Source organism: Drosophila elegans, unplaced genomic scaffold (assembly GCF_018152505.1).
Source record: "Drosophila elegans isolate 14027-0461.03 unplaced genomic scaffold, ASM1815250v1 contig_397, whole genome shotgun sequence".
Lineage (NCBI taxonomy): Eukaryota > Metazoa > Arthropoda > Insecta > Diptera > Drosophilidae > Drosophila > Drosophila elegans.
Window position 1 is genome coordinate 2078801 of NW_024545782.1, and position 58748 is coordinate 2137548.

The window sequence follows — 58748 nt, forward strand, 5'->3', positions numbered from 1 at the left end:
GCGCTCGCTCGGTTCTTTTCGGCCTTTTTCGTGCCCGTGCCACTCGCTCACAACCTTCTCGCTTTGATATTATAAAATTATTATTTTCAAGTTTAGAATCGCGCTCCTCTCTTGCGCTCGTCTCTGCAGTTGTGTGTTGTTGTTTTCGATTTCCGTGAATATGTTCTGGCGACGAGTGTGTGGTCCACTTTGCGAGTGTGCGTGCGATTGCTATTTATTATCTGCTGGGCAAGGCAACTAGCAATCGTTGTTGTTATCTCTGCGCACATTCACACGCCACTATAAACAATATTGACCTAGGCTGTTATGTATGCGGAGGTGTACATACATACATACATATAACGTATTAAGGTTTAGCTTCACTTAAACCATTTATTCTTTGCACTTCCTACTTTTGTTTTTGTTTGTGTACCCCAACTATTTTTGATTTCGTTCGATTTGGGTTTTAGATATCAGAGCTAATTGTGACTTATACTGATTGTCAGACTTTAAATATTATGTGCACACAACGTAAATTGATTCAGAAATTGCACTTCGTTGCAAAAAAATATGCATGTAACGCTTCCACCACTGTTTTTTTTTTTAAGGCAAACGAGATCAATTGGTATTGTGATTATGCTGGGTGCTCTTTTCGATTTGATTTGCAGCTGCTGAGCTTTAGATTTCTAAAACTACTCGAGGTCCAAGTTCCCGGAGAACGTCCGTCCGCGTTGGCTGCTCGTCAAAAAATACGAGAACCGAAAATTTCGCCGAGAACAAAGCTCGGAGCGGCAGAGAAGCGGCAGCGAAGCGGCAGAGGCAGCGACGTCGACTGCGCCGCCAGCCCAGAATGAAAGTGGCTGTGTGTGTGTGCGTGAACCGGCATTTGCCGCAGCTGCCACTCATGAATACACATACACACACACACATACGTGCCAATAAAGGTGGTCCGCCTTCACAGTATTTGCGTTTATTCGCAATGGTTGTTGCTGTTGTCACGACAGCGACGTCGACCGCGACAGAGGCGGCACCGCCAAACTTACTCAATAAAAATTTTATTATGATATCTTCGCTAACGTGAAAAATGACGACGGTTCGCTGGCGTTTGGTTTTGAATTGTCGGTGGGTTTTCGGCTTTCCGTTCTTATCGCTTGCTGCAGCTCTCCGGATGACGTATTCCTCGAAATAGGCCGAACAATAGATTTGTTGGCAAAGACAGTCAGGAGTTGCCAGTCACCAGTCCAATGTTCTCCGATTTGATTAGATGGCCCGAACCATCCCCGAATAACACTTAACCTCCATGTTACAATCTGACCCAACTCGAAAACTTACTCAACTGAATGTATCGACTGGATTATGTATAATGAAAAGTCTGATTCTAACCATTCGATTCCAAGAAAAATTTGGCAAAACGCAAATTATTTTAATAAAATCAAAATTAAAATTAAGTTAATTTGGATTCCAATTTAATGAAAAACAATTTGTATCCAAACAATGTTAGCTTGTGCATATGCAAAAAAAAAACTTTAAAAAAATCAGTATTGATTGACAATAAAAAAAGTGTATATAGTAGGGTATGTTAAATCAAAAAAATAAAACAGGTTCACAAAAATATTATCACAGAAATTAAAAAATCTTATAGAAGGCTAAATTACTTCTTGTCTTCGGGATAGTTTTAATATCTAATAGGCCTACCCAAAGCCAATACATACACCAGACTTTATATAAATAATACTAATACAGAAGAAAATGATATTTGTTCAATGCAATTTTTTAATTAACTAGAGGCCCCACAAGCAAAGTTCTTGTTTAACATTGAATCAAACGTTGAAAGTATGGCTTAAGCTAATTTTCAGCTCTGAAATAAGAATTCGTGGTTATTAGGCCTTAAAATGGTCCTTTAGATAAAATTTCTAAGACTTTGATTGTATCTATTGTATTGTAAATATTCTATATGTTCTTTACGATTTTATTAATCTTCTTTGTACATATTTAAACCTTTAAAACGCATTCGTTTTCTGTTTTACGTTTGGTATTTAAAGGAGTGCGTTGACCCAAGATTTCCTTTGTGACGACGATAACAGTGACGAAAATAAAAATAAAATTATTAATGTAATGGCGAATAAATAAACGTCGAGGGCACAGAATTCGGAGAACCAAGAAATTGAGAAATTTAAGTGGGCGCAGAGAAAGAGCCCAACAATTCGGGCGTCGAAGAAAGCGGCGCTAAACGCATTTCCTGCGCTGCCCGTTCGCTGCTGCGGCGCTGCTGCTGCGCCGCTGCCGACAAGGGGGAGTGAATCGCGCGGGTCAGATGGTGCAGTAAATTCAAGCTTCATCCCTTTCGACAACGACCAACACCAACAGTGGCGGCCGAGAGCCGCAAACAAAAAGCGAGACCCCAAACCCAGAAGGTCTGGCAACTTGCGAAAAGGGCAATGGCGACAGCGACGCGAGCGGCGGCAGAATCCGACGAAATGTTCGCGTGGCGGCCGTGCAACGCTTTTCAACGACATTGAGAGGACGTGCAACGTTTTTCGCCCTTGTTGCACATCGGAGAACACGACATGTGCATGCGTTTGTCTGGGTGTCCGCCTGCCACTTTCCATTCGGTCTCATACTATCATCTCATACTATGTTTATGCATGAATTTCATGAGTTCTTGAATACATGCAATTAACATAGCCCCTTTTTATACGATTCCTTTTACATGTTTTACATATTTCATTTAATTAAGCAGTAAGTATTCGCAAAAAAATTATGTATTATTATTTTGTAAAGTTTTGATATAACGAAAATTTTCATAAAATATACCCTTTATACGGGTCGTAACTGTCTTATTATTTTCTTTGCATTTGTTTCTCCAAATGCAATTTGTCCACAAACAAATTATTTAATTTATGTCAATTACTTTTTATCCTATTTGAAATAAAAAAAAAACCAAAATCTAACCAAATATTGTAAGATTACTCAATCGTATAGCTCTCATATGAGCAAATATGAACTTTACATAAACAATATTGTAATTATTAACTATTGAGGTTATACTTGCCCAAGATCAAAAGATGGAAGGAAATCTCAAAAGACTTAAAAAAATTGCCTACAATAATAAAGTGTGGACGCCAAATACAGAGTTAGTTACATGCAAACATTTTTAAAGACAGTAATTCTTTATTATATCCGTTTCTCGTAGAGTCAAAGGGTATATTTTAAACGTTGAAAAGTATGTAAAGTAAATATATCCTTGAGCAGGATCAATTACTGCGTCGATCTAGCCATGCCCTGTCTGTCTGTCCGTCCGTACGAACGTCTCGGAAACTACAAAATCTAGAGATTTGGGATTTGAAATGCAGATTTCCCGTAGCGCGAGTTTATTTTAAAACGGAGATAATGGCCAACATTTTTCGTATTTATTGTTTATAATAATTTGTTTATAGTAATTTTATTCATCCCATGGGAGCTATATGATATAGTTGTCAGATTTTAATGAAATTTAAACAATAATTCTAAAATATTAAACCATTACTATATTTTAAAGACTAAAAAAAAAAATGTTGACAACAGCAAAGTTATAATTTTTTTTTTATTTTTTTATCCGATTGTTCCTATGTGAGCTATATGCTACTTGCAAAAGAAAAACAACTTTTCATGCAGATACATAGCTTTAAAACTGAGAGACTAGTTTGCGGAGAAACGGACGGACAGACGGACATGGCTAGATCGACTCTCCTAGTGATGCTGATCAAGAAAATACATATTTCTGACTGAAATTATAATACCCTCTGCAAGTAAACAAAATTTCAGCTTAACATTTTAAGGTAGATTCAAAAAAATACTCTAAAAATGTAAAAGCATACAACAGAATGATAAACATGAAAATATCGTATTTCTTTTTTCTATCGTTTTCCAAGTATTTGCTCTCTCACTCATTATTATGTCAGTACGCCTTTGCTTTTGCACGTTGGTAAACAAATATATTGCATTAGCTACAACAGGAATTACATAACATTAGATAAGTTGTTACTATACTTCTACTATAAAATTATATGCCAATTAAGCATTGCAGTGTACATTTGGTGGGCTTTTCGGTTGCAGAGTGTATTATATTATTTCAGTCAGAAGATTGCAACGCAGTGAAAAAGACAGCATCACTACGAAAGTCGATCTAGCAATGTCCGTCTGTCCGTCCGTCCGTTTTTACGCAAAAAAGTCTCTCAGTTTCTTAGGCTATCTGCATAAAACTTTGTTGTCTTTCTGTTGCAGGTAGTATATAAGTTGGAACGACTATAGCATATAGCTCCCATATATGGGAGGACTATATACTATAGATTCCATGGGAACAATCGGAATATTAAAATAAAATTTATGAAAGAAAAAAATGTACGTTCTCAATTTATAATTTTTGGTTTAAAATTTGTTTGGAAATAGTAATAGTTTGATAGTTCGGTCTTACGCTTTTAATTTTATTCAAGTTGGAATACGATATTATATTGCTGCCAAAGGAACGCTCGGATAATCGAGCTGATATTTATCATAGCATTAATGTATTTAAACATTTTCGCATAAAAATTGACATTTAAATGTTTTCAAGAATAATTAATTTTTGCAATAGCTCCAAGGGTATATTCGGCTTGCCGAAGTTTTATTCCTTTCTTGTCATTGATACTATCATGAAATTTTAGTTAATGAAATCTACGTTATTATAATCAAGGTACCGCCCAAGTTGCTGTGGTTGTTTTAATGTCTTCCAAGTTATGCAAGTCCGGCACGATAAGCCTTCCCCTTACTGTAGTCGGTACTCTGTTCGGACGGGCCTATATAATAGGGCATTTACAAAGTTGCGGTAGCTAGAACTTGTTGCGCATGCAGTAGATGTAATGTAACACACGAGTGTTGACAGTTCGTTGTGGGTTCCCTAATATTTGCTCTCTGATTGTGAACTCACTTCCCTCCGAGCTTCGCTCACGTTCCGTGTAAGTATCTAGTTTCAACCGCGAATTGGAAGGCGCATTTTATTTTCATTGTTATCTAGACGTAAACAAAGTTAACAGGTTTCTAATCTTTCTGAACGCCTAAGCGGCCGGGTTACTATTACGCCTTTTTTTTTTAATTTTGGTGAAATACCAAACCAAGCAAAGCTCAGGCTTGCTCAAATTTATGCAAGACTTGCAGTTAAATCATTAGACTTATTGATTACCTATTCCTACCTATTACCTATTTCCTTAAAAAATGTTATAATAAAAATGCTCTATCCTCACGGATATTTATATTGTCGCGTTTAAAAGATGTACCCAAATTTGCCTAAAACTAACTTAAAGTAACAATCAAAAACAAAAAGTACGAAAGCTTATTATTAAATAGTGCGTCTTTAAAATAAACTACAGGCAGTATTAAAGTACAAAAATTAATTTAATACTAAATACTATTAGGAATATACATTTAAGTTTTATTACTATAGCAAATATGCAAAAATTGTAGTCTGTGGTGTAATTTTAAAACCTCACATTAAAAAGTTTTCAGCTTAGAATTTATACTATTAAAGCACATAGTAAATAGTAAATAACCTAGGCCCAGTGGTTTTAGTTCAATACTGTTTTTGTCCCTGTTGTGAAAACAAGATAGTTGAAAATCTTCTGAGATGATTTAATCGTAACGAGTAATACAACAATAGGAAGGTATCGCTAAAAGAAAGGGATTATAGGTATACCAAGAATTTGGGAACATAAATTGGTACAGGAGAAAGGTCGGTTTAAGTGACATACCTAATATTTTTTACGTGTGGCTCTTGGGCCTGGTTTGGTAAAAGACTCCGCTTTTGATTGTCAGTTTCAAAATATATTAAGGACTTTTTTTAGAACCCTGGAATAATTTTTTTTAGTGTTGGGCAGGTTGTTACAAAAAACTTTGTTCTACGTCTTTTGAAAATCTAGCTTATCTGGCGGAAAATTGGTTTGAAATAGCTTAACTTTGTACGCCCATATTTTTTAAACTAGTAAAGCTACAGAAAAGTGTTATACGTCGTATATTGTCAAATGTAATCACGCTTTCTTAACATAATTGGCCTAAGTACAACAGTTTTAGAATTATTTTATTTTACATTTTTAGTACACTTTTTTACAATTATTTAAAAACGACCCGAACTTTTTTTGTTTTACTTTTTACGTATGGAACTTTTGCGGTTCTTCAATTTTTGGAATATAAGAAGTATTTTTGAATGGACTTTTCGAAAGTTATGAAGCAACAAAATAGGCAAGGACAGAGCAAATAAAGAAACATTTTCACTATATACTTGTAAAATATTAATTATTATTTCAAAAAAATTAAATTTAAAACTACTCATAATTTAAGCAATCTTGTTAGAAAATTAGATATTTACCAATAAAGTTTGCAAGATGTAACAACGAATGAAAAAATGATTTTTCTATTGGGAGCCAGACAACTTTATTATAAGAGTTATATCCTTACAAATGGTATAACTGTGGACAGCCGCCACTTAGTGACGTTGAGCATCGGAAAGCGTCCGCAAGGAGACTACTATATATAGTTGCCATATTGGAAGTCAGCAAGGAATATAATCTTAATAGATGGTAAATCGAAAAGTATGGCATACTAAGAGTTTAAGAAAGTCATTGGATTCCGGAGAAATGGGGGTGCAAGTAGTTGAAATGAGCCGGATCGGACGACTATATCACACAGCTCCCATGGAAATATTATAACTTCACTGTATTCCAATTGATTTGATTATACTTCTATTCGTCACTCTGAGATAAAAAATGCCTCTATTGGCAAAATGCCTGGATGAAGCGGTCCGTATAAATAAATAAATAATACCTAATGGTTTTAATTTTAAAACAATTAATAATGGCATAGTAATCAGTGATAAAGTTCGTTTTGGTGAACACTTTTGACACATTACGCTGTAAAAATTATCGGATTGGAACCTGTCGCTTTCGGGGTGTTTCGCCCCAGAAACAGCTAACTGTAATTAAAAAAAATTGAAATGGGCAAGTCTACGTACGAGTATATTTCTGTTTTAAAAAATACGGCTGAAATATTTTAATTATTTTTCGTTTTCTAAAAAGGTGTGTTGTCATGTCGATTTCGACCATTTCGTAGCCGAATTCAAATCAAATTCAAATCAAATTAAAAAAATTTTTTGCAAAATAACTTAAGAGTTAACTGAATTCATGATTTGTAATTTATTTTTGATTTGTTTTGCTTTAAACTAAGAGACTAGTTTGCGGAGAAACGGACGGACAGACGGAATGGCTAGATCGACTCTTGGTGATCAAGAATATACTTTATAGGTTCGGAAAAGACTCCTTCACTGCGTTGCAAACTTCTGACTGAAATTATAATACCCTCTGCAAGGGTATAAAAATGGTGTATAAAATCGTATGTATAGCAAAAAAAGTATTCCCGGACTTGCTGTATTTTTATGACAAATTACGAAAACAAGCTGCACTGCACGCGAAAAATTAAAGATTACAAAACAGATTTGCGCTGTTTTTTGCATTTGTTTTTCCGAATGACATTCACACACATTTATGTACCTTTGAGTGTATGTGCATCCGAATAGCTTTAAACAGCAGGCCCCATTTGTTTCTTAGCTAAATTATCGCCGGGGAATTGCCGATTTAATTAGGCATGCAGTCAGATATCCATACTCACTTTTGCTTACAATGTATCTTCATTGCACCGATAGCAGGTGACAAGAGGGGGCGGGGTGGCTGCTTTAACATTGACCGTACATTCATTTGTACATTTGTACATAGCCAGACTGCGTCAATAATAACTGCATTAAACGCCGCAGCGAGTGCAGCGAGTGTCGCTCTCCCTCTGCCCCGCCCTGTTCCTGCACTTTTTATTGGCGTTCACGCTTCTCGCTCTCTCTCTCTCTCTCCCTCGCAAGTTCGGTTCATTGACCGCCAACACGTGCATCGCAAACTATTGCACGTCCTCTCCCATTTTGTTTGGCCATCGCCTGTCGAAAACCGTGGCATCGCCTCTCCACATTACACGTTGCATTTATCGCATGCACATGCTCGTCGCGCTCTCTCCCTCTTGCTGCTTCCATCTCTGTCGCCCAACTATAAAATGGCTCATTATAGCTAGACAGTATTTTCTTCAGTGGTTGCGCTGTTTCTGCCTGACTTTTCGCCTGCTTTTGTGGGCTTGTTGTCTCTTTTGGAGCAACGAAATTGTTTCCGGATACAGCATTATTGAAACTATTAAAACTAGTATTAAGAGAAGAATCATTTTGATTTTGTTTGTTTAATTATTTTATAGTAAAACGTTACTTGATCGATGTATTTAAATAAATATTTAGTTTATTCTCAATTATGCATTTGTTCTTCTCAACTGATTCTAGCGCTCCGTCAGACGCTAAATCTGTGTAATCAGTTTTCATGCACATCCACACTATATACATACATAAGAGACAATACTGCAAACACTTTTAAACTGTTTGGGATGAACTTATTGTTATTGAATACGATTTATTCATAGTTAAATTACTTTTTTAAAATACCAGAAATTTATACTAAAAGATTTATAATAACGACTATATATATATATATATCGCAAAGGCCTATCTCCGAAGTATAGACTAATGCCAACTCGGCAGAGTATCAGCAGCGCGGCGGAAGAGTCCTATATGAAAATTATAAAACAGCAGTCGGCACATGTTATAGTATGTGTGCCGACCACTGAACCTTATAAGTTTTTAGTGTGTTAAAAAACATTAATTTAGCCTCGTTATTTCATTGCACTTTGTCGGCATCTCCATTTAATGAGCAAAATCTTAGGGACCATTACGATCAAAAATTATTTTATCCCAAATCCCTCGTGCTGATTTTAAAATTCCAATATTTCAATTTTATTATTTATTTATTAATTTTAATCAAAGAGAAATTTAATAAACACATTGGTGATTTTTTTTCGCAGCTGTATATTGAAAGCCTATCATCATTATGAGGAAAAAAAGTCACGAACAGTGTCTCACGGCATTTGGAATTCAGAAACTCGAGTAGCAACATAAAACATAAATACGCATCGATATCAACAATAAATCTAATATTTCTCACTCCAAAAGAATAATATCACTCTGAGTAATAACCCAATTTACCTTAAGAGTCTCCCAGTTTGGAACTCAAACCCTACCAACTTTGTCTAATATTTCACCATTAATAACATTTCCAAAACAAAAAGTTACATATATATATGTTTTGTGTTCGTTTAGACATATATCATTTATTGTTAATGAACTTTTGTCACTTCAAGGAGAAAACAAATGTTAAAGCAATTTGAAATACACAACTGTTTCTATATGGAGAGTGATCAGAACAAAATTAGCAATAATAAGCAAATTAGCAATTAGCAATAAACCACCCATGCCGATAAGTGGGCATTGACTTACCTCATCGCTATTACATTGCAGTTGATTATACTGATTGCATTGGTAGATTGCGCAAATACATCTTATAATATTAGCGTAAGTGTTAGGAATATTGAATAACTTAGGTTTATTTATATAAGCGAAAGGTCCCTCAACCCAAGTTTGTATACGGCATTAGTTTCAAAAAACGCTTATTAAAATGACACCACATTTATCTCAAATTAAAAAAACAAGAAAGAAAGCAAACTTCGGCAAGCCGAAGTTCATATACCCTTGCAGCTATTGCAAGAATTAAACATTTTTGAAAACATTAAAATTATGATTTACTTTCGTATATGTTTAAAAACATTGAAGCTATGATGATTTGCAGCTCAATTATTTGATAGTTATTTTATATATTTTTATTATTTCTAAGGGAGCTATATGATAAAGACGTCCGATTTTGATAAAATTTAAACCATAATTCTGAAATATTTAACCATTGCTATATGTCGAAGAACTAAACAAAAAATTAAAAACAGAAAAGTTATAATTTTTTTCATTTATTATACCCTTGCAGAGGGTATTATAATTTCAGTCAGAAGTTTGCAACGCAGTGAAGGAGACGTTTCCGACCCTATAAAGTATATATATTCTTGATCAGCATCACTAGTAGAGTCGATCTAGCCATGTCCGTCTGTCCGTCCGTCTGTCCGTCTGTCCGTCCGTTTATATGCAAACTAGTCTCTCAGTTTTAAAGCTATCTGCATGAAACTTTCCCAAAAGTTGTCTTTCTATTGCAGGTAGTATATAAGTCGGAACAAGCCGGATCGGACGACTATAGCATATAGCTCCCATAGGAACAATCGGAAAAATAATTGAAAAAAAATTATAACTTTGCTGTTTTTTAATTTTTTGCTTAGTTCGGACGGATCGACTCGCCTAGTGATGCTGATCAAGAATATATATACTTTATAGGGTCGGAGATGTCTCCTTTACTGCGTTGCAAACTTCTGACTGAAATTATAATACCCTCTGCAAGGGTATAAATATATATTTTTGGTAACTATTTGAGTATGCTGACCATATTCAACTCCTTTTGTATTTTTCCTATGAAAAGCTTACATTCAATAATTTAAGAGGATGTGCTCCATTGACGCATTGTGATAAGCCCAAAATATATAAATCTATCTTGATAGTGGGCAAAAATACAACTATTTTCTAAGCAAGGTCAATCCTTGCCGGTCATTGACTTTGCTTCTGAGAAGTAACCTTCCGCTGGCCACACCTACCTCAATTACCCACTTGATGATCGTTTCCGAACTGTTTTTACGGCGCCACGTGCAGTCTAAACAAACGTCAACGTCGCATGTGAAAAATGCATAAAAGCAAACGTAAATTCCTTAGCCAACTGCAATATTTTCTATAATTTATGATGACACGATCTTTTTGCGCAACAGAGATTTACGAAACTTTTGTAAAAATTCATTGAATTTGGCTGATTTTACTCTCATCAGTTCCGGAGCTTTTATACACTCAGAGAAAATCCCCTTAGTAAAATTAAACATTAAAATAATTGAATGTAACATTGATTTTCCAAAATATAAACTTACTTAATGTAAACTTATGACTAACATATTTAATTGGTTTATCCAATAGGAAAATGGCAGATTTCAATTTTTTTAAATTTAAAACTACATTTTTTCATACTTAAAAATAAAAGTTAAAGTGTAACGCACCATGATTAAAACACAACACCTCCGGGGCTAAATTAAAATCGAAAATATTTATTTCAAAGTGAAAATGTTGGGATTTACCGTGATTTTCCTCTAAGTGTACGTCCATAGGTTGGGTAAACGTGTGCGGCGCAAAGTGACACAAGCGACACAAAATTAAATACCCAACTGTTTTATAAGTTCTAAAAAAACACTCTACTTTATGGTGGCTTGCGCTATTACCTGACGAACTGATTAGGTCTTCGTTTTGTTGTGTTTGGCTAAAATTAGTTACTGATATCAGCTTGGCATTCACACGTCTCTATGAATAGCATAAGCGATTATAAAAGACTGTTTAGGTCACCCACGGCTTTAACTAAACAATTCTAATAGATTGTTCGAAATATTATTAATAAAAATAACTAATAACCATCAAAATGAAATGTTTTTTTATGCTTCTAAATATCTTTCGTAATATCGCTGAATATCAATTATAAGGTTGATATGGCCCCATATGGTTAAGTCAAAATGTGCACGTAATCACCAATGACCATATTTTAAGCAAAACAAACTAGATTTACATAAATATCTTTAAAAACAACTAAATTTTAGATTTCTGCGTACGCATATAATATGTGCAACTGGACAAGTTTGAAATTAAAAGTATTTCACTAAGTATTACATTAAAAATTTGTAGGTGTGTTTTTCTGAACTGTCATATTATTAATAAGTCAAAAATAATTTTTTAAAAAAATTACATAGTAGAAAAGTAACATTTACATTTTTAATATATTTTTATTGTTTCCATGGGAGCTATATGATATAATTGTCCGATTTTGATGAAATTTAAACCGTAATTCTGAAATATTTAATCATTACTATATGTCGAAGAACTAAAAAAAAATTAAAAAACAGCAAAGTGATAATTTTTTTTTATTTTTTTTTTTCGATTGTTCCTATGGGAGCTATATGATATAGTTGTCCGATTTTGATCAAATCTAAATCATAATTCTGAAATATTTAACCATTACTATATGTTGAAGAACTAAAAAAATAAAATTTAAAAAAAGCAAAGATATAATATTTTTTATTTTTTTTTCCCAATTGTTCCGATGGGAGCTAAATGCTATAGTCGTCCGATCCGGCTCGATCCGACTTATGTACTACCTGCAATAGAAAGACATCTTTTGGGAAAGTTTCATGCAAATAGCTTTAAAACTTAGAGACTAGTTTGCGTAGAAACGGACGGACAGACGGACGGACATGGCTAAATCGACTCTCCTAGTGATGCTGATCAAGAATATATATACTTTATGCAAAGTTCTGACTGAAATTAATACTCTCTGCAAGGGTATAATTACTAGAAGCCCAGTTAAGCCATCTTTGCTATTATGTAGCCACACCTAGAGGAAAAAATTAAATAAAAAGAGAGAAAATGACTTAAAATTTGAGGAAACATGACCTAAAAAGGACGCTAACCCCAATTATGACCTAAAGTTAAGGAGTCGACTGCAGTTGACAGGAGGTAAAAATGGAGCAATTACACTTTCTTACAAATTTAAATCGATGAAACCCTCCAGAGATTAAAACTTGATTTTACGGTGCAAATGAACTCCCTGATACAAATAATGCCACTCAAAATTTTTTCTAGGTACCATTTTTTTTTAAGTTTAAATAATGTTTTCCACTGGTTTTTATGCCAATTTTGGGTCATCAATAGCTAGAAATATATAACGATAGGTTTCCTAATACAAGTATATAAGCTAGAGGACAACAAAGTTTTAAATACATTCTTTAATCACTTTATCTTGAAGATGGAACATCTACAATCCGCCGGTAAATCTTCTGAAGATCTTGTTGAGAAAATTGAAGCAATATACAAAAATTCTAAATAGAAGCCTTACTATCCTCGACTGGTAAGGAACTTACCGAAATGAAACTTGATAGGGACATTTGAAAAAAAATATCGATTCAAATGGGCTGTGTTAATATGTTATGCCTTAGCTGTTATCAGTTAAAAGGAACTGGCTCGTAGCTTGTAAAACAAATACTTGAACCGTCGAAAACACGTCATTCTCCCAACGGTCATAATACAAGTCGACTTCGTCGCTGAAGTCATCAAAACACAAAATTTGCTTACACCGCAACTTGACCCCTGTCAAGTAACGATATAAGCAGGAATACCTATCGAACACGGTATAACCTTAAGAACTAAGAGGAAACCTGACGCCTAAATCGGATAAGCTGTCGGAAAATGCTTCACACGCCGATGAAATGTTTTATCAGTCAGTCACTTTGACTTTTCTGTCACAGCTTCTGACTTTCTAGAAGACTCTTATCGGGTAAATGGCATCTGCTCCCAGATTAGTTTTGTTAGAAGAGTTGTTTGACTTTTAAATGAAACGTTTGTGGTGGATAAAATAATTTTTTAGCTATCTTTTAAGAATAACCCAAAGCTGCGGGGAAAACGTCCCTAACGGCACTAATAAAATTTGCATCTTTAGCACGTAGTTTAAGTTAAAACTCGAACCTGTGTCGGTCACCTTCCAACCCGGAAAGGATCACAAAGTGACTTCTTAAACCTATCCTCATGGTGGCGAAAGTCCTACTACAGAATATTTGGACAATCAAAATACAATAAAAAAATGAAGGATTTGTTTCCTTGTTACAGTACTTGTCGATACACGATTTTACACACAATAAATTCTAGTCGTTTCAAAATAAAAATGCTAAATACGATTTGGGGAAGATTCAAAACTGGTGTTGGACTGGTATATCCGACATTCATTCGTTCCGACACGGCACAACCCAGTTAACTGTCCCCACCTCCCCACCTCAACGTATTTCCATGGTCCTTTATTTTTGGCTATTTGTAAACAAAACAATTCTTCCTAACATGCCCTTTTTTAAATCAATATTATTTAGGTGTTCTTGGTTAGAAAACAATGAAATAATAAACCCACGAAATAAAGTTTAGTGTAAAATATGTAGATTTTCATCCAAAAACCTTATATATTATTATTTATCATCTTACAATAGAGTACAGGTCCGGAATATTGTCGAACCACAAATCGAGCAATGTCTATATAAATATATTTAACTGACCTCATACAATCTGATAATCAGAAAGCAGCCCAGTCAGTTAGAAGGTTGCGTACTAAAACGGAGCCCAGACTGCGTCAAAGGTTTATGATGCACCCTAAGTAGCGGAAGAGGTTTTTAATCATTAATTGATTAAAAAAAATACGCTAACTGGTACGACCAATTTACAAAAACCAGAGCTCAGATCAAAACTTTACAAAATAGGTGTAATCAACACCAATGGCTTGTTGAGAGTGTTGCTAAGGCATAAAAAGAGAACTCGGCATAGTACAGCTAACATTCTATAAAATGTTTGCTCCTAATGGCAGACTGCGAATTTTCCTGCTTCAGGACAGCAACTTATCCCAAGAAAGGAGATTCATTTATTACTGACTTTTTCGCTACTTTCGCTTCTCCTTTGCCGACGCTAACAGCGAGCAACTGGAGCGAGTGAGGAGCATAACGACAACAGTTTTGGCGGCACAATTCAAATTCAAATCAATAGTAAATAAAATAATTCTTAGACTCTTGCAACATGGACCCGTTGGGGGTTGTTTTATTTGCTCGCAGCCCCTTCCCATAGATAGATTCAAGTAGTTATTTAAAATTGTTAAGTTGTAAATCTATGATATGACCAAACAAGAATCGTGTTCTAGTTGCCACTTACCTCTCTCACTCCTAGACTTATTTTGTGTGGGTCCCAACATCCTCCCGCCTTTGATGCCTGTTGCAGACATCATATCCAGTGGTTATCAGATGTATTCGCTCCAGTTGGTACTTCCTAAAGTATAAATCGCTGAAATCGCCCGATTGGATTTTGAATGTAGCAACACGTACATAACCATCTATCCATCCAACATTAGTCTGTATGATGCGTCCAAGGTTCATCGGTTTGAAGGAATTCGGTCTTCCTTGATCAAAACTAATTCGCCAACACTAAAGTTCTGCCCTTGGTTGAGCTCACTTGGATCTTCGTTGTAGTCTTGCTAAGTACTAAATGTCCCGGAGTTAGCACCATCAAATCGTTTGGATCATTCGATAGTGGACAGAGTGGCACTAGAACAGTGAACAAATTCTCTAAAGCTAAGACACGCTCTCCAATACCTCTCTTTAAATGATATTTCATTGATTTGACCCCCACCTCCCATAATCCTCCAAAATGTGAAGCTGAGGGGGGGTTAATACCTTTGGTTATACCTTTGTCAGCTAGACTTGGAATTATTGACTTTTTAATGCCCCGTTGATATGCCAATTTATAAGCCTCCAGTATTTTATTTGCAACGACAAAATTTGTCCCGCAGTCATTCTCACTTCGTCTTCATTGCTCGTATTTGTTTAGAAGTTTGCAACGCAGTGAAGGAGATATTTCCGACCCTATAAAGTAAATTCTTGATCAGCATCACTAGGAGAGTCGATCTAGTCATGTCCGTCTGTCCGTCAGTTTCTACGCAAACTAGTCTCTCTTTTTAAAAGCTATCTGAATGATACTTTCCTAAAAGTTCTCTTTCTATTGCCTTTCTATAAGTTTTTGTTTTTTGAGATATAATGTTGGGTACATTTTTCAGAAATACAGTTTAAATTTCATTAAAATTGGACTACTTTATCATATAGCCAAATGGGAACAATCAAAATATTAAAAAAAAAATACAATAGAAATTTAACTTCTATATTTTTAAATTTTTAAAAAAAATTTTGGTTGAGATTGTAATAATTTGATAGTTTAGAATTACGCTTTTAATGTTATTCAATTCGGAAAATGATATTATATACATAGCTGCCATAGGAACAATCGAATAATTGAGCCAAAAATCATGATTTAATGTTTTCAAACATACAAGAATATTTCATTTTTCATTTCATAGCTGCAAAAGTATATGAACTTCGGCTTACCAAAGTTTGCTTCCGTTCTTGTTTTTGGTCTTAAATTTGATAGTAACAATAAAACCTACACTAAGGCAATCGACTTTAATTATTAATTATTGGCTTATTTGACTTTCGACAGAACCATTGAGTTTTAACAAAATCGGATGACTATTTACCGTAACTGATATTAGGCATTAATACAAAACGTTTCCAATTGTATTTTTCGCAGAAAATTTGAAGGAAGGAAGGTGACCTAACTTTAAAGAAGCCGTTGCTATGTAAAACCTTTTTTTTACCATTCGAGATAAGAAAATTACCTATTACGATTTGATAGTTATTGTGCCCATTTCCTTTTTTTTCATAGGAATATGTGTCATAGGGCAGAAGGTGTGCTACCCCTTGAACCTTAATCAAAATTTTCTTTTCTATTCTCGGTGGTTGATTTCGGATCTCAAAAATTGTACTTTTGCTTTTATGTGTTGGGGTCTTGGTTTCTTGGCTAAACTTTTTCTTAGTTCAATGACCCTCAGCCCGGCAATATTCTATTCGTTTTCTTGAAACTTGAATTTCCCTTTTTGGGGGTTGACTTTCCAGGAAGGATGGGTGCGAGGGTGGCTTGGAAAACTGACATGCGCATGCTTTTCTTTATAAAGATATGGGGCGAATTTTTCCCTTCTCCTAGTCATTAATATTTGTTTTTATGGAACAAACTTGTATTTGCCTTTAACGGGAGCTTTAACGGGCCGGCATTGCAACTTCGTCTTTAAAGCCGGTATTTTCTTTTACCATTTTTCTAAAGTTTTTAGCTCCGAGGTTTGAAAGCATCACGCATTGTCACCTAGGATCATAAGCTTTTTCCTCTTCCCTACTACGAAATTTCAAACACAAAAAGGCCAGAAAAGTTTTGTATATTGTATAGTAAAGTTCCATAACAAGAACTTTTTAGTACGGCCCCCAATTTAAAGAAGGCAGAATCCAAAAAAAGGCAACGGATAACAAATGATGGAAAAACTAAGAATCGTGAGAGTGAACAGTCAGATCGAAATGGAATAAAAGAGCAAAAAGAGAGTAAGAGAGCGAGAGAGGGAAATCCCCTGAAAACTCACTTAATACTATGGATACCGTTACTCAGGGGAGTCACGGCCACAGCCAAAAAAAAATCAAGCACTTGTGTTCCAAACAGAACCATACACACACACACACACACACACATACGTAGCCACAGCCGGTTATGTCATGCCCATTAAGTCCAATTGGAGGGAAATTCCTCTTGAGTTAGTTTGAAGCGATTTGAGTGAAAACCATTTGAGTGGTAAGTATAATAGTTGAGCAGGATATTTCAAGCAAGTTTTGAGTAATACCAAGATGGTATATTTTACTCATTTTAAGTGCTTTAAAATACTGACAGCCCGTATAATACATGTATTTTTATTTAACAAAATAAATAAATAATGCAAGTGTTTCATTTATCTTGTTATCTGTTCTGTAAAAATCCATTCAAGGCAATAGTTGTTCTATTATCCAAAAACACATATTTCCATCTCATCCTTTGCGCAAACAAAACTCACAATTTTCATTTTTTGCGGGTGGCATAGGCATAAGTTTCACAATCGGCTGTTGAAGCTGCGCAAACTCCAAGCGACTACGCAATACAATTGAAATTGCTTCGGGAGGAACTCTGCGTGGTTTTCTTAGAGGCCATTTCCAATAGAGTCAGAGTCGGAGTGACAAATGGGGAAATTTTTCGGTTTCGGAAACGCTCAAGTCGTGACCCATTTTCGTACAACATTTGGTGAAGAGTTCAAAGACCCCGAGTCGCCCAACGGGGTCTGTGGAGACGGGAAGGGAAAGGGGATTGGAAAGGGAGCGGGAATGGGAAGGGTAATGGGAAGGGGAAGGGGAATAAGAAGGGGAAGGAGAGGCGGACAACCCCAAAGAGCAGCGGCTAGTTCTACAGCTGTGCTTTCTGCTTTCGCTTTCGCTATCTAATTTTGTTTTTCACATTACTTTTACAAGTTCTTACTGCATGTGCAACTGCTTTTCGGGTGTTTATTTGAGGGACTTTCATGATGTCATTTTGAATGTTTGGATCTAATATCTTTGGTGGGGGCGACGAGGGTGGAAATGCATCAGCACTTTTCCTTACGCTTAAATTTTATGTGTGAGTTTCTAAAAGGGGTTGGCTTTTCGAAACCATAGAGAGCGCTAGAATCGACTCCATTAGCTTGACCCACATAAACTTTGGCACCAGTGTTTCGTTTAATTTAATAGATTTGTAGTGCACTCTCATATAAAACACAAATAACATTTTTTTTGAGATGGATAAGTAAGTTCCATGAACCCATTTATTGTTTGTTTTTACTTGCCACAACTCGTCTTGAAGAAGTTACAAGGAAAAATTTTAAAAACGACAAATTTTGAAAAAAAAATCGTTCCTTTGAGTTAAATATTCCCAATAGATTAACGAAAATTATGTAACCTTTTTTTTATTACATTTCATTTATTTTTATTTGTCCTTTTATTTTTTTAGATATATGTATGTAGAAATAAAAAAGTTCCCAGCGGACAAAGATAGTTTAAGTACCCAGTTCAGAAAGCTCTGAAAACCATTTTATAAAAAAAATTCGTTTAATGTTCTTCTTGGTTTTAAACAACAAAGTGTAATGTAATTTAAATTGTCATGTTCCTTTTGAAAAACTAAATAAACTGCTTTTATTAAGCAAATTTGTTTGCAACAAAGTTGTATTTCTCAAAGTAGCCGAATAGAAAAAACGAGGTGACGGTGATGGTTACGCGTAACGTTACAAGTTATAATTATAGTTCTGTAGCACCATAACCGTCACTTCGTTGTTTCTATTCGGCTACTTTGATAAATACAACTTTGTTTGCAAACAAATTGCAAATTTTGCACAGATATTTTAGCTTTAAGAGGAACTTATGAGTTTACCAGGAAAACCAGGGTTCAAATATCTAGCGTATCCCATAAAAGTGATCCTTTTTTTTATTATAATAAAAAAAACTACAAATCGGAATACTTACTAAAGAAGGTACAATGCGATCAAAAATTAAATGAAACATTATCTTCACCACAGTCCCGCTGACTTTGAGTAATCAAAAGAAGAAAACGAATTTTTAGCCGAGGTAAAGTTCAAGAACCCCATGAAAACGTCAACACGCATACGCATACATAAGTTGCCATCGCCACTGACACCACTCTGTGCCATAAACTGGCTCACTGGCAGTGCTATTGGACGGACTACTTCCCCTACCCCAAAGGAAAAGCACCTACCCAAAGTTTTCCCAGCACTGAGAACGAGAACGAGAACGAAAGTGAGTCTTGCCACGTCCAACAAAGCTTCAGTGCCTTCACCCTCATTCAGGCAAACAGTTTTCGGCGGAGAACAAGAAGTTCATTGAACTTGAGGGAATTTCGGAAGCCAAAGCCACGCCACGCACACCATCTCCACCACAAACTCCAAACGCCCTGTCGTCACACCCAAAATCATTCCATTTGATTCTGTATACATATGGAGGTTTATGCTTAGGTGGTGAACTATGCGAACGAACTCAAAAAGTGCTTAGATTGTTGTAAGCTAGTTATTTTTTTTAATACATGATCACCACAAAAGATTTTCCAAAAAACTATAACTTTTTACAGACAGTTTTGATATAAATATTTTTTAACTATTCGAGTAAATCGCATAAGTCCAAGCAAACAAGAATATATCTATTTGCACGTTTCAAACATTTGAATTGTAACAAATTCCCTCGTATTTAAAGAATTTATTCGTGTTTTCCAGTAACTTTGAGAAAATTATATTTACTGTTAATCTAACTTATGTAAAATTCAGTTTTCCGCCTTTAAACAAAAGGAAAATAACATAAAAAGGAAGAAAGTTTATATACTCTTGCAGCCATAACAAAAATGTGTTGTTTCATATAACGACTTTATATTGATATTTATGGGCTCACAGGGTCTTATTAAAATTATCAAAAGTTTGCAAAGAAATAACTATAAACTTTCCACATAGTATTAAAGTGTACATAAGTACAGATGTAGTCTTAATCGGCATCACTAGACGATGCTTTTCTACGAAAAGTAGTAATAAATTAAATTAGTATTAGTATTAAATAAATTTTTCCCAAAAGTCTTATTTCTATATAGGTTGTAACTTAAAACGGTACGGACATATCCCTGTTATTTTAAGACATTCGGTATTAATAATTTAAAAATCGGTCGACTAAATCAAATAGCTGTTATGGTAACAAATGATACCATCGTTGATCTTTAATATATAAGGATTAAAGCCGGAACAAAGCATTTTTTTTTTAATTTTTACCTTTTGTCATGTAGGGGCTATAGCACCGAATTTACTGGAAAATCAGCCTAACATAACTTTTCCAAAAAAAGACAACTTAAAAGGCAAAATTAAATTTTCTTATTGCAGCAAGGGTATATGAACTAGTGCTAGCCGAGGTTTTATTCCTTTCTTTTTATTGATGAAAACATACAAAATATTATTATGTTAAGAAAAAAATTTTTTTCAAGCCGTAAGTCAAAATATTTAATAAACGTTAGGCAAATATTTTTTTGTTGTTTATTTTTTTAATCGTAAAGGTAAACAATTGCTCAATAGCTCATTTTTTTCAACTCGTGTTTTGTTAGCTAAAGAGAGGAAATCGCACTTACAGCATATCGATGTTATTTAAACAAAAAAAATTTAAACCTTTAAATAATTTACAAAGCACAAATTTAAATCTTTAAAGTCATCTAGAGATTAAACCTTGATTTTTCGTTACAGTTGAAATTCATAATTCAGAAAATTACAGTAAACATTTTTTTATAACACCATTTTATTTTTAAATTAATTTTCGTTTTTTTTTCCTGCTTTCTTACCTATCGTATTTATTATCTCCAGTTCTGCTAACTGGATTCGGTCAGCAATAGCTTATTTTATAACATTTACTCAAAGATTGAAAAGTGACGAAGCCAACAAGCTAGTAACCTTAACAATTCGGATTTATTTTATACGGAAAACAAAAAAAAAGCAAGTTCATATACCATTGCAGCTATTGCAAATAGTAAATATTCTTGAGAACATTAAAATTATGATTTTAGTCGGAAGTTTGCAACGCATTGATGGAGACATTTTCGACCCAATTGATTAAATGTATTCTTGATCAGCATCAAGAATGGCTAGATCAGTCGATCTAGCCATATTCGTCAGTCCGTTTGTTTGTTTCTACGCAAACTAGTCTCTCAGTTTTAAAGAAACTTTATCAAAAGTTGTCTTTTTGTTGCAAGTGGTATATAAGTCGAAACGAGCCAGATCGGATGACTATTCATATAGCTCCCATAGAAACAATCGGGGAAAATATAAAATAAAATTATAAATTTGCTGTTTTTAAAATTTTTTTTATATAATTCTTAAATTGTTAGCGATCGTCTATTATTTAATCGGTTTAAATTTTATCAAATTCGTACGATTATATCGTATAGCTCCCATGGGAAGAATCGAAATATTAAAAAAAAAAATGAAAACAAAATTGTAACTCTCTATTTTTCAATGTTTTTTGTAACTCTTTTGGACATAGAAATGGGTTAATAATTTAGAACTACGCTTTCATTTCATTAAAATTAACAAAAAAAACCAACAAATAGCTGCCATAGGAACGATCGAATAATTGAAGTGAAAATCATCTTGGCTTCAATGGTTTTAATAGGTACTCTTATTATTCGAATTTTAGGTGTTTAATTTATGCAATCGCTGCAGGGGTACATAAACTTCGGCTTGCCGAAGTTTGCTGCCTTTGCTTGTTTTAGGATGAAGTTTAAATCGAGAAGAATATATAAAAAATTCTTGTCTCCCAAAGTTTTAAAATTTATTTTTTCTCAAAAAATAAAAGCTTTAATTTATCGACAGACAACAAATGAAACAGCTAAAAATTGTATAAATCAACCATGAAATACAATTCTAAAAATATTCCATACCATATTGTACAATGTCTGAAGGCATTTGCCGCATTTAATGCACATGTACAAACAAAAATTCATTTTAACTATTTACAGCCCAATAAAAAACAATAGTTTGAAAAACGCTCAAAAAGCAAAAGTAATTTGAACAATTTTTTGTACGATTTTGTTTATTTAATTTTACTTTACTTTGTTGTATTCTTAGTTATTTTTCACATTCATAAAAAAAATATGTAAATAATTATTAACATCATCAGTTGTCCAGGTTTGGAGTTTAATTAGAGTTATCAACATATAAATTAACGCAAAACAAATTAAACTAGTTTGTTTGGATTTAATGGTAATAATACGCGCCTTGAATGTTGATCCCCAATGGTGCGCTTAGTGCGCGGCAACACAATATTATATATGATCTAAAATAGCAAAATGTACTCAAAAATTACAAAAAATACGTATTTAAATTTAAACTTAAATGCCGAAACAATCCGTGTAAAAATCGAGGCTTTCAACTGCCTACATTTAAAATGGTGCAACGAATTTAGACTAATAAATAAGACGGATGAACCCCAATCTCCTGTGTGAACGTGTATGTAAGTGGATTGGTATTTAAATAGGCTTATTCAGATGTCATTTGATTGTTGTCTTCGGCCAACAGGTTGTCCTCTCCTACTGCTGCGCCGGTGCCGGCTGTGGCTGCGGTGCCAGGCGGCTTACAAACCCAATGCCTCCGCGGATGATCTTGCCCACGGCCTGCGGCGAGCGGGCGGCCAGCGCCTCGAACGTTATGCGGAGCTCGGCGAAAGCGGTGCGCGGATAGGGATTACGACGCGAGCTGTAGCGCATCACTAGATAGTGATAGTAGATAATCGGGGTCATCAGTCCTGCGTGGCTCCTGAAATTCCAAATCATTGCCCATGTCAGCATTGAAGTGTTCTTCTTTAAAAACACATGCATGAGAAACACTCACATGAAGGTCAGCACAATGGCGAATGGCATAATGAATATCTCGCAGAACGCAGTGGCCTTCAGGATATTGGCCGCCTGGAACTCCACAATGGAGATGATGAAACGGGCACCCCACCACGAGTTCTGTCCAATTAGCTACAAGTACATGGTCATTAGTTAGGTGCTAGTCTTGCTAAGCGGGATAACCCTGTTATCCTCACATCCAGCAGCTTGAGCGAGTAGCTGGAAGCATGCAGCACCGAGTACAGCAGCACGGGGATCAGAACCAGCAGCGTCGGCCGGATGTTGAAGAAGATCAGTGAGTACATCATGTAGTGGCACGAGTCCTCGGCGAAGAGTCGGGCCAGAAACTCCCGGCTGAAGGAGAATGCGGGCACCCTCTGATGCAAACGCAGGGCAGAGATGGCCGCATTGGCCAGCAGGACCTTGCTAAATGCGCTTTGTTGTGAGCTGTTGTATTTGGAGTAGGAGTAATTTGAGTAGGAGCACTTACAGAGGTGGTGGGCCAAACGGCTGTACTCACGTGAAGATGGGCAGCACGTAGCTGACCGTAAAGAAGACGACCAGCAGGCGCAAGGCCCAGAGCGCAGAATCGATGCGGTTTGTCTGGAAATGCTGGATGAGCTTGGCCGGCGCACTCTGTGGCTGGGATTGCTGCTGTGCGGATCCTTCGGAGCTGTTGGTCTCGGCGCCTTCGGAGCGCGGTGTTTGATCGGTGGGTGTGCTCATGGTGAAGTGGCTTCTGTGCTCGCTGCTTAACGTTCAATTTTCAGTCTGCTCGGCAGTTATGAAAAGACAAAAATGTAGAAAAAATATTGTTATGAGGTTACTTTCCGTCTTATCGCCGGCAATTCGGCTGCTATCTGTTGGCACTGCCACAATGATAAGGTAAAATCGGCAAATAACCGCCACCTTATCTTATGTGTAAGTGGGTTTTAAACCTTAAATTTGAAGAACAGCACAGCGCTAGTGATCCACGCTCTATGACTGCAGCATTGGACTATTAGAGTCTGCTCTGCTTTTTGGGGCATGAGTGGCACGCGCTGTAGCTGTAGGTCTTAATTGAAAGTTAAGGCCAACTGTTAAACCAGTCGAATGGAAAGTTGCAACCGACACACACACTTAAAACGAGAACGGTCGTTTTAATGTTCGCTTGGGCCACCATGATTTGGCCACAATTGCAGACAGTGCTTTGCATAAGCAAAACAAAACGAAAAGCGACAAGCTGCCGCTATTAAAACATCATTTACCTGTAGAGTTGGGCAATATTAACTGTGCGGCAGCGGTTTATGATGCCCAGCAGAGATTTCTATTCGAAACTCAAAACTAATACCGCCGAGTTACACGCCGCACAATGTGCATGTTGTTACGAAACGCGGAGTACACGTCAAAGTGTGAAACACACACAAACAGGTGGCAGCAGGTGGAAGGGGGCAGTTGGGGGTGCATCCTACGTGTACTTCTGAATAATTAACTGGCTAATGGGGCAGCCCCATTGATTTGAAGGTCCTTGGCTGGTTCTACATATGTAGGTCAGCTATCCCAACCGAAGTGTGGCCAAATGATGTCACAAGACACACAGGTAGACCGGGCGGACAGGGACAGGGACAGGGGGTACACGTCAGAGATTCGGATCCAGAAGGTACGGCTACGGCTCGCAAATTAAGGCTGATTGACCTGACTGAACCCAACGCTGAGCAGTGACACGGCGCTCAAAGTGCGGGCTGTCGAAATTAGAATTGGCTGCTGTCGGAGGCTAATTCCGCCGGAAACAATTGAGTAAATCAAAGCGCAGACCTGCATAGTTTTCTACTCAATAACACATTACCATCCGATTTGGACGACGTCGGGCGAAGAAAGTTGGCCCAGGTAGTTTCTTTTTTGGTTTCTAATCAGTAGTTTCCTGCCTTGGAAACGGTTCAACACCAATGTCCTTGCAGAGCGTGATTTCTGCTTAATTTGTGAGCCGCACTGAGCCACTGACCACTTACCGCTGCTGGGAATTGTCTCTCCTGTGATATGGCTCCAAATTAAATACAAGTTTTTCACGTAAATACGTATTGGTCGGAGCTCTCGTGCGAACTAGTGGTTGACAGCGAACCAGTACCAGTTCGATAGAAATGAACTAGTCAACGCTCACAACTGCAACCGATTAACAGTGCTCTGTTTTTCTCGATCTTTCGAAATGAAAAGTCCACGTACTTTACAGTTTCAGCGGCGATAACATTTTAAAGATTTATTTTAACAGACAATGAAAATACCAGTTTACATTTGTTTGTATTTCGTTAATAAAGTTCTAAATGCATAAAACATTTCAATGCGCCCCATGCCGCATTTTAATCCTTTTGCTTTTTGAAAAGCAAAGCACAAGAAATGTATATAAAATTTGGTGATATGTTTTGCCCGATTGCCTTGTAAATAATAAATTAATAATAGTGCTGACAATTTGAAAATACCGCTCAGTTAGGAATCCCCCTATTATTCCGTATCGGCAAGAACATCACTTATAAATAGCTGTGATAGCGTGCCAACAGCTTCAGTTCTTCAAAACGCACATTTAGCTCCTTTCCTTCGTGTAAATCATCATGGACGATGAGATTTCGCTCCCCGCCGACACACTAGCTATCCTCAACGAGTTCCTCTTGGAGCGTTCCAAACGCGAAGCTGAGGAGGAGATTCAAATTGCAAACAAGACCGGAAAGGATGCGCTTTTTGAGGAAGATTGGGTAGGAAGATCTATGAGTAGCTTCAACACTTGACTTGACTGAGATTTCGCTTGCAGCAACTGAGCCAGTTTTGGTACAACACGAAAACTAAACTCACTTTGCGCGATGTTGTGGGCAAGTTGCTGGCGCAGCAAAAGGAGGATTTGGAAGACTTTCACATAGCACTTCTCTCCTGCCCATCGCTTTACAAGGACATTAGGAGTATATATGACAAGGGTGAGCAGACAAAATACAAATCCGACAAGCTGTGATTATATTTGCTTCATTAGTTCGCATCTTCGAGTACGATCAGCGATTCGCAGCCTTTGGCACGGACTTTGTGCACTACGACCTAAACTGCATAGGCAGCAATCCGGACTACCTGAAGGAGCACCACCAGCAGTACGACCTGATCCTGGCCGATCCGCCATTTCTGTCCCAGGAGTGCATCGCCAATACATGCGAAATAATCAAGAGGCTCCAGAAGCACCCCAGGGAGTGTAAGCTGATACTTTGCTCCGGCGAGGTGGTAGAACCCTGGCTGACAGCGCGCCTTCCCGTGCTCAAGTGTAACTTCCGGCCGGAACACGAACGCAATCTGGGCAACGAGTTTGTCAGCTACGCCAACTTCAATTTAGACGAATATATTGAAAATAAATAATGATGAATGCCAGAGTAGAGTCTATTTCGCAGTCAGGTCGGCCTCCTTGCGCTGCTGCACCAGCTCGCGCAGACCGTCCTCTTGATCCTTGAGCGACTTCTGCAGGAACTCCTTCTTCTTCTCGAGCAGCTCTATCGCCTTGTCGCACTTCTCCTGCTTGGCCTTGAGGTCCTCCCGCATATTCTGGACATCGGTCAGCAGGAACATGCGGCCCACAGACTGATAAACTCTGCAAGGGAATAGAACAACTGAATGAGCCATCGGGAGATGATTAATCGCCGCGGTTCAAGTCACCTTGTGTCGTCGGAGAGGCTACTCGTGCCCTTCTCCGTCAGCTGGTACTTGTGTTTGCCCGTCTTGACCATGTCGCACTTCATGTCGATCATGTTGATCTTCTTGGTGGTCTCCAGTTTGTTTATCTGCATCTCAGTAAAGGCCTGCGAAACAGAAGCAGCGGTCAATAAATGGGCAAATGATTCTGGGGAGCACGCGCTTCTTGTCGGCAGTCGCTTTTTGCGATGTGCCCACCGCTCACCTTTTTTAACTCCATGTCCATTTGTGCCATTTTGCCTGATAGTTGTTCCTTCACGGAGAAAATAGCCCGAATCTGTGCTTTTCGCTAAGAATTTATCAAAAATTGCAACACCTGCAGACTGCTTCTAGTTTTCTTACTTTTTAAGTGATGGGAGCTCCGTCCGCACCCGGTTGATTAACAGCTATCGATAGAAAGCTCTGTGCTATCGATGACAACAAATGATGATGACACAGTTCACCCGTTGGAAACAATTGGGGTTTTCGACAAATATAAAACTCCTTGAGTATTCCCTAAACTACTGAATCTTTAAATTGCTGAATATTGTTGATGAATTTAAACGGAATAGATTAGTTAGGAATTCAATGGAAAATTCGGAGATTCAGCCGTTAGAAAATACCCAATCCCATTTCCACAGAACACATTCGCCATCTGCTGTCAGCTGATCTGAACAGCTGTAGCTCATTAAAAAATAAATGCCTAGTTGGAATTTTGTTAAACACAAGCGTAAAAGACACATAACTTGCTTGGACGCGTTGCTCAATTCAAACGTTATTCAAACATTACATTTTTTAATATATCTCAAAATAAAAATTTTGAAGGCTCTGATTGTCAGTTTCAAAAAATGTAAGTGCTTTTGAAGAATCATTTGTTCGAGAGAGTTTCTAACAAACTAGCTAGTTTTTTTTTACTCATTTTAGTAAATTAAATATATGTAGCCCTTGAGATTTCTTAACTTTTGATGCATAGGACATAATCAAAAGTTATTAGGAAACAAAAAAGGCAACTTTCCTCATTTCAGAGCAGCTAACGCCGCCTGGGCATTAATTTTCTCCCAAAAGTGTGCATCAATTTGGTGAAGCGAATGTTATAAAAAATAGGTTTTAAGTTTGGGGAAGACAAATTCTCACTAAATATTTTTAAACATAAATTACTTTTTTACAATATAACTTAAAACTATTATTAAATTACGGGGCAGGATGGTTTCAGCGACTTAAAAAAAAAGATTTTTGCGTTTTTTTTTTCTCATGTATGAGTGGATATATGTAAATATTCAAGTTCTTTACACAGTAAATGCCTATATATGAAGAGTATATAGAATTTTTGTATATATATATATTATATATCCAGTGGCGGCGGTCGGTCGTAGTCTCTTTAAAAAAAAACATTTGTATCGGACCATTACTATTTGAGTTACGTTACGCAACGACTTAAAAACGTATACGTTTTTATAGTAAATTAAACAACACTATTGGTTCTTATAATAAGAACAAATCTTGCTCTATTTAATCAATTTAAAACACTACAAAATTTTTAAAAAAGGACATCTTTTCCTTGAATTGAGGAAATACAGGGTAAATTATTTCTTAAATTGGACCCGCTAAATATTGATTGTGGTCAGTGGTAACACAAAGCTCTCTTCGGAGACCAGAATGGTGGCTCTTTTGGTTAATTTTCCATTTTAATTTTTGAAGCGCACGGTCGGTCTAAGTACCCCGTTTTAAAGAATGGTTATCAAGTAATCCTGCACAGAAAAAATTCGGACGTTCAGAAATTGAGAATTTGAGTTCTCAACTTGAGGATATATTTTGAGTAAAGATTTTGCCCAGAACTCACATTAAGAATATTTGTACCCATTTAAAAAAAAATTACCTAAACTACCTAGCCAACACCCAAGATTCCGAGTTCACTTCAAGTTGTGTGAATCTTTTTTTTTATTGTTTTTCTTTATTTTTATACCCTCGCAGAAGGTATTATATTTTCAGTCAGAAGTTTGCAACGCAGTGAAGGAGACATATCCGACCCTATAAAGTATATATATTCTTGATCAGCATCACTCGGCGAGTCGATCTAGCCATGTCCGTCTGTCCGTCCGTCCGTTTCTACGCAAGCTAGTCTCTCAGTTTTAAAGCTATCTGCATGAAACTTCCCCAAAAAATTATAACTTTGCTGTTTTTTAATTTTTTTTTAGATCTTCGACATATAGTAATGGTTAAATATTTCAGAATTACGTTTAAAATTTCATCATCATCACCATAGGAACAATCAGTAAAAGTAAAGTAAAAAAAATTATAACTTCGCTGTTTTTAAATTTTTTTTATTAGTTCTTCGACATATAGTAATGGTTAAATATTTCAGAATTTCGGTTTAAGTTTCATCAAAATCGGACGACTATATAGTTCCCATAGAAATAATAAAAATATATAAAATAACTATCTAATAACTGAGCTGATCATCATAATAGCTTTAATTTTTTTTAAACATATACGCAAGTAAATCATAATTTTAATGTTTTAAAAAAATTAATTCTATCAATAGCTGCAAGAGTATATGGACTTCGGTTTGCCGAAGTTTGCTTCCTTTCTTATTATTTTATTAATGCTTATATATCATTTCTAAATAATATCATTGCTTTAAATACGAATTCGTCTTTTCAAATAATATAGCTGTGAGGCTTTTGCTTAGTGTCAAGTTAGAGCGTGGATGAGTGGTTAAGGCTTACATCTAGAGCGCGAAAGGTCCCGAGTTCAATTCTCAGTCGAGGCGTGCGCTTTTCATAAAAATATTTCGCAAGTAAAAAGATTGATTTAAACACGTAAATTAATAATTAACAAAGACAATAAAGTTGAAAGAAAATGTTAGTTACATTTTTCGCCGATTTATTTTGGTAGATTCTCATTTTGAGTTTTATCATTCTTGAAAATTTGTACTCAAACTCAGTAAAGTGGACTCAAAGTGAGAATTTTTGCTCTTGGATTGTTTTTGAGTACGAATATTCTCAGATGAAGTGCAATATACTTGATTAATTTTCTCTGTATACTTTTGTGAAAAACGCGTCTAAAGTTTTCTACATACCGCATACCTGCCTGGAACACGATTACGAGATAATCGGTATCTCAGCGAGATTTAGTCCGGTCGACAAGAAATTTTCACAGGATATTCCTGAGATGTTGTGCTATTAAAAATTATCAAAATATTTTTTTTTTAATTTGCACGCCTTCTTAAGCAGAGTCAGATACTTTGCTGAAAAGTTATCAGGATGTAAGCAGTACAACATTTTAATGCTCTTTTGGCAGTCAGATAATTGTTAATTTTTGTACCCTTGAAAATGGTAATATAATTTCACTTTAACGTTTGCAACGCATTAATGGAGACATTTCCGACCCTATAAACTATATATATTCTTGATCAAGAAACTATCTGCATAAAATTGTCCCAAAAGTTGTTTTTAATTTTTTTTTAAATTATATTTTTCAATACATAGTAATGGTTACATGTTTCAGAATTAATTAATTTAAATCGGAAGACTATATAAAATAGCTCCAATGGGAACAATAGGAATGATGATGTTTTAAAAATATTTAATTTTCGGATTGCCGAAGTTTGATTTCTTGCTGGTTAGTTAATCCCTAAAGTTTTAATAAACGTAGTTTGATAAAATTAAATTAATACTAAGGCACAGCTCAATTTTTTTTATTTTATGATCTTTAGCATGATTAATTAAAAATAGTTAATGACTCTTCAAAAAAAGTAATTTATTACTTACGGCCCCTGTTTTTTTTGCAATTAATACAAATACATGTTTGATGGGAATATCTTTGTTTCCTTATTTTGAAAATGTTAGGAGTAAGATACCGTTTGTAAATAAGTGTAATTGGGTATAGCACCCAATTTAACTCGTAATATAAGACATAGTATTTTCGACCTAAATAGTAAATTGAATGTACGGATCCTGTCTCCAGAATTTAATATACATTGCACCGCATTCCGGGTGAAACCACAGCTCTTCGATTTCAGCCACAATATTTCAGCATTGGCGATTAGCCCTAATTTCTAAGCACGAAGCCATGCAGCTGTTTGTGGGGCTGAGACCTGTGTCAGCTCGTCATTCTTCAGTCACCGGCGGAATGGAGCGCTGGCAGAACAAACTGGCTGTGGTAACGGGCGCCAGCGGTGGAATAGGAGCCGCCTGTGCTCGGGCGATGGTCGGGGCTGGACTGCGGGTGGTGGGCATAGCACGGCGGGAGGCCAAGCTGAAGGAGCTGAGGAAGAGTCTGCCCAGTCACCTGCAGGCCAACTTCATTCCACGGCGGTGCGACGTCTCCAAGGAGGATCAAGTGGTCAGCGCCTTCGAGTGGATCGAACGCGAGCTTGAGGGCGCCGACGTGCTCTTGAACAATGCTGGCATCACGCGCGAGACGGAACTGGTCACTCCGGGCAACACGCAGAAGCTCAGGGAGGTCCTCGACACCAACGTGATGGGTGTGATTTGGTGCACCCGCGAGGCCTTTGGCAACATGAAGCGGCGGGGCGGCGAGGGCCACGTGCTCATCATCAACAGCATCGCCGGACACCAGGTGCTCAACTTTATCGACGTGCTGCCCTCGTTCAATATCTATCCGGCCACCAAGTTCGCCATCACGGCCATCACGGAAACCTATCGTCAGGAGTTCCAACTGCACACCAACAAAATCCGGGTGACCGGCATTTGTCCCGGGGCGGTGAGCACGAACATCTTCCCGGAGGAGATCCATTTCTACGTGAAGGACATGGCCAGGCTGGATCCAGCCAACATAGCGGACGCCGTGATGTACGCTCTGCGAACGCCACCGCATGTCCAGGTGGGCAGATCTCCTCTGAGTTTAGCCAATATTAACACACTAACCGATACCGATTACGATTCTACCCTTTATCTTTAGGTTCACGAAATTACTATCAAGCCTATGGGCGAAATCTTTTGAAATCCAAGCTGTACTTAAGCTATTTCTGAAGAGTAAGGGATGACCTAAATAGTCAACTATGTGATGCCGGATTGTACATTTGTAACAAACGATTAATACTATTAACAAATTTTGATTTTATTTTTAATAATTTTTCTGAACTTTGCAAACAAATAAGCTATATCATTTTAAACAGGATAAACAGGAGTAACTCAATGCGTTACCCCCAAAAATGAGGCGGTATATTTATGTGCAGAAATAAATAAACTATACATGCTACTCGTGAAAAACATATAAGGGTATATTGTACTTCCCAAAAATTATGAAACAGGCAGAAGATAGCATTCGACCCTAAAAAGTCGATAAATGAAAACAAAGAAAATGTCTGATACATTTTTACGGGTTAACCAGAATTTAAAATTTTATTTTTATATTTTAGCAGTGTTGGTGTTAGAAAAATAAGTTTATTTAAAATAAAACTCAAGCGTTATTTGTCAAGCTTAATAAAGGAATTTAAAGAGTAATCATTATATGACTAAATAATGGGGTGAAATTGAAACTGAACAAAAAGTAGTTGTTTTGAGACTTATTTAAAACTCAATCCCTCAAGTTTTGCAATAATATTGGAGAAAAAAGTAACAGGATTCGTATGGTGCTATGCACAAATGTTTTAGTACTTGTATAGACTTTTTTTTTAGGAATTTCGCTTAAAAATGCATTTTTTGTTTCCGTTCCTGACAAAAGAAGAAGAAAAAAGTTCCCAAAATATATCAGAAATTTTAAAATTGCCTTTCAACCCACCGTTTTTCCCTCCTAAACTTTTGTACTTACCTGCTCAAAAAAAAAATATTTTTACTTTAGGGAGAAATTGCTTTCTTTGACCTGTTACACACTTTTAGAAAATTATTAAATTCTCTTTTACTCTTAAATTAACAATTAGTTAACATCTCTTCAAAAGAAGTTAGTGAAACCCTAGTTTTGGCCCATTTGGCCCATTGACCATTTGGAGCAAGACAAAAATTAATTTTGTTTAGAAGGGTCAGAAATTCGTTCATGAATGGTATGGTCTGTGAAATTTTATTGTTTTGTAATTTTCAGGGGACTTTGTTGAATGACTTTAGAGCTTAAAAAGCTGTACATAAGGCGACTAGTTGACCTATTTAATAAGTAGAGCCCTGGGCAAAATAAAAGATTTGACAATAGCAACAGTACGAACCTATGAAGTGTACTGGAATAGCAATGTGTTCAGCACTCTCAACGCGATCGGTTTAGGGCTTCCAGTCGCTCCATCAGCGCTTCTTCATTCAACCTGTGCATGCATAGGAACTGTCCGTTGAGGAACAGAACAGGAATGTCATGTCTGAAAAGACGCAGGAACCGAACGTTTTCCTTGCGGTCGATGTAAACCTTCTCCAGACGGTATTGTCCTGCAAAACGCTCCTCCAATTGGTGCACTAGATCATCGCACAACGGACACGGCTCCCTGGTATACAGAGTGATCAGTGGCAGGCCCTGCTCCTGGTCGATGCTTGGCACCCTTAAATAAATTAGATTAATTTAGTAAAAGTAAAAGTAAAAGCATGATTGCAATAGTTCATAGTTCCCTTTGTGGTCATGAGCCATTCGCTCGATAATCCTTAGTATCAGTTAGGCTCATGTAGCTTATGTAGTGACTCTTATAATTCACCTAAAGTTCATGGGGTTTATGGTCTATTCTTTAAACATTGCTTAAAACAAATGCTGTCTACCGAAGGCGTTTTGTGCCAAGGGGTAAATGCAAAATGTGGGACAGGGCAATTTCTATTTCTAAATAAGATAATCAGCAATTAAACAAATTTAAACATCTTATTCGAAAGAACTCGCGTTTTGTGATTCGACTTAACGGGAAAAGCACTAGTTCCAACCGAGTATTCCGGGCACTAACCGTGTTACTTCTATGAGAATCGTGTCCCTAGCGCTTAAGTATTTTAGTGCTGAAATCTCAGCAGTTTATATTTCGGGATAACCCAAAGTAAAAAGGTATTTAACATAAAATATTCTTTTAAAAGGAATGTACCTAATAAGATATTTACAAACAAGAACTAAACTGTGTTTTTTAAGAAACCAGGCTTTCAGTCAGCTACCAGGCTATTATTCGTAATCGGGACCAGGATCCGAACATATTTAAAATAATTGTTGTAAACTGAATACTGGGTTAATTAATACTGAGCAATAGGAGTCATGAGTCATAAGCACCATAAGCTTTTCCGTTTTAGATCAGATCAAGTAGATCATGCTTATGGCCATGATTTACTCGGACTTGCATTTGAAAAATATATATAGACAAAGGGTCCTATGACTCCACGCAAGCACGACCGAAACGCACAGTTTTTCGAGAACCAAGACCATGGAGCGGCCATCCGGCATGCCCATGAAGGTGCATCCCAGTCCGCCCGCGGGAAGCGAGTGCACCAGGTGCGTGAGCAGGTGGCTGGCTGTGATTTGCCTGAAGTCGTGCGTGCACAGGCGGTTGGCGTGGAGGTCACCGAGAACGCCTTCTGGCAGTGCCTTCTGCGTGCCCGTGACCATGTTCCAGGTGTGAATCTCGCTGGGTGTGATGGGCTGTCTGTCTTTCAGTCGGTACATTGCCTGCTCGTGGTCCTGCTCCACGGCGAACTCGCGCAGCAGGGCGAGCGGTTGGAGCTGCAGCCGCTGGGCCGTCTGCATAGTGGTCCAGGAGAGGGCAGCGGCTCCCAGAGTGCTCAGTCCAGTGTTCGACGCCGCTCCAGCCTGGTTGCGAGTCCGTGACGGTGGCTGCTGAACAGCCATTAGTTCGTTGGCCAGCACGCCGTGCGTCGGCTGCATCACCTGGCAGCGCAGATCGCCCGTGATGATGCACTGGTCGCCCACGCGCTGCAAGCTGTCCAGGGCCATTTGCAGGCCGCCGATGGAGCAGACGTCGTCCTGCAGGGCGAGCGTTTCGCACTGGAGGCCCAGGTCCTTGGCCACTCTGGTCAGTCGCACCCTGCACTCCGGAGCCGGAGTCGTGTTGGAGGAGCAGACGATCACTTGTTTGTACTCCTCGCGTGGCACACTGGTCCGCTTCACCAGCTCGTCCAGCACCATCCCCGCCAGCTGCTGCTCCTCCGCCCGGAACGAAACGCTCGGCATTCTCACTGCTGCCGCAATCACCACCGCGTTGCTGTAGGATCCGTCCAGGCGACCCTGGGCAAGCGGACTATGGCTAAAGTGGCGCAGTAGCTGCCATGCACTGTGGAGATCGAAGTTCGGTTGGCCACTTGGACACCATAAGTACATACTTACCATCTGGGGCTAAAAGAGCGCAGACGTCCCGGCATTTTGATTCTGTGGGTACAATAATTTACATAGATGCGCCTAATATACTAAATTTTTTCCGGTGTTACCTGATTTTGTTTACATCGCTCTATATAAATAACACTGGTACCGTGTACCTCTTTCAGACTGGAGTATATTGAACGCTTGAAATATTGGGAAAATAATGATAACTATAGAGTAGATATTACAAAAAAGGCTGTGGCTATGGTTTTCATTATTACAGTATGTTCATTAATCTACCATATGTTGAAATATGAATTTTAAAGGTTTTTGACCGCAGCTGTGTATAAGTACTTCAGATTCAAATAGTTTGCGTATTCCCGAAACGTCTGAATCTCCGAATTTCTGAAAACTCAGCAGAAATATACTGAAAATCGGTCAGCTGTTCGCCAGCTGTTCAATACCAAATTCAACTTGCTGAAACTTCAGCAATTCAGAATGCCCAAAGTAAAAAAGTTACTTAACATAAAATATTATTTTAAAGAACTAAGCTGAGTTTTTTAAGAAACCAGGCTATCAGTCGCTGTTATTCGTTATCAGGATCCGAGCATACATATTTAAAAACAATTGTGGCCAACTGAATACTGGGTATCAATGAGCGAGAACCCGTTATTTTCAGTGACCACTTGTTATTCGATAACATTTAGCTAATATCGACATTCGTTATCGGCGAGTGGTTGATTGTTTCGCAACAGCTGTTGTGATGAAACGATAACAATAACAACAGGGGAGAAAGTTATCTTTGAATTCAAAGCCGCAGAAACAGAAAAAAACCTAACCAGTTATTACCCTGCAGTCCGCCGACAGCGCAAAAGGCACAATTCGCAAAGGCAACCCAATGGAAGTGACCTTCAAGAAGGCCCGCCTGGTGGGGGACAGAAGTGCCACCCCCTCAGAGGACATACAGGATGAGGGCGACGAAGGCTCCTCCGGGCCCGACGCGTTCGGGTGGTGGGCCCTGCCGGAACCGGCGCTCCTCATGATCTTCGAGCAGCTGACCGTGGTGGATCTGCTCAAGGCCAGTCGCTGCTGTCGGCGGTGGCACAGCATTGCCAAGGACGACCTGCTGTGGCGCCACAAGTTCCAGGAGCACTTCAGGGCCTCCCCGAGCATTCCGCTCAAGCCGGGGGCCGAGAGTTGGCGGTCGGAGTACCGGCGCCTCTCCATGCACATACCCTTCGTCCAGGCGCAGCGACTGGAGCCCACGGTGGAGCACAACCACGGCCACACGCACCAGGTGCTGCACGTGAGTTTCGCCCACAACGGCGAGATGTTCTCCACCTGCTCCAAGGACGGCTATGTGATAGTAAGTCCCGGTCAAACCTCCAGTAGGGAGATGCCTAAGCTCCTGGCTCCTTCTTGCAGATCTGGAACGCAAAGCACCCGTGCTCGGAGAAGTATGCGCACAACATGAAGCAGTTCAGCTGGAAGTACTCCCAGTACTCGCAATTCAATCAGAGCGACACCCTGCTCCTCGTCTCCGGCGTTCACTTTGGCTCGCCACAGTCCACTTCCGGGGAGATTGCCGTCTTCTACCTGGGGGCCACGGAGTCGCACCTGCGCTGCCGGGTGGTCAACCGTCCGTACGACATCTTCGGCACTTGGTTCAGCGACCAATATCTGATCTCGGGCGACCTGCACTGGCTGGCGCACCTGGTGAGCACCTCGGTCCTGTGGCTGAACAAGGCCAACCAGGAGATCGACTCCGAGCATGTGCCGATCATGAGCCAGCTGTACAAGTTCTACAACCGCAACGCCAGTTCGGTGCGGGCCATAATGGTGGCCAGGTGTCCGTGGCTCGACGAGACCAACGATCCGCTGGCCAGGCCAACCGAGGAGGAACCGGAGGGCGAGAGTGCTGCGCTCGCCGCGCAAAATAGCGACCAGGGGACTAGTTCGCAGGCCAGTGGCAATCCGCTGTCCCATGCGGCCAGCCTGCGACGCACAAGGAGTGCCACTCCCGAAGAGAACTACTTGCCGGACATCAGCGAGCGGCGGTCGAGAACGCGACCCGGAGATGCCACCATTCACTACTTGGAGGAATACCGGAAAGCGGTGGCCTCCGCCAACGAACCGAGCGAGGACGACGAGGAGGAACTGAACTCCATGGATGTGCAGGAGGAGTACGACGAAATGGAGAACAGCATGCCCAAATATCTCATTTTTTCGACGGGTTCCAAAACGTTCACGCCCCACCAAATCGGGTTCAAGCGCATACGCAACGTTTACTTTCCCAAAAAGCTGGATCCTGGCCCAAGTCTGAAGGAGAGAATTGCTGCGAAGCGGGCCGCGGAGCAACAGCAACAGCAAACGCCGCGCACCGATCCGGATTGGTGGAACTACGAGTCGGTCAAGGATAGATTTGACCATGTGGACAAGGTGATAGATCTGCACGGGCACATCATTGGCATGGCTCTGAGCCCGGATCACCGCTACTTGTACGTGAATACGCGCCCCTGGCCGAAAAACTACGTGATCACGAATCCCTTGGAGCCGCCACCCATCGCCCAAGAGATCGACATCCATGTGATCGACCTCATGACCCTCAAGCGGGTGGGCAACATGCTGCGCGCCCACAAGGCCTACACGCCCAGCACCGAGTGCTTCTTCATCTTCCTGGACGTCTGCGAGGAGTATGTGGCCAGCGGGGCGGAGGATCAGCACGCCTACCTCTGGGACCGGTACTATGGCATCAGCCTGGCCAAATTCAAGCACTCGGACGTGGTCAACAGTGTGGCCTTCAATCCCCACGACTCGGAGATGCTGGTGACCACCAGCGACGATTACACAATCAAGGTATGCCAACAATCCATTGATCCATTGTGACAGTGCCTAACGCAAGTACTCATCCACAGGTCTGGCGTTCACGGGCAAAGGCAAAGGAGTTCAATATCCCCAACAACGTGAGCGAGTCATTCGAGCTCAAGCCCAAGAACTGAAGCTAGCCTCCGACTTCAAATCCCCAAGTGGTTCTTACTGCCCAAAAGTATCTCTCTCTCTTTGTTAGTCTAGGTACTTGCTGCTAGTTGCTTCTGTTGTTAACGGTTATAATTATACATATTGAAATTGGAGTACGCGCTACGAGCTGTCTGCTTGTTCAAAGTCAATTCTTCCGGCTGGTTTCTTCCCATTGTCCGGAGATTCGACAGGCTCTACAGGTTCGGCTGGCGGAGGAGGGTTCGCAGCAGATGTCGATGGTGCGTCCGGACCTGGGGTTTCCCCGTGGTCGTGACTGTGCTTGGCGTTCCTCCTACGCTTCTCGGGATGGCCAAAGCAGTGCTCGCAGTCCTCGTCGTCCTCCGAGGAACTCTCGTCGAATGCCAGGGGCTTCTTGTAAATGCAGCAGCCTAGAAAGAACGTGAACACAAGTCAGACATTGTCTTTGGAGGAGTAGCAGGGCTCACATTTGGACTTCTTGCGATTCAAATGCTCGTTGTCTATGACCCCGGCATGGAACACTACACGGCGTTCGTCCCGCGGATGTTCCAGGCGCAGTTGCAGTGTGGGTGTGGTTCGACCAGCCTCCGATGGAGTTTTGGCATCCGCCTCGTCAATTATTTGAGTTGTCGTCCCGTTGGTTGCCTCATTGTTCTGCCTTTGGGCCATTTTCAACAAACAAATAGCAGAGTTCTTAGTGTGAACGTATTAAATGTCTGACAGCTGAACAATTTTCGTCCGCTCACACTAGACTAGGGCTACTAAATAAATTTTTTCCACTGTAAGATTAGTGAAAGAGTAATATATAATATAATATTGAAGGATTCCAATACTTGGTCAATGAAAAACAAATCATGTTTTTTTTTAAAGTCAGATATGTTTACTTGAATATTTTATATGTATTTTAATATTGAAATCAACATAAAAAAGAACATATATAGTTTATAACAATAATAAATTGTGAAAAACACCTTCATTTTATATCTAACTTATGTCAAGAAGACAAGAAACAGTGCTATTAAATGAGACTAATAGGTTGTTCTTTTTTAGCTAAATTAGAGGAAAAACTTTGTGCGCCAGTCATATATATATATATTTTAACTAAAAACTAAATTTGACAATTATTTTTTACTGAGCCATCATCCACTATCCAAGGGGGTGATTTTAGCTCCATCAAACTGTTTTGACAAGTGTCCCGCTTTTATTTTACTAAATTCTATGGATTAGTGATTAAAAGGTTGTCTGAGCCCTAAAAAATGCAAGTCACGGTAAGGAAAGCTTATTTCACCATCTAGGGTTAACTCGAAAATTTTTGGCACGGCAAAACCGTGCGGACTATCTGTGAATGGTGCTCTACTATTATATTCCTTGTTCAAAAAACCGCGTTTTATTCAAAAATTTAAGAGCGATAACGTTGAGCTGTGAGGGTTCACCTCAATGAATGAACAGCTGATCTGTTGCACGAAGGCCCCTGCTAAATGTAGGCCAGAAAATAAGTTGACGATCTGGCAACGTCGCGAACAAACGTCACATTTCAGCTGTCAGTCAGTCGTTCGGAAAATGGCTGCAATTGTGCGATTTAATTTGTTAACAAAGTCGCAAATTGGTAAATAAACGCCGAATATTTTCCCACATCCACTGCCAAGTTGCTAAGTAGCATGTTCTGCATGAACCTTGCTATTGCCACAAGTGCTCCCAGCCCTGAAAACAATCTATTTCTCTTGCCATCAAATTATGTAATTTTTGCGCAAAGCAAAACAAAAGTCCAGTGCAATGCGCAATTTATTGATTTTGCCCCATGTGTGCCTTGCAGGTGCGGCTTTGCCGGTCAGCCTGCAGCTGCAGCGGTTCCAGAGCACCCAAGCCCCGCCCCCAGGAACTCCTCCGCCACAAACGAAGACCAAGTTCGGTCCGCTGGCGGACGAGGATCGCATCTTCACCAACCTATATGGACGTCACGATTGGAAGTTGAAGGGAGCCCTGAAGCGCGGCGACTGGTATAAGACCAAGGAGATTGTGCTGAAGGGTCCGGACTGGATCGTCAACGAGATAAAGACGTCTGGCCTGCGCGGCCGCGGAGGAGCTGGCTTCCCCAGCGGCATGAAGTGGTCCTTCATGAACAAGCCCGGCGATGGCCGCCCCAAGTACCTGGTGGTGAACGCTGATGAGGGTAAGGAAAAGGGGCTGTGCACCCGAGGGGTTCTATTTGACTGATTTTGTGTTTACCCGCAGGAGAGCCGGGCACCTGCAAGGATCGCGAGATTATGCGCCACGATCCACACAAGCTGGTGGAGGGCTGTCTAATTGCTGGGCGGGCCATGGGCGCCCAGGCTGCCTACATCTACATTCGTGGCGAGTTCTACAACGAGGCCTCCAACATGCAACTGGCCATTGCCGAGGCCTACCAGGCTGGTCTCATTGGCAAGAACGCTTGCGGAACAGGCTACGACTTCGATGTCTTCATGCACCGAGGCGCAGGTGCTTACATTTGCGGCGAGGAAACCGCTTTGATCGAGTCGCTGGAGGGAAAGCAGGGAAAGCCGCGCTTGAAGCCCCCATTCCCCGCCGACGTTGGCGTCTTTGGCTGCCCCACCACGGTTACCAATGTGGAGACGGTAGCCGTGGCTCCGACCATTTGTCGCCGGGGCGGTCCATGGTTCGCCAGCTTTGGGCGCACTCGTAACTCGGGCACCAAGCTCTTCAACATTTCTGGCCATGTGAACAGGCCTTGCACTGTGGAGGAGGAAATGTCAATCCCGCTGAAAGAGTTAATTGAGCGCCACTGTGGAGGAGTAACTGGTGGATGGGACAATCTGCTAGGCGTCATTCCCGGAGGCTCTTCCACCCCCATCATACCCAAAAATGTCTGCGACGACGTAATCATGGATTTCGATGGCTTAATTGCCGCCCAGACATCGCTGGGTACCGCGGCTATCATCGTTATGGACAAGTCGACGGATGTCATTAAGGCTATCGCCAGGCTAATATCCTTTTACAAGCACGAGAGCTGCGGACAATGCACGCCCTGCCGAGAGGGAATCGGCTGGATGAACAAGATTATGACCCGGTAAATCCCCTAAATACCCCTTTATAAAAGCAAAATGAACTACTATTTTGATTTCTCGCTTTAGATTTGTCAAGGGTGACGCGCAACCCGCTGAGATCGATATGCTCTGGGAGATATCCAAACAAATTGAGGGACACACTATTTGCGCGCTTGGTGATGGTGCCGCTTGGCCAGTTCAGGGCCTTATTCGCCACTTCCGGCCCGAGATCGAGAAACGTATGCAACTGCATGCAAAGCGCGCCAGCAATTAAGATACAAAGTTATAGCTAATTTTATTGATTTCATAACCCGAGCGCGACTTGATGCATATAAAGTGAATAGTTCTCTAAACGATGTAATTATTTTGGTTTTTAATGTGTTTGATAACAACCTCAGTATACTCTTAACCAAGCGCCTGGTGTTTTGGTGGAAAGCGTGAATCTAGACTGCTCCCCGCATTGAGCGGGTATAAACTCACATTATTTCGTGGCATCGCAATATTCCGGAATCATCAATAGGTTCGACTGGCGAAGCAAAGTTTTATAAAACAACAGCTAGAGTACCGCCCAATTCTCATAGGATTTCAATTACTTAAGAAGTTAAAATCAACATTAAGTCAACATTAACCACATAGAATAAAACAATTACTAGAGTTTTTATATAGTTTGTTTTTTTTTTTTTCGATGACGATTTTGTAAAGTACAAAACGATGATTATTTAAAGTTTTCTTAAGGTTTATAGCCACTAATTCCAAGGCGATAGCAGATGGTTTAAAAGATAGTACTATCATTTTTGAACTAAAAACATAAAGGCTGTTAACAGATGGTTGCCCACAGGGAGCATGTGTATATTAAAGTCTAGAAAATTAGTATAAGGTTGTCACTGAAATCAGTAAAATGAAACCCGATCAGAGTTTGATCCTTTGGGTGGTTCTTACATTCTGCAGCTTGAATTTCACTATACACCTTGTTCAGTTTACTGAACGATATTAAAAATATTTAGAAAAAGTGTATAAAGAATTAAGTCGAAGAATATGTATACAATACTAGATTTTATCCCTTTGTTTTGCTCACATACACATTCATTATTATTCTTATTCATTTTTTGTATTTACTCGTATATAATTATTTATGGTTTTTTTAGGTATGTATTCGAGTTTAGGTTTAATTCGTTTAAAAGTTTTAGATCGTTTTTAGTTTGATTCGTTTTTCGTTTGTTTAACTTGGCTCAAAGCGTTCACATATTGCTTATCTATGAGAAGGAACATAGTACAATATTTCAGCTTAAAAGACTAAACAACATTTCGAACAAGTCACTAGAAGAGTTTTGTATTTTCATTTATTTCGCTTGTTTTTCATCAATAGATTTTTCTCGTTGTAGGCAAGAGTTGCGACAGGATTCGGTTCCGTTTATTGAATAGCATCAGGCGCACAACATCGTGTAAATAAGCGTCAACTAACACTGCTATGTATGTTCGGTAGACTGTATTCTATATGTATTGTGTATATATTTTGAATTCTGCAGAAGGTAACGCCAACTAGTTGCTTAGAGCTTTTGAAAAACATCTAGATAGTTCCGTTCGGTTGGGAGGTTGGTTTAAGTTTGAGGCCCGGGGTCAGGGGTCAGGGTTCGGAGTTCGGTATTAGAAAGTCAGGGACTTGGGGAGGGCGAAGGTAAAAAATATATCATATATGCGTGTATATAAATGTGTATATATGTATATCAAGTTTAGTTTAGTATCACACTAGTAGAGATAATGCGAAGAGGCCTGAGCTCTATACTGTTTCGGTGTCAGCTTGATCAGCTTGGGGTTGAAGGCCCCCAAGGCCGCCTCGTTGGTCGACGAGGGGGGCGGCGGGGCGGTGTGGGTCCGGAAGCGCGACCTCAGGAAGTTCTGCATGGAGCGCAGGCGGATGATGGGCGCGCAGGGAGATTGTCGAAGCGAGTTGTGGTTGAGCGCCCAGTAGATCACCGGACTGATGGCAGAGTAGAAGTAGCCTAAAAGAGTGCGTTGGTCAGTTGGTCACTTGCTCAGTTGGTCAGTGTCAGTGACTGGTTGTAGTGCCCTCGGCATCGAACTCACCTAACAGGAGGCTGAAGTAGACGGAGGTCTGGCTGCAGTGCTGCTTGCTGCCCAAGTTCTTGTAGAAGATGCAGAAGACGTGAGGTGCCCAGCAGGCTATAAAGATAACTGCCGAGGCAATTAGCATGTTGGCCAGGTGCCGGCGCGACCGAAGTGTGGAGGTCTGAGGTAATGGTATTCCGGGAGTCGCAGGTCCCTTTCCCGACCGGTTGATGCGCTGTCGCTGCGAGTGGGCGCGAATCTCCCTCATGGCCCTGAATAGATTTAATTTTAATTAACTTATTCTGAGAACTCAAAACTACTAACACCTTGTTAAATATATCAGTGTTTTTGTAATTAACGCAAACATACATTTTTCACATTGAGATGTAATAATAATAATAACATAACTACAGTCTTAAGTTTCATTTCCGTAACTCTTAACGCAAATATTTCCTTTAATCTTTGAAACAAGAACAAATAATTTCAACTTATAAACGGTTAGATTTAAAAAAAATAATTTTTTTTTCCGGTGAAAATTCGAAGTTACACTTTCATTTTAATAGTCGTTTCAAAGTGTTTGAAAATACAAGTACAAGTTTAATCGCGTTTTCCTGAAAATTGTGTTTTCAAAGTCAAATCAACATAACTCAAATACGGCTAAACGCCTCAAATTAGTCTCAAATTTTTACACGAGCTTCTTAAATAAATTTCTAGTAATTAATCGAAGTTATTTCTCACCGATAAATATATTTTTTATTGGTAATTTAAGGTCAAAATGTTGGACAAAAATCAACTTGTTTTTGAGAAACCGCCATTTTGTCACGAAACGTTATTTTGCTTATTGCTTCCATTATTTAGTAGATTTAACATTACTTTAACAATTTGGAGATATAGTGGTCACCGCAAAAAGTATTTTTTGAGAGGAGCTCCCGGAGATCAGCTTAAGCTCCTTGCCAAATAAATATTTGTACGGATTTTTCGGCCTTGTAACTAACTAACTCCTTAAGAACAAACAACTATTCGTTAAAATCTCTTTTTAATTTCTATAAATATAAGAGAAGGGCGCAGAAGCCATTATATTATTTAAGCCATTATTTGAGCCATTATATTATTTAAATTAGACCTATGACAGCTTTATGAAGGAGTTTTCCCAATTTTAACTATTTTTTTTAAACAAAAAATTGCAGTATATCGGAAAAGATGGGTAGATAAACAAAAATGTAATTTTGCAAAAATTTTTTTGGATTGACAGCTTAATTGATAATATATATTGATATGATATAGTCGTCCGATCATTTCCATTTGACTTGATTTTTGCTTAGCTGAGGTATTGTACAAGCTGAGTTTGTAAGGGTAATAAAGTCACGATTATCTCAAAACTGGGACGCGATGGAAAGTTTACAATTTTGAAAAACATAACGTTCAGTATTGTGTGTCTACCTTTGTAATTAGAGCAACTACTAAATGCATACCTGGGCGATATGGGATTGCTGGAGCGGTAGGAGCCAGGTTCGAGGGCCGATCCGATGGAGCCCGGCTGCCGTGGGTGCAGAGTGTGCAGCTGGATGTCCCCTGGACTGACGGCCATTGGACCGCCGCCGGTGCCCGTGCCGTTACCATTCGAGGTGTCGTCCCCCGTGGTGGCCCCGCCGCAGGCCGCCTGCTGGGCGTTGGGGCAACCCGTAACGATCACCATGTGGGTCTGGCGCCTCAGAATGGGGATGGGCAGGGGAAGCTCCCCGTGAGCAGCCCGGGCGGTCAGCGAGAGGGCGCAGAGCTTGCGACGCACGCCGTAGTGGTTGAGCAGCACGCCCACGCCCGGCAGCACGAACACCGCGATCGTGTGGAAGAGGATGAAGGACATGAACATGGCATTGGCGCCCAGGTCCGAGGTGCAACTGATGGTGATGGGGCTCGGCGTGGTGCTCGCCCCACCGCCCTTGCCCATAGTCGATCTGGCGATGATCTTGTAGGCGAACAGGAACGGAGTGCTGATGGCCGCCGATGCTAGCCAGGAGAGCAGGGCCAGCGAGACGTGTAAATAGCGGCGCTGGCGCAGCTGCGCCAATCTCGGATGCTTCACGGTGGCGTAGCGGTCCAGGGAGAGCATGAAAAACGAGATGGTGCTGGCCGCTACGGGCATGACCTGGTGAGGAATAGTGAGATGCATAGTATAATATAGATTTTTTGAGCTTTATTAATATTACTGTTCCTCCTCGGTTGGCTTAAACAGTATAGTCTCCGATTTAAATAAAGACGTGGGTGCAAAGTGAGTTTATTAATCAACAGGAAAAGAAGCAAACTTCGGCAAGCCGATTGTTCCCATGGGAGCTATATGTTATGGTCGGCCGATTTAAATAACTGAACAAAAAACTGCGAAGTTTTAATTTTCTTCTTAAATTTTCTGTTTGTTCCTAGGGGAGCTATATGTTATAGTCGTCGGATCCTGCAACTTTTGAGAAAGTGTTAGGAAGATAGCTCCAATGGACGACACTCCTAATGCTGCTGATCAAGAATATATATACTTCATTGGGCCGGAAATGTGTGTTAACTGCGTTGCTAACTTTTGATTGAAATTAGCGCAGCTAAATAGCAAAATCTCTTATAGGGCTACCAGTGTGATACTTTTTAAAAATCGATTTTTTTTGGTTTATTGGATAGTTTACTCTTTAAAAAGCGTTTAGATTTGAAGGGATGAAAATTGTCAATTTGGTATTTAAAAAGGACAATTTTAACTTTGTTCATTTTATATTTTTTAAAAATTTTAAAGGAATTACTTTAAAATTATTACCCTTTTTTGATTTTTTTTTTGTTACACCTACCCATTTGGCTGGAATCATGTCAGCAGTTGGATTACTTGTTTTTTGGAAACTCCGAAGACTCCACATAGCACCGTTATTACGTAATTTTTTTGAAAAAAAAATCTTAAAACGAAGTTTAAAACATACTTTATTATGTAGAAAAAATTTGAAAACCTTTTATCGAGTACTTTCATTTAAAAAAATTACCAAAACTAGCCTAATTTTTCGTGGGTCACGCTAGTAATCTGAATCTCTTCAAAATATTAGTACAATTTTTGCATTGATGGTGTTTATGATTTGATTCTGAATCGTATTACAATATATAAATCTTATTCGAAAATCCAGAAAATAATTTTCGATCAAAATAAATCATAATGAGAACGGAAGCTAGCTTCGGCAAGCCGAAGTTTTAATACCCTTGCATCCGAAATGATAGAAAATCATTGTTTCAGGCAAAAAAAAGGGAGATATACGCAAAAGTTTTCGAAAACAAACAAATTTATTAAGTTTTACCCGATCGTTCTTATTGCAGGTATGAAATATAGTTGCAAGTACAAAATTACGAATTTAAATTATCTTTTACACTGCGCGAGCAGTTGCTCAGTATGAGATATATATGATAGCTTTAGGATATAGTCAACCGACTCGAATTGAAGTCAAGCAATGGGTTCAAAAATACTTTTAAAACATAATTTAGGGCAAGAACCCGCGAACTTAAAATGGAAAAGCAGCCAAATCAAACAAATTTGACACGCTTGTTCCTCTGGCAGTTATAAACGGACATGGACATCAACTCGTCTAGTCATGCTGATAAATACTAATATAAGTATATTATTGTAGTTTATTTTTTTGGTTATAGATTAAAAACTCAGGATTGGATTTAAGTTTTTTGATTTATATTTTATACCTTAAACAAGAAAGAAAGCAAACTTCGGCAAGCCGAAGTTCATATACCCTTGCAGCTATTGCATGAATTAAATACTTTTGAAAATATTTAAATTATGATTTACTTGAGTATATGCTGAAAAACATTGAAACTATGATGATTTGCAGCTCAATTATAAGATAGTTATTTTATATATTTTTATTATTTCTATGGGAGCTGTATGATATAGACGTCCGATTTTGATAAAATTTAAACCATAATTCTGAAATAATTAAACATTGCTATATGTCGAAGAACTAAACAAAAAATTAAAAAACAGAAAAGTTATAATTTTTTTTTCATTTATTTTTCCGATTGTTTCTATGGGAGCTATATGCTATAGTCGTCCGATTTTGCTGAAAATTAAAACATAATTCTGAAATACTTAACCATTACTATATCTCGAAGAACTAAACAAAAAATTAAAAAACAGCAAAATTATAATTTTTTTCATTTATTTTTCCGATTGTTCCTATGGGAGCTATATGCTATAGTCGTCCGATTTTGATGAAATTTAAACCGTAAATCGGAAATATTTAACCATTACTAAATGTCGAAGAACTAAACAAAAAATTAAAAAACAGCAAAGTTATAATTTTTTTTCATTTATTTTTCCGATTGTTCCTATGGGAGCTGTATGCTATAGTCGTCCGATCCGGCTCGTTCCGACTTATATACTACCTGCAATAGAAAGACAACTTCTGGGAAAGTTTCATGCAGATAGCTTTAAAACTGAGAGACTAGTTTGCATATAAACGGACGGACAGACGGACAGACGGACAGACGGACATGGCTAGATCGACTCGCCTAGTGATGCTGATCAAGAATATATATACTTTATAGGGTCGGAGATGTCTCCTTCACTGCGTTGCAAACTTCTGACTGAAATTATAATACCCTCTGCAAGGGTATAAATATTACCATGTATACCGCATTTGGAATATAGCAATAAGTACTAGAAAAGATATTTTTATACCCTTGCAGAGGGTATTATAATTTCAGTCAGAAGTTTGCAACGCAGTGAAGGAGACATCTCCGACCCTATAAAGTATATATATTCTTGATCAGCATCACTAGGCGAGTCGATCTAGCCATGTCCGTCTGTCCGTCTGTCCGTCCGTTTATATGCAAACTAGTCTCTCAGTTTTAAAGCTATCTGCATGAAACTTTCCCAAAAGTTGTCTTTCTATTGCAGGTAGTATATAAGTCGGAACGAGCCGGATCGGACGACTATAGCATATAGCTCCCATAGGAACAATCGGAAAAATAAATGAAAAAAAATTATAACTTTGCTGTTTTTTAATTTTTTGTTTAGTTCTTCGACATTTAGTAATGGTTAAATATTTCCGATTTACGGTTTAAATTTCATCAAAATCGGACGACTATAGCATATAGCTCCCATAGGAACAATCGGAAAAATAAATGAAAAAAATTATAACTTTGCTGTTTTTTAATTTTTTGTTTAGTTCTTCGACATTTAGTAATGGTTACATATTTCCGATATACGGTTTAAATTTCATCAAAGTCGGACGACTATATCATATAGCTCCCATAGGAACAAGCGGAAAAATAAATGAAAAAAAATTATAACTTTTCTGTTTTTTAATTTTTTGTTTAGTTCTTCGACATATAGCAATGGTTAAATATTTCAGAATTATGGTTTAAATTTTATCAAAATCGGACGTCTATATCATATAGCTCCCTTAGAAATAATAAAAATATATAAAATAACTATCAAATAATTGAGCTGCAAATCATCATAGCTTCAATGTTTTTAAACATATACGAAAGTAAATCATAATTTTAATGTTTTCAAAAATTTTTAATTCTTGCAATAGCTGCAAGGGTATATGATCTTCGGCTTGCCGAAGTTTGCTTTCTTTCTTGTTGTATTAGGAATAGGCGTATTCTAACATATGAATATGTATACTTAATAGAGTCGGAAATGTGCTCACAGTATTTAAAAACCCCGATTTTAATTTACAATCACAAAGTAAAATAAATTACCACCAAGTGCATAGCAGAGGAATTTTGTGTGGCATAACCATAACTCACCTGTATGTAGTGTATGACCTTGCAGAGCACAAGCGGCAGCGATCGCGTGCGACGACTCATGGCGAGATTGAGGAGCGTGACCGGGGCAGAGATGCCGGTGACCAGCAAGTCGGCAATGCATACGGCCAGGAGTAGCGGGTTGCGCAGTCGCACCGAGGAGGCCGAGCAGAGAGTCAGCACCAGCGTAGAGTTGCCCACGACGCCGCCAAAGACCACGAGGCCGTAGCTGACCGCCAGCAGCAGCAGAGTTAGCGAGGAGATGGAGTGCTCTGGGTCCATGTCCATGTCGTACGGATTATCCAGGCTAAAGTTGCTGTAGTCGAAGTCCTGATCGTACGCAACCTGGTCCGAGCGCAGCTGGTTTGGCTCCTGGAGGGAGAAGTGCAACTCAGCGGAATCCAGGCCATGATGGCGCCGGTAGGAGTTCTCGTTCTCCCACCACTGCTGCAGATTGTCCCTGTTCATGATTTCGATCCCGCGGCAGAATCCGTCCCCGACTCTGATGCTCCTGCTATCGGCCTGGTCCGTACTCGATTTGGGCGATCTTTGAGGGAGACGCGTTTGCCTGGTCGCCTCATTTCATACTAAAGAGCTGTGGCTGCGCCATGTGGTGTGCGACATAAAAAGGTTGCAAAGAATAAAAGCCATCATTAGTATTTTTGTCGGCCACAAGTTCACCCCCTAAACAGCCACCCACCCACAAGTTTTTCGCCACACATCTCTGCCCCCTTGACACTGACACTCAGGCGCACTTAAAGATTGCTGATGCTCTTCCGTCTAAGTTCCGTCCGCCACCCAGACCCACTCATGCCCCTTGTCAGCGGAATAAATGGCATCGCAACCTTGCACTTTGTGCACTCGACAAACAACACCAAGGTCTGCCCTTCTGGTTTGTTCTTCCTAAGCGCCTGTTTCCGTCTCTGTTTTCCAGGCACGAACAAATTTGGAAAGCTTCCAAGTCAAAGATTGAATTTAACTTTATTTCATTTCATTACCCATTGATTTAAAGAATACATATACATCACGGCCGTAGCGCGGGAGCTCCACCTTTCCAAAAACCCCTTGTCCTCAAAAAGTTTATAAAACAAATTAAAAAAAAAAAAACTTTTCAAAAGTGACTGACGGAAAAAACCAAATAAATCTAAAGAAGAGGGTGAGGCGAAACCGACACCCCAAATGGTAAAAACCAAAAAGGCGCCAAAAAACAAAAATTGTGATGTAACGAAGATTTCTAAAAGAAACGCCAAAAGCTTTGTTTTTGGCGTGCTTACGTAATCATCAAAACAAGAATTAAATTGTGATTGATAAATGATGGATAATAAGCCCAGAACAATCGTATTGATGCTTTCATAAAAGTAGTAATCTATGGGTGTCGGTTTCGCATCACCAACACTGCTTCGGAGAATAGCCTCCTCTAAGCAAATTGCAGTAAGCAAAATGTCTTTTTAAATGCAAAGTTAGAAACCCTACTATAAGAAATCTAAAAATAATTTCATTAATTTGGCCAGGCAGACAGAAGAAGTGCTTGTAACTTAATTTACGTGAAGCTCAAAAACAAACGAAGTACCGAAAAACTCTATATAGAAAAAACGTTTGAAACCGCAAAAACTAAAAAGATTTTACAAAACATGATGAGGTGTCTTCCTTATCTAAGCTTTCTTTTAAATATAAGATTTCCTTTCTGTGATCTGCTCCATCAGCGAGATTCAGGGGGTGTCGGATTCGCCGCATGTTTCTATGCGGTTTTTTGCCGACTGATCTTTCGTTGACTCCTTATACTTTAACAATTTTAATTTTTATTTGGGCTGGTTGTTAATCCCACAGGCAGCAATCTGTATACATAGGACATTATTTTAAAGTGTGGTAAGTTGTACGCCATTATCTCATTAGTTTTAAAACGGTCACAAATAAAAGGTCCGCCAGTATTGTCTGTTGAATGGTCCTCAGAATTTCAAAATTTGCCAAGCTTACTCTAAAGCCCACACCCTCGAATGCACGGCACTCTGTGTCATTGTACAGGTCAGTTATACTGATTCAAAAATCTAACCATTATTTTACAAGTTATAAGCATTATTGTATTTTCCGGAAGATGGCGTCACAGAAAGTTATGTTTTTAGGTCCAAAGACTTTCAAAATAATTTTTATGAATTCTTGTTGATTCCTCTGAAAACACACTATTAGTTGTTATCAAGTTTTTGTTATATCTTGCAGAGGGTATTATAATTTCAGTCAGAAGTTTGCAGGTAGTATATAAGTCAGAACGAGCCGGATCGGGCGATTATAGCATATAGCTCCCATAGAAACAATCGGAAAAATAAATAAAAAAAATTATAGCTTTGCTGTTTTTTAATTTTTTTGATTAGTTCTTCGACATTTAGTAATGGCTAAATATTTCAGAATTACGATTTAAATTTCATCAAAATCGGACGACTATAGCATATAGCTCCCATAGGAACAATCGTATAGCTGCCATAGGAACTATAGAATAATTAAGCTGCAAATCATCATAGCTTCAATGTTTTTAAACATAGGCAAGTAAATCATAATTTTAATGTTTTCAAGAATATTTAGTTTTTGCAATAGCTGCAAGGGTATATGAATTTCAGTTTGCCGAAGTTTGCTTCCTTTCTTGTTTAATTTTTTTTTAGTTCTTCGACATAAAGCATTGGTTAAATATTCCAGAATTATGGTTTAAATTTCATCAATTTCGGACTACTGTATCATATAGCTCCCTTGGGAACAATAAAAATATTAAAAAAATTTATTTTTAATTTAACTTTTTTATTTAAAAAATTTTTTTTTATAAATTCTTTCTGATTAATTAATAATTTGACTGTTCAAAATAACGCTTTTAATTTTTTTAAAATTGGAAAACAATATCATGTAGCTGTCATAGGAACTATCAAATAATTAAGCTGAAAATCATAATAGCTTCAAGTAAATCATAATTTTAAGGTTTTCAAGAATATTTAATATTTGCAATAGCTGCAAAGGGTATATGAAGTTCGGATTGCCGAAGTTTACTTCCTTTCTTGTTTTGCATATGTTTTTAATAGGGCCAAAGTGATTGGGAACAATTAGGTAAGTTACGTTTGACTAAAACCAAGAAAATTACCAACAAAACAAACAACAGCTTACCAAGAAAAGCGGTAAAACGTGGATTTAATTGTTCTCGTTTGGAAGCTAGATTTGAAATTGAAGTTTTCTGTTAATATTACAATTTGCATTTTATATCGATCTATCCATGAACCTTCGTCCCTTTCTACGCAAACTCAGTTTAAAAGCTATAATGAAACTTTCCCAAAAGTTGTCTTTTTACTGCAGGTAGGATGTAATTCGGAGCGAGTCGGATCGGACGACTATATCATATAACTCGCATAGAAATAATCGTAACACTTCGATAAGTCGAAGTTTGTACACCCTTTGTAGAGAGTATATTTAACAAGAAAGAAAGCAAACTTCGGCAAGCCGAAGTTCATATACCCTTGCAGCTATCGCAAGAATTAAATATTTTTGAAAACATTAAAATTATGATTTACTTGCGTATTTAAACCATAATTCTGAAATATTTAACCATTGCTATATGTCGAAGAACTAAACAAAAAATTAAAAAACAGCAAAGTTATAATTTTTTTTCAATTATTTTTCCGATTGTTCCTATGGGAGCTATATGCTATAGTCGTCCGATTTTGATGAAATTTAAACCATAATTCTGAATTATTTAACCATTGCTATATGTCGAAGAACTAAACAAAAAATTAAAAAACAGCAAAGTTATAATTTTTTTTCAATTATTTTTCCGATTGTTCCTATGGGAGCTATATGCTATAGTCTTCCGATTTTGATGAAATTTTAACCATAATTCTGAAATATTTAACCATTGCTTTATGTCGAAGAACAAAACAAAAAATTAAAAAACAGCAAAGTTATAATTTTTTTTCAATTATTTTTCCGATTGTTCCTATGGGAGCTATATGCTATAGTCGTCCGATTTTGATGAAATTTAAACCATAATTCTGAATTATTTAACCATTGCTATATGTCGAAGAACTAAACAAAAAATTAAAAAACAGCAAAGTTATAATTTTTTTTCAATTATTTTTCCGATTGTTCCTATGGGAGCTATATGTTATAGTCGTCCGATCCGGCTCGTTCCGACTTATATACCTGCAATAGAAAGACAACTTTTGGGAAAGTTTCATGCAGATAGCTTTAAAACTGAGAGACTAGTTTGCATATAAACGGACGGACAGACGGACGGACAGACGGACAGACGGACGGACAGACGGACATGGCTAGATCGACTCTACTAGTGATGCTGATCAAGAATATATATACTTTATAGGGTCGGAAACGTCTCCTTCACTGCGTTGCAAACTTCTGACTGAAATTATAATACCCTCTGCAAGGGTATAAAAACAATTAAGCCAGCCAATTTGCCGATGAATTTTTGTATCCTCCCTATAGTAGTATTATGATATAGTTGTTTTAAGATAGTAAACCATAACTATAAGTCGAAGTATATTGGTATAAATTGAAAAGCAATACAGTTATAAATTGTTTTCCTTTATTTTTTTCGATTGTTTCTGTGGGACCTGTATGATCGACTCGGCAGTGGAGCTGATCATGGATATATATATATTTTGTAGGGTTGAAAATATCATTGAGATATTTGTGTACTTCAGTCGGGGCTCTCGAATTTAGAGCTCTGTTTTTCGCCGATCTGAGGACCAAACCTATTGAAAGTTAAATGTATATGTATGTACATATTAATTTACGTCACTCAAACGTCAGCAACAAGTACAAAGGTGACAAAAGCCAGGCCAAAAGCTGAAAAGGAAAGGCGGAAGAATGGCCGTAAGGAGGGTCAATGTGCGAGGGGGAGCGATGATGACGAGTTTTGCCATTGATGTTGATGCTGATGTGAAAAGTGTCCGCCACAGGTGACTTAATGTGGCACAGGCAGATACACAGATACATGCAGCCGGGAGTCCTGTCTTTGCCGAAGCCAAAGCCAAAGCCAAAGCACTGGATACACATCCCACTGCCTTACTTTCCTTTTGGCAGGATGACGTTAAGGCCTGCCCGTAGCTTTTTGTCTGTCCTTATTGATTTCGGCAGCTTTTATATTCGTATTAGGGGGCGAATGGTCAGAGGTTGTTGGGTTGTCGAGAGTCCTTGTCCAGGCTTCTCCTCCTTTGTTGGCTTATTCGTGACCGCCACAATGGTAAAAAAAAAAACAAGGCATTGTATCTAAGCAGTGAACAAAATAATACATGGAATTAATAACCTTTTTGTGCAATTGCGGACTAATTTAAGGCTGATTTTGAAGAACTGATTACAGGCAGGAAACTTTCTGTTTACTTTCCATGTCGAATGGCGGTTCACATCCAAATTCAAATGTGACAAGGGCTCAACGTAGTGGCTACGTAAGGAGCGACACCATAGTTGCTAACCGTAAAAACGCGCTGCATGACAGAGTCAAAAATAACGGTACATAGACACTCTCGCACACAAACTTACACTAAAACAGGCACACATATAAACAAGGATTCCCCCACTTCGAATACGTAACAACCTACCCTGTTTTGCTTAACGAAATACATATATTGTGGCTGATCCTGCTGCTCTTGAATGTTGTTGTAGCGGTGTTGTTGCTGTTGCTTGTTTTATCGAAGGCACTGTAATTTACAGTTAGAGCATTTTGCTTCATCGGTTGTTGCGCCGTCGTGTTAATTAATCAAATATTTATTTTTATTCCTGTGAACCGTACTCCTCTTACGTACTCTTGTAAAAAACTCGTTATAAAATGCTGCCCGTCGACATTTTCAAAATATTTTGTTGATATTGTCAAAGGTGCGTGCGTGTGTGAGTGTATGTGCGGTTGGTGTTTGGATGTATGAGTGTCGGGGGGAACGAAAAAAATATAAAATGAAACTCAAGGCGCGACGTGCAGGAACTGTTCTTCGGCGGCGCACATACTCGACAGGACCACGGCGGAAGACTGAGCCAGGCAAAAGTCCGCCGGAGCTCCGGCCGCATAGTGTCACTCCGAAGTCAAGAGGCGTCGGGTGCGAGAGAGCAGGGAGAGCTTTTCGCGGGAGCTTTCAGCACTCTGACTTTCGCTTTCAATCAGCAGGACATCAGGACGTTAGTCTGGGGACTGGGACCGGGACCTCAGTGAGCACAGGTCAGAAATCGGGGAATACCGTCAAACATCCCTTGGAGGGTGAGCCTTTGTCCAAAGGCAATTCACAGAAGTAGAGACGCGGATCAAATTAACAGACAGTCCCAATCTAAATACTAACACTCTTTTTTATTTAAATATTCTTTTGTATATGATTAAAATGCATGATGTACTAGTTAATAGTTGCAACTGGTATTGGATTCATTCCATGGTATACTTTATATATGTAACCTATGCGCTTAGATCGTAGATTTACGTGTTTTATAGTTTGTTGTTTGCTTTTGTTCACTCTGTTCGAAATGAATGCAGAATACTGTTGTTACGTGTAAATTAAAAATTACAAATGGGTAAACATACATTTTGTGGAATCGACTGTAAGCCTAAAGGTGGGCGGCAATAAATTATAGAAAAAGGGAAAAGGTTAAGGATAAAATTGTATCAGTTACGAGAATAAATTAGAGTTTGGAAACCAAATAGATTCTATCCGTATTTTGAGATTATTGTATAGTATGTAGATAGCGAGTTTAGTGTAATAATGAACTTTTAACTTATAGCATACAATTTTCTGGATTTGTTTAGTTTCACTTTCTATAAGTAGCAGCAGAGTTTCGATGATCAGTTCTCAGGGTTTCCTACATGGATCAGTATTGTTGTTGGCAGCGGTATACTTGTTTGTAGCAGCATTTGATTGCTTATGGAAAATCCAGCCCATCATCTAATTGTCGATTGTGTACTCGGGCATCTTGTCGTACTTTTGCTTGGTGGCCTCGTGGCTGGTGTCCACCAGCAACGCCGTGTGCGAGTAACCCATAGTCACCTGAGGTATTTTCATGTTGTCCAACTTTGGGACCTCCTTGGGCACCGTCGACGACTTCTGAAACTCCCCGATGCCCAGCTCTCCGAACGTGGGCGATGCCCCCCAGGCGATCAATGTGTCGTCGGCTGAAATCATTATCGATGTGTTGGCACAGCCAATGTCGGTAATGTTCCAGCCGGACAGGTCTTGTACTGGCTTGGGGTACATATTGGCCTCTCCAGTCTTCTTATTCTGCCCAAATAGAAAGAGCAGGCCAAGTTCGTTGACGATCAAACTAAAAGTAGACCCACAGTATACGCTGCGCCCACCCCTTCCTTGGGTATCGAAGAACTTCATTAGTCGCGGTACCATCTCGTCCTTGGGCTCGGCGTGACCAAGGCGCCCAAAACCTCCAAAGCCCCAACTGTAAACGCGCTTCTTCGAGTCGATGGCCACCTGTAAAGCACAGGTTTCCCGTGAGATACCGCCAAATCAATGAATTAATGTCGTCTTACCGTGTGGTTGTTGCCGCAAGCAAAGTCCACGATCTGCACACCATCGACTGGCGTCACATGGCCCTCCTTGCTTTTCTCTATGTACAGCACCACTTTCTTGGGCGACGTCTCGAAGTGGAATGACAGCTTGTTGGCGTTTACAAAGTACTTTGCGTCCGTGTTGTGGCCCAGCTGGCCGTACTCTGGCAGCCCAAACGTGTGCAGGCTTCCCTTAATGTCCAGAATGACCGAGAACTCGGCCCCGCACCCGATCCGGATTATGGGCGGCCCACGGTAGTTGATCGGCGTAGGCGAATAGATGTTGGCGTGGGTGTTGCCCACGCCGCACTGGCCAGACTTGTTCTCGCCGCAGGCGTACACGGTACCCGTGTCGGTGAGAAATAGAGTGTGGTGCCGGCCAACAGCTGCCTGCACCACGTTCAGCTGCTCCAGGGCCGGAATGAGCGTGGGCTTCTCCGCCAGCTTGATGTCCTGGCTGAGGCCCAGCTGCCCGCTGGGATTGCGCCCGAAGCCGAGTGCCTTGCGGTCCATGTTGACGACAATGGTGTGGGCGGCACTTGGTCCGCTGGCCACATAGCGATACTGCAACAGAGAAACACTCTGAAAATCGTTCGAGGAGGCAATGGAAGATGTCTCACCTTCTCATCCGTGAACCGGTGAAAACTGTATAGGTTCGGGCGGACCTTTGTAACGTTTTTGCGGTCCCGTTTGCCGGTCAGGTCCCAGGTCACCATGCCTGCGAGCAGCATCTGGCCCGGGGTCTTCTCCAGCGTGGCCAGCAAGTCCTCAGGCAGCTTGCTGGGCGGATCAAGGTCGTCGTGGGGGATGAGCACCTCCATTTGGTTGGCGGCCGCCGCCTGCTGGTGCACGCCGTCCTCGTTGGACTCGTCGCTGAACTCGTCCTCGTAGTCCGACTCCTTCTTCTTCGGCCGCCGCTTGTTGGGGCCGGCTCCGTTGCCACCTGCCTTGCGCTTGGCCGACATTTTCTCAAAACTCGGATTGCTTCGGGACTGGACTGGATCTGTTTACGCGGCGGCTGCAAGGGAGTAGAGAAGATAAGTTTGGCCCTAAAAACCAGATCCAGTATTCGCACGCATCAGAGCGTAACGCTTAGTGTTTGCGCTATAATATACCCCTGTTTATGCACGACACGAAAATATGCATGAAATGAATCAATTATATTGCATGATCATGTCTTTGACTAATGGCCAACTTTTTAATGGACGTTCTTTAGGCGAATTTTATTTCAATTCAAAGAATCATAATACATTGAATTGTGTTAAAATTATTCTGAACTGAGCTTCGCATAAACACATGATTAGCCTCAAACCGCTCTCGCTCGTTTGGTGGTGTGTGTAGCGTGCACGTCTGTGTGTTCCTGTGTTAGTGTGGTGGTTTTCGCACAGAAACAAAATGAAAGCCGCAGCAAGCGACGCCAACAGATAGAGTGGATATTTTACGTATCCGATGAATGAGTTATTAAAATATAAAACAAGATTTAGATTTAGTGTAGCTGATGAGCAACTTTCACAACTTAAAAAAAAACAATCAGCAACTAAAGCAAGGGCGGAATGGCCGGCTCAAAAATAACCTTTTAAATGGTAGCGTCACTTTACAAACACTAAGACATTACACGGCTTCACCAAAACATAGGTGTTTGCTAATATTGGCTGCACTTTTTTTAATTCAAAGAAAAATATTATTATGACTTACAGTTCTGTGCACTGTTTTATTACTTTTCGCAATTAAATTACAAACAACAAACAACGCAGCTTACAGCGAAAGATGGAAGGCCAGTGGGACCGCGTCTTTACAGTACAACTAATATCGATAATTACAAATTATTTATTTTATTCGGTCCCCTATTCAAAACATCGATATTTTTTTGATAATTTCTTTGTTATAGTTTTGATATATTTTGTAAGCTTAAAAGATTTTGGGTATTCCCGAAACGACTGAATTTCTGAAAATTAAGCAGAATTATACTGAAATTCGGTCAGCTGTTGTTATGGCCACTTTAGAGATATCGATATCAACTCGGGCAATCGGCAAGCCCTGCCAACTTGTGTTGGTAGCCCTGCCATGTCGTGCGCCACCCCGCAAAGTTGGCGGGTAACGACCCTGGCTATTCGAAATCCGAACAACGAAGTTTTGGCTCATGGGTTGGTAGAAGAAGTAAGGAATGGCAGAAAAGATTAAGTCAAAGTCGAAGAAGGGCGTTTAAGCTGCTCGCTCCGAGAGTTTTTTTGTTCGGAGCTAACCAAAAATTAATGATTAAAAATCCACGCTTTTTATTTTGAGCAGATGGCAAGGACGGGACTAGCACATGAACTCCAGTCGACCAGGAGTGTCTAGCAAGATGACTAGTGTATAAGTAGCCGCACAGGCAATGGTGTTGAGCAATGTCGTTTGTCGTTGTTCATTGTTATGTGTGTGTTAGGGCAGGGTTCGGGGATTCAAGCCCTGAAAAGAGAGCTAGCCGGCGATAGCCCAAAACCACGCAGGTCCTAGT

The 58748-nt window shown here is 39.3% G+C and overlaps 11 protein-coding genes across 14 annotated transcripts in view; 4 read left to right on the forward strand and 7 right to left on the reverse strand.

The window, feature by feature from the left end:
* LOC108149853 (Krueppel homolog 1-like) overlaps positions 1-721 on the reverse strand; it is a 16793-nt gene extending 16072 nt beyond the window's left edge. Inside the window, exon 1 of the mRNA XM_017277731.2 lies at positions 1-721. This exon is cut by the window's left edge and continues 452 nt beyond it. The gene's annotated coding sequence lies outside the window, so the exon portion shown is untranslated.
* Positions 722-22252: 21531 nt separating this feature from the next.
* LOC108148196 (Krueppel homolog 2) lies at positions 22253-25076 on the reverse strand. The gene is made up of 5 exons (XM_017275105.2): positions 24946-25076; positions 23478-23728; positions 23155-23404; positions 22956-23089; positions 22253-22880 (listed from the first exon to the last, which is right to left on the reverse strand). The coding sequence occupies exons 2-5, from the start codon at positions 23681-23683 to the stop codon at positions 22655-22657; spliced, it is 816 nt and encodes a 271-aa protein (XP_017130594.1). The 5' UTR covers positions 23684-23728; positions 24946-25076; the 3' UTR covers positions 22253-22654.
* A 372-nt stretch (positions 25077-25448) lies between these two features.
* On the forward strand, positions 25449-26332 carry LOC108148215 (protein-lysine N-methyltransferase CG9154). The gene is made up of 3 exons (XM_017275129.2): positions 25449-25680; positions 25737-25896; positions 25950-26332. The coding sequence occupies exons 1-3, from the start codon at positions 25540-25542 to the stop codon at positions 26318-26320; spliced, it is 672 nt and encodes a 223-aa protein (XP_017130618.1). The 5' UTR covers positions 25449-25539; the 3' UTR covers positions 26321-26332.
* On the reverse strand, positions 26288-27034 carry LOC108148223 (prefoldin subunit 1). Its single transcript, XM_041708765.1, has 4 exons — positions 26993-27034; positions 26856-26939; positions 26615-26757; positions 26288-26549 (listed from the first exon to the last, which is right to left on the reverse strand). The coding sequence occupies exons 2-4, from the start codon at positions 26883-26885 to the stop codon at positions 26342-26344; spliced, it is 381 nt and encodes a 126-aa protein (XP_041564699.1). The 5' UTR covers positions 26886-26939; positions 26993-27034; the 3' UTR covers positions 26288-26341.
* Positions 27035-30430: 3396 nt separating this feature from the next.
* On the forward strand, positions 30431-32097 carry LOC108148207 (farnesol dehydrogenase). The gene is made up of 2 exons (XM_017275117.2): positions 30431-31474; positions 31553-32097. Exons 1-2 carry the CDS (start codon positions 30701-30703, stop codon positions 31592-31594), a joined length of 816 nt encoding a protein of 271 aa, XP_017130606.2. The 5' UTR covers positions 30431-30700; the 3' UTR covers positions 31595-32097.
* Positions 32098-32634: 537 nt separating this feature from the next.
* LOC108148185 lies at positions 32635-35244 on the reverse strand. Of its 2 annotated transcripts, XM_041708764.1 has the most exons (5): positions 35150-35244; positions 34978-35052; positions 34877-34918; positions 33939-34823; positions 32635-33110 (listed from the first exon to the last, which is right to left on the reverse strand). In XM_041708764.1, the coding sequence occupies exons 3-5, from the start codon at positions 34909-34911 to the stop codon at positions 32828-32830; spliced, it is 1203 nt and encodes a 400-aa protein (XP_041564698.1). In that variant the 5' UTR covers positions 34912-34918; positions 34978-35052; positions 35150-35244; the 3' UTR covers positions 32635-32827. The 2 variants fall into 2 exon arrangements, with proteins under 2 accessions (XP_041564698.1, XP_017130583.1); XM_017275094.2 differs by lacking the exon at positions 35150-35244 and having other exon boundaries at positions 34978-35081.
* Positions 35245-35597: 353 nt separating this feature from the next.
* On the forward strand, positions 35598-37980 carry LOC108148261 (F-box/WD repeat-containing protein 5). Its single transcript, XM_017275199.2, has 3 exons — positions 35598-36215; positions 36275-37705; positions 37765-37980. The coding sequence occupies exons 1-3, from the start codon at positions 35748-35750 to the stop codon at positions 37846-37848; spliced, it is 1983 nt and encodes a 660-aa protein (XP_017130688.1). The 5' UTR covers positions 35598-35747; the 3' UTR covers positions 37849-37980.
* On the reverse strand, positions 37940-38562 carry LOC108148263 (E3 ubiquitin-protein ligase PPP1R11). The gene is made up of 2 exons (XM_017275215.2): positions 38314-38562; positions 37940-38256 (listed from the first exon to the last, which is right to left on the reverse strand). Exons 1-2 carry the CDS (start codon positions 38513-38515, stop codon positions 37988-37990), a joined length of 471 nt encoding a protein of 156 aa, XP_017130704.1. The 5' UTR covers positions 38516-38562; the 3' UTR covers positions 37940-37987.
* Positions 38563-39328: 766 nt separating this feature from the next.
* On the forward strand, positions 39329-41251 carry LOC108148250 (NADH dehydrogenase [ubiquinone] flavoprotein 1, mitochondrial). Its single transcript, XM_017275170.2, has 4 exons — positions 39329-39452; positions 39660-40016; positions 40079-40913; positions 40978-41251. Exons 1-4 carry the CDS (start codon positions 39407-39409, stop codon positions 41162-41164), a joined length of 1425 nt encoding a protein of 474 aa, XP_017130659.1. The 5' UTR covers positions 39329-39406; the 3' UTR covers positions 41165-41251.
* Positions 41252-41577: 326 nt separating this feature from the next.
* On the reverse strand, positions 41578-54735 carry LOC108148233 (5-hydroxytryptamine receptor). 2 transcript variants are annotated; one of them, XM_017275159.2, is made up of 5 exons: positions 54321-54735; positions 48739-49330; positions 44430-45103; positions 42976-43229; positions 41578-42890 (listed from the first exon to the last, which is right to left on the reverse strand). In XM_017275159.2, exons 2-5 carry the CDS (start codon positions 49201-49203, stop codon positions 42637-42639), a joined length of 1647 nt encoding a protein of 548 aa, XP_017130648.1. In that variant the 5' UTR covers positions 49204-49330; positions 54321-54735; the 3' UTR covers positions 41578-42636. The 2 variants fall into 2 exon arrangements, with proteins under 2 accessions (XP_017130648.1, XP_017130641.1); XM_017275152.2 differs by having other exon boundaries at positions 48739-49336.
* Positions 54736-55035: 300 nt separating this feature from the next.
* Positions 55036-58083, reverse strand: LOC108148278 (protein RCC2 homolog). 2 transcript variants are annotated; one of them, XM_017275248.2, is made up of 4 exons: positions 58014-58083; positions 56875-57272; positions 56237-56818; positions 55036-56177 (listed from the first exon to the last, which is right to left on the reverse strand). In XM_017275248.2, the coding sequence occupies exons 2-4, from the start codon at positions 57217-57219 to the stop codon at positions 55641-55643; spliced, it is 1464 nt and encodes a 487-aa protein (XP_017130737.1). In that variant the 5' UTR covers positions 57220-57272; positions 58014-58083; the 3' UTR covers positions 55036-55640. The 2 variants fall into 2 exon arrangements, with proteins under 2 accessions (XP_017130737.1, XP_017130728.1); XM_017275239.2 differs by having other exon boundaries at positions 57950-58065.
* Positions 58084-58748: the final 665 nt, after the last annotated feature.

Coding starts and splice junctions, on each gene's coding strand:
- LOC108148215 (XM_017275129.2), top strand. CDS start 25,540: ATGGACGATGAGATTTCGCTCCCCGCCGACACACTAGCTATCCTCAAC. Junction 25,681..25,736: donor CGCTTTTTGAGGAAGATTGG/GTAGGAAGATCT, acceptor TTTCGCTTGCAG/CAACTGAGCCAGTTTTGGTA. Junction 25,897..25,949: donor TAGGAGTATATATGACAAGG/GTGAGCAGACAA, acceptor TTGCTTCATTAG/TTCGCATCTTCGAGTACGAT.
- LOC108148263 (XM_017275215.2), bottom strand. CDS start 38,515: ATGGCCCAAAGGCAGAACAATGAGGCAACCAACGGGACGACAACTCAA. Junction 38,257..38,313: donor GAATCGCAAGAAGTCCAAAT/GTGAGCCCTGCT, acceptor CGTTCTTTCTAG/GCTGCTGCATTTACAAGAAG.
- LOC108148278 (XM_017275248.2), bottom strand. CDS start 57,219: ATGTCGGCCAAGCGCAAGGCAGGTGGCAACGGAGCCGGCCCCAACAAG. Junction 56,819..56,874: donor ACCGGTTCACGGATGAGAAG/GTGAGACATCTT, acceptor TCTCTGTTGCAG/TATCGCTATGTGGCCAGCGG. Junction 56,178..56,236: donor CTTGCGGCAACAACCACACG/GTAAGACGACAT, acceptor TGTGCTTTACAG/GTGGCCATCGACTCGAAGAA.
- LOC108148233 (XM_017275159.2), bottom strand. CDS start 49,203: ATGAACAGGGACAATCTGCAGCAGTGGTGGGAGAACGAGAACTCCTAC. Junction 43,230..44,429: donor AGCAATCCCATATCGCCCAG/GTATGCATTTAG, acceptor AAATCTATTCAG/GGCCATGAGGGAGATTCGCG. Junction 42,891..42,975: donor CTACTTCAGCCTCCTGTTAG/GTGAGTTCGATG, acceptor GCACTCTTTTAG/GCTACTTCTACTCTGCCATC.
- LOC108148223 (XM_041708765.1), bottom strand. CDS start 26,885: ATGGCACAAATGGACATGGAGTTAAAAAAG. Junction 26,758..26,855: donor TGGACATGGAGTTAAAAAAG/GTGAGCGGTGGG, acceptor TCTGTTTCGCAG/GCCTTTACTGAGATGCAGAT. Junction 26,550..26,614: donor AGCCTCTCCGACGACACAAG/GTGACTTGAACC, acceptor ATTCCCTTGCAG/AGTTTATCAGTCTGTGGGCC.
- LOC108148261 (XM_017275199.2), top strand. CDS start 35,748: ATGGAAGTGACCTTCAAGAAGGCCCGCCTGGTGGGGGACAGAAGTGCC. Junction 36,216..36,274: donor CCAAGGACGGCTATGTGATA/GTAAGTCCCGGT, acceptor TCCTTCTTGCAG/ATCTGGAACGCAAAGCACCC. Junction 37,706..37,764: donor GCGACGATTACACAATCAAG/GTATGCCAACAA, acceptor ACTCATCCACAG/GTCTGGCGTTCACGGGCAAA.
- LOC108148196 (XM_017275105.2), bottom strand. CDS start 23,683: ATGAGCACACCCACCGATCAAACACCGCGCTCCGAAGGCGCCGAGACC. Junction 23,405..23,477: donor TACGTGCTGCCCATCTTCAC/GTGAGTACAGCC, acceptor CAAATACAACAG/CTCACAACAAAGCGCATTTA. Junction 22,881..22,955: donor GCCATTGTGCTGACCTTCAT/GTGAGTGTTTCT, acceptor TTGGAATTTCAG/GAGCCACGCAGGACTGATGA.
- LOC108148250 (XM_017275170.2), top strand. CDS start 39,407: ATGGCTGCAATTGTGCGATTTAATTTGTTAACAAAGTCGCAAATTG. Junction 40,017..40,078: donor GGTGGTGAACGCTGATGAGG/GTAAGGAAAAGG, acceptor GTTTACCCGCAG/GAGAGCCGGGCACCTGCAAG. Junction 40,914..40,977: donor ATGAACAAGATTATGACCCG/GTAAATCCCCTA, acceptor TTCTCGCTTTAG/ATTTGTCAAGGGTGACGCGC.
- LOC108148207 (XM_017275117.2), top strand. CDS start 30,701: ATGCAGCTGTTTGTGGGGCTGAGACCTGTGTCAGCTCGTCATTCTTCA. Junction 31,475..31,552: donor GAACGCCACCGCATGTCCAG/GTGGGCAGATCT, acceptor CTTTATCTTTAG/GTTCACGAAATTACTATCAA.
- LOC108148185 (XM_041708764.1), bottom strand. CDS start 34,911: ATGCCGGGACGTCTGCGCTCTTTTAGCCCCAGATG. Junction 34,824..34,876: donor CGCTCTTTTAGCCCCAGATG/GTAAGTATGTAC, acceptor CGATCTCCACAG/TGCATGGCAGCTACTGCGCC. Junction 33,111..33,938: donor GTCTTGGTTCTCGAAAAACT/GTGCGTTTCGGT, acceptor AATTTATTTAAG/GGTGCCAAGCATCGACCAGG.